Raw genomic sequence first — 70,480 nt, forward strand, 5'->3', positions numbered from 1 at the left:
CACAAGCTCCCAAGACTAAAAATGGCCAGGAAATGTATTTTTAAAACTAACTAACTATCTACTCATGTAATTCCCAGTGTGCTGTGTGGTTTGCCTCCTGCTTGTGGATCAGGATGCAATCTCTTAGCTGCTGCTCAAGCTGCCTGCCACCCTGTCTTCATCATCATGGACTCTAACACCCAAGAACTATAAGCCCAATTATACTCTTTTATAAGTGCCTTGGGTATGGTGTCTCATCACAGCAATAGAAAAGAAACTAATACAGTTGCCTTTATATATCCATTCATGAGTGGGCATATATGCATACAAAGAGTGTGTGTGTGTGTGTTTTTAATACACAGAAGTAGAAGGGACTGTTTGGGACAAGGGGGACAGGCAGGAAAGAGAAAGTAAGAGAAAGTGAGGGAAGTGAACAGGTATGTCCACTTCTACATGTAATGAGCCTTTCCTTTATAAAGATCCATCCTTTATGCCAATAAACAGCCCTTTGCTTCCGTGGGGAGAGAGAACGCTGCCTTGAGGATTATACCCAGGGTTTTCCATACTTGCTGCAGCAATGAGCCTCTTACCTTGTCTTGTTGTGCTTACAGCTTTGTCATTTCCTAAGAGACTAACCATCTGCCTTGGGTTAAAAGATGAACTTCTCCCATGCTCATAGATTGGCAGGATTAATATAGTCAAAATGGCTCTCCTGCCGAAAGCAATCTACAGATTCAATGCAATCCCCATCAAAATTCCAACTCAATTCTTCACTGAGTTAGAAAGGGCAATTTGCAAATTCATCTGGAATAATAAAAAACCTAGGATAGCAAAAACTATTCTCAACAATAAAAGAACCTCTGGTGGAATCACCATGTCTGACCTCAAGCTGTACTACAGAGCAATTGTGATAAAAACTGCATGGTACTGGTACAGCGACAGACAGGTAGATCAATGGAATAGAATTGAAGATCCAGAAATGAATCCACACACCTATGGTCACATGATCTTTGACAAGGGAGCTAAAACCATCCAGTGGAAAAAAGACAGCATTTTCAACAAATGGTGCTGGCCCAACTGGTGGTTATCATGTAGAAGAATGCGAATTGATCCATTCTTATCTCCTTGTACAAAGCTCAAGTCTAAGTGGATCAAAGAACTCCACATAAAACAAGAGACACTGAAATTTATAGAGGAGAAAGTGGGGAAGAGCCTCAAAGGTATGGGCACAGGAGAAAAATTCCTAAACAGAGCAGCAATGACTTGTGCTGTAAGATCAAGAATTGACAAATGGGACCTCATAAAATTGCTTCTGTAAGGCAAAAGACACCGTCAGTAAGTCAAAAAGGCCACCAACAGATTGGGAAAGGATGTTTACCAATCCTAAATCTGATAGGGGACTAATACCCAATATATACAAAGAGCTCAAGAAGCTGAACTCCAGAAATTCAAATAACCCCATTAAAAATGGTGTACAGAGCTAAACAGAGAATTCTCAACTGAGGAATACCGAATGGCTGAGAAGCACCTGAAAAAATGTTCAACATCCTTAATCATCAGAGAAATGCAAATCAAAACAACCCTGAGATTCCACCTCACACCAGTCAGAATGGCTAAGATCAAAAATTCAGGTGACAGCAGATACTGGCAAGGATGTGGAGAAAGAGGAACACTCCTCCATTGTTGGTGGGATTGCAAGTTTGTACAACCACTCTGGAAATCAGTCTGGCGGTTCCTCAGAAAATTGGACATAGTACTACCGGAGCAGCAATACCTCTCCTGGGCATATATCCAGAAGATGTTCTATCTGGTAATAAGGGTAACCTCCTCCAGCCTAAAGCAGGAGCTCCAGGCCTTACGCCACTGAGGTGGCGCCACCTGCGGTGCAGCTCTTTCTGACTGGTTGGTTTCCTTTGATGTGACACTGCCTACCACCTGCTGAGAGGCTGAACCTGTCCTCCAAGATTTTCCTGAGTTAACTGCAACCTGTGAATTTGGCGACTTACTGCTAAAAGGCTGTGCTGACAACTTGGCATCATGACATCAAGAAACTCAGCATGGCAGGGGATGGGTTTCCCCCCCTTTATAAGCACAGATTTTTATTAAACATTTGAGCCTTGATCAGGAACCTTGTCTTGGCTTCCATTTTTCTCTCGACCACCTAGTTTCTGTCTTTTCAGCCCCCTAGTTTGCCTCCCAGGAGTAACCCCAGTCCATGTGAGCCGCGGGACGGCTCCCAGCAATAAGGACATATGCTCCACTATGTTCATAGCAGCCTTATTTATAATAGCCAGAAGCTGGAGAGAACCCAGATGTCCCTCAACAGAGGAATGGATATAGAAAATGTGGTACATTTACACAATGGAGTACTACTCAGCTATTAAAAACAATTAATTTATGAAATTCTTGGGCAAATGGATGTATCTGGATATCATCCTGAGTGAGGTAACCCAATCACAAAAGAAGTCACTTGATATGCATTCACTGATAAGTGGATATTAGCCCAGAAACTTAGAATACCCAAGATACAATTTGTAAAACACAAGAAAATCAAGAAGAAGGAAGACCAACGTGTGGATACTTCATTCCTCCTTAGAATAGGGAACAAAATACCCATGGAAGGAGTTACAGATACAAAGTTTGAAGCTAAGGCGAAAGGATGGACCATCCAGAGACTACCCCACCTGGGGATCCATCCCATAATCAGCCACCAAATGCAGACACTATTACATATGCCAGTAAGATTTTGCTGAAAGGACCCTGATATAGTTGTCTCATGTGAGGCTATGCTAGTGCCTGGCAAATATAGAAGTGGATGCTCACAGTCATCTATTGAATAGAACACAGGGCCCCCAGTGGAGGAACTAGAGAAAGTACCCAAGGAGCTGAAGGAGTCTGCAACCCTATAGGTAGAACAACAATATGAACTAACCAGTACCCCCAGTGCTCGTGTCTCTAGCTGCATATGTAGCAGAAGATGGCCTAGTCAGCCATCACTGGGAAGAGAGGCCCCTTGGTCTTGCAAACTTTATATGCCTCAGTACAGGGGAATGTCAGGGCCAAGAAGTGGGAGTGGGTGGGTAGGGGAGCAGGGCTGGGGGAGGGTATAGGGAACTTTCGGGATAGCATTTGAAATGTAAATAAAGAAAATATCTATTTAAAAAAAGAGAGATGAACTTTAGGTCTGGAGAGATGGCTCAGTGGTTAAGAGCACTGACTTCCAGAAGCCCTGAGGTCAATTCCTAACAACCACATGGTGGCTCACAACCATCTGCAATGGGGTCTGATGCCCTCTTCTGGTATGTCTGAAGAGAGCAATGATGAATACATAAATAAATCTAAAAAAACCACAAAAAACAAAAAACTTTAAAAAAATGAACTTTAGAATAAATAAGAACTCCACACCTAGCCACATTACCTGCCAGTCGAGTTATTTGAAATCAGTATGCCTGTTTCCTCCTTCCGGGTGGCAAAAAACAAAACAGAGCAAAACAAAACTCCACATAATATTAGAACCTGCTTTCCCATCCTTTTGATTCCTACATTTCCTGGTTAAATCATCACTGAGCCTATGCTTGTTTCTTATTGCCTTTGGGACAGGGTCTCATGTAATGTCTGTCGGCCTCAGAACTCACTGTGTGGCTGAGGATACCGGGGATTAAGCATAGGACTCCACCATATACTAGGGAAGTTCTCTTCCACCGAACCATATCCCCAGTCCCTGTGTTTCATTTGCATTTTCATGAGTCTTAATTTTCATTAAAAAATAAAATCAGAAGCCGGGCGTGGTGGCGCACGCCTTTAATCCCAGCACTCGGGAGGCAGAGGCAGGCGGATTTCTGAGTTCGAGGCCAGCCTGGGCTACAGAGTGAGTTCCAGGACAGCCACGACTACACAGAGAAACCCTGTCTCGAAAAACCAAAAAATAAAAAAATAAAAAATAAATAAATAAAATCAGATTTATTCATTTTAATCTTATGTAATTTTTTCCTTGCATGTATGTATGTGAACTATGTGCATGTTTGGTTGCCATGGAAATTAGAAGAGGACAGCTGATCCCTGGAGTTATGGATGGTTGTGAACCACCTGTGTCTACCTGTCCATCCAGCACACAGGTCCTGGGACTCAAACCCAAGTCCTCTACAACAGCCACAAGTGCTCTGAGCCACATCTATAGCCCTGTGTTTTTAACTTTATGAAAATTACACTTCTAGCCAGGCATGGTGGCACACACTTTTAATTCCAGCACTTAGAGACAGAAGCAGGCAGGTCTCTTGAGTTCCAGCCTGGTCTACAGAACAAGTTCCAGGACAGTTGGAGCTATACAGAGAAACCCTGTCTCAAACCGACCAAACAACCCACCACCAACAAAAGAAAGCGAAACTTCCAATATACATAAAACAGCTCATGAAACAACACTTGGTTATTTGGTTTTTTTTCCCCCCTTGGGGCAAATTTTCTGTCCCATTTTATTCTTTTTGCTTTATTGGAATAATCTGAAGCCAGGCCATATAGGTGGGCAGTCTTTTTTAAAAATACAAATTTAAAAATTTATGGTATGTGTATGGGTGTGTTTCCTGCATATTGTCTGTGTGCCACTTGCATGCCTGGTGCACACAGAGGGGTTTCAGAGGCTGTGAACTTCCCCTCTGGAAGAGCAGCCATCTCTTCAGCCCTTCCTCTTTTTAAAATTTTGTTGTTGTTGTTGTTAGTTTAGTTTAGTTTTTTTTTGTTGTTGTTGTTTTTTTTTTTTTTTTTTGAGACAGAGTTTGATTATCTACCACTCGCTGACCTGGAACTTGCTATGTAGATCAGGCTGACCTGGGACTCACAGAGTTCACTTACCTCTGCCTCACAAATGCTGAAATTAGAGGCTTGCGCAACCATAACTGGTTCAAAATCCTTAATCCCTGCACTCTGGAGGTTGGGGCAGGAAGGCGGAGAATTGAGCACAGCCTGGCCTACACGTCTTCAAACAAAACAAAACAGGAAAACGAAAGCAAAATCAAATCCCTAAATCTGTTCTCAAAAGCGGAAATGACACTCTTAAAAAAAAATCCCTAATACCGCAATTTGTTTTGTTTTCCTCCTCTCTGGGCCTCACGTGACTGCTGTCCCAGGTCCACAATCAGCTTCAGCCTCTGGGGAACAGCAGCGCGTTCCCGGGCCATCTGGAAAGTGAGGGACACCAGAGGTGGCGCTCTGCAGGTCAAGCAAAGGCAAGCCTAGCTGGGTGGGGCCTGAGGGACTTGGAAGTTGACTGCTGTGCTCCACCTCACAACTGAGAGCCAGCGAAGTTCTTGAGAGTCCGTGGATGAGGAGACTGCTAACTCTAGAGAGCTCCCTAGTTCACCTTGTCCACCTCTGCCTGCCTTTTTAGTAGAGGTCTTGCAGCTGGAGAAGGCGGCGTTTGTGTGTTCGACAGATCCTGATTGGAAGGGGTTATGAAAGGATCTGGCTGGTCCTCTATTGGCCGGCCCCGGGACCACCTCTGCCTTTAAAGTCGCCAGGTCGCAAAGCCCGAGTTCTGTCTGCCTCCTTGCCTGGATAGGGCTCATAGTCTCTGGATCTAAACTCTTGGCTTCTCAGGCACGATACATGGCTGCGTGGAGCCGCACGAGGCTGAGATGGACGCTCCTGGACCCGCGTGTGGTGGGCCGTGGCCTCTGCCCACAAGGGGCCAGAGCCAAGGCCACGATCCCTGCAGCCCTCCAGGCACAGGAGAGTACGGAGGGTCCAGGTCAAGATCGGCCGCGCCTGCGGAGTCCGGCGGAGCTTCCGGGGACCCGAACGCTACAATTTTTATTCCAGCTATTTCTACGAGGCTATGTGCTGCACTTGCCCGACCTCCAGGTAACCATCGGACAGCGGCATCGCCACCTGGGGCTGGGCACTGGGACAGAAAAAGAAGCTGGCTATGGGAGAGAAGAGGTATAAACAGTAAATAGAACTTAGCTCACCACTGTCTGAGGCTCGAGCCATAAACTGAAAGGGTATGCAGGATGCAGAGAGAATCCTTGGAGCTAAAACAGGCGATGGGTGTCATCGATAAAGAGATCACCATCAGTGTGGTGGGCACAAGCTGGGAGAGGAAGACGTTGTGTTGGGAGAGAATGACTCATGCTAATGTATAAAGTGCCCGGTGTTGTGTTGGGGGAACCCTGTTACTTCAGAGATGCCATTCCCCTCCTGCTTCTTCCAAAGGAGTTAACTTTGGAAGCTACTTTGCAATCTGTAGGACACATTTGTCCACAGAAGAAAACAAAAAAAGATTGCTTCTCAGGGAAAGAAAACACATTAGGAAGCAGGCAAAGGAATTTCTGATGTAATTGCACCTTGACCCTGCCAGACAGAGAGGAGGGTGAAGATGGGGGCAGAGAAAGAGAAATCCAGCAGCCAGGAAAGTTTGTCTGTGCTGCTATCCCTGTCAGACTCAGGAGGTACTGAGAGATGATTTTAAAAAAAAACAAACCAAACCAAACCATTCCCTGGGACTGGAGAGAGGGCTCCATGGTTAGGAGGACATCTCTCTTTTCCAGAGGACCTGAGTCAGTCAGCACCCTTGTCAGTCAGTTTACAACCACCCAGGGGAATCTGATGTCTCTGCCCTTCCAGGACCATGCACTCATGAGCACATACATACACACATGTGCATAATTAAAAAGAATACAAATTGTAAGCAAGCAAACAAGCAAGCAAGCAAGCAAGCAGGAAGCCTGGCATGGTGGCGCAACAAATACCTTTAATCCCAGAAATCAGGAGGGAGAGGCATTAGAATCTGTATAAATTACAGGCTAGCCAGTGCTACATAGTGAGAACAGAAGGGAGGGGGGAGGGAGGAAGGGAGGAAGAGAGGAAGAGAAGGAGAGAGGGAGAGAGACAGACAGAGATAGAAAGACACACACAAAGAGAGAGGGAATATGAACTATTTCCTGCAGACCTGATAATCTCTAGGCCAAGAAACAAAGGAGTTGAAAGGTCCTCTAAGTTCTCTAGCTTGATTTCAATCTCTAGAAATTGAGAGGCCTGGGGAATACCTGATGCCTAGGGTCTAGGGACTGAAGCTTCCTCAGGGGGATTTGCTCAAGATGTAATTCTAGATGGCTTTGGAGAATGGGGAAGCAAACCCATGAATATATAGGGTTTTGGCTGTTTGCTAAGACAATGTTTTCCTATATAGCCTAGGTTGGCTTTAACTCTTTCCTCCTGCCTCAGCCTCCTGAGTGCTGGGATACTGTATATATAGACCATCATGGCCCAGAGGTAGATTTTTTAAAAATGATTTATTTTATTTCTATGTGTGTGTGTTTGAGTGTTCGTGTCTGTTTGTATGAAGAGACCAGAGGAGGATCTGTGAGAACTGGAGTTACAGGTAGTTCATGGGTACCAGGAACCAGACTCAGGTCCCATGTAGAGCATCAAGAAAACTTGCCTGCTGCTCCATCCACACAGCCCTGTGAATGGCCTTTTAAACAGGTACAGATGGCGGCAGTGTTAGGACTCTAAACATCTTGATCGTATGAATCTGAGCGGCCCATGAGGAATACATTAATCCTCACTTCCTGTGCTTGGGGCTGCTGTGAGTTAGGAGAGTGTGGCACTTCCATAAAACAGGGCAACAACATCACTGCGGAAGACCATGTGTTTAACTTGCTCTGTATCGTTAGCATTGGCTTGTCGTTTAAACAGTCTTAAATGCTGAGGTGGAGAACTATAGTTGAGTCTCCTTTGGTCATGATCTGCTCCTGAATCTTAGGCTGTTTGTTTTAACCGTAACACAGCGCTGAAGAGCGACTACGTTGTAAAGAAAAGGTTTATTTTGTTCACGATTTTGGAAATGGAAACTCCAAATGGGTGGCTCCATTTAGCTAGCTTCTGATTCAGGTCTTGTTACTGTATGTATTGTGGCGAGTGGCATCACATGACACGAGCTTGCCTGTGACAAGGAAGAGAGAGGTCATGTGGTCAGAGCAGTAGTGAGACTATGGGAAAAGACTGTACATTGGCTGGCTGTCCTGGAACTCACTCTGTAGACCAGGCTGGCACAACTGGTCTTGAACTCAGAGATCCACCTACTTCTGACTCGGGGCGTGCTGTATTAAAGGCATGTGCCAGCAAGCCCAGTAAGGCTTGCTTTATTTTATTTTATTTTTTTAAATAACAACCTGTTTTGTGGGAATTAATCTACTCTTTGGAGCCCAGGATGATTATAACCCAACCCCAAACTCTTTTAGGCCCCATCTCTTAGAGGTCCCAGAACCTTTCCGTACTGTTACATTGTGGATCAAGCTTTCAATACCCACACACCTTTGAGGAAGGCAGACCATACCTGAGCCATGGCATCCCACCGGACACCCCAGTTTCATGTTCTTCTCACAAGGGGAAATGCATTCAACTGTGCCAATAGTTCTCAAAGTCTTCTTTGAGCACCAAGTCAAAAGTCTAGAGTGATTGAACCCTCAAGATGACTCCTGTCTGCGCTTAGCCTGTAAAGTGAAAAACTTACCTGTATCCACACATGATGGGGGGGAGTGGGCCAGGAGAGAGAGGTCACAGAGACCTATAAAACTGAAACCCATCTGTGTGGACATGTCCTAAAACCCTAAGTCCTGCATCTTGTGCACACTGGGTTGGAGATGGCATCTCATTGCCTGCTGTGCTTCTCTAGTACCTGTTACCCTACCTTTCTGGGGTATCAGTTATGGCTCCCTTAAACCTTTAAATGAAGACTCTGTGGCAAACTCCTGTCTACCTAGGTGGCAGCTTCTTCTTCTTCTTCTTCTTCTTCTTCTTCTTCTTCTTCTTCTTCTTCTTCTTCATTACAATTTTTTTTACATTTAATGTGTGAGTGTATATGTGTGTGTACATGTGTACACATATGTATGATCATGACATGACACATGTTGAGAAAACAACTTATGACTTTTTCCTATCATGTGAGTGCCAGGGATCCAACACGGGTCATAAGGTGTTGAAGCAAGCACACCCTAACCAGCTGGGCCAGGTTGTCAGAAGGCTCCCTCCTCTCCTTCCCCCTCCCCCTCCTTCTTTTCCTCCTTCCTCTAATGCTCTGAATCATTGTGGTCCCATAGCCACTGGGTTCTGTGTGCACTGGACATAAGCTACACTCACTCTGTTAGGATTTTCAGTTTACCCTCTCATGCACCAGCGGCACCAGCTATACAGGAGCCCATTTAAGCAGTGTTTGGGAAAGCATGAGCTGAGACATAGGTGCCTCTGGACAGCAGCCTCTAGGCCTACCTGGCAACCATTCTACTTCAGAACATCTGGACCCGAGGAGAGTAGGCAACCTTTGTTATTGCTTTCAGCCTTTTAGAGAAAACTTCTCTATGTAAGAAAAAGTTACTTTGGAGATAAAATGTTACACAAAAGGGGAGTTACAGAAGCATGTCAATAGTAAAGTCAAATCAATGTTTCATTCTATAAACTCATTAGAAGTTCAAAGCAACAGTTTCACATGGCCTTGCTTCATCATAGTGTACACCTGTGGCCTCATCTTTGGACTTGACCTAGAATGAATGTTTTTCCTTGGATATAAATTTGTCCCAAACCTCTTTCTCTTCTTAGTGCAATTTATGAAAGTTTATTGTATTCCTTATTATGCAGCATTTACTTCCTAATCCACGAGGAGATGCACGTTCTAGTCTTGGTTCTAACTTTATTACATTTTTCTGGCAAAACAACTAAAACCATCTCTTTAAACTTTATTCATAAAATTATTTGCATCAAATCAGGAATTCTATAAAGCCACTAACTCCGAAACAGTTCATGAAAGTTCATCTTTATGCTGATCTGCAGGAAGTTTTCCAAATAGGGTGGGCTATTGCCTAGGAAGTAATCACACCAGACTATAACAGTGAGGTCCTCGCTCTTACCCTCTATGCTCTTGCCTTTCTCTTGCCTCTTGCCCCTTACTCCCAATTCCCTTTGCCCCTCTCTCCACGTGGCCATGGCCGGTCCCCATTTCTCTACTCTCTCCCTCTCTCTGCCATTCTCTGGCTCTACTATCCTCTTTTTTTTTTTTTTAAAGATTTATTTATTATATGTAAGTACACTGTAGCTGTCTTCAGACACTCCAGAAGAGGGCGCCAGATCTCGTTACGGATGGTTGTGAGCCACCATGTGGTTGCTGGGAGTTGAACTCTGGACCTTCGGAAGAGCAGCCGGGTGTTCTTACCCACTGAGCCATCTCACCAGCCCTCTCTACTATCCTCTTAACTCCCCTCCTCATGCCCTGAATAAACTCTCTTCTATACTAAAAACAAAACAAAACAAAACAAAACAAACAACACCCCCCCCAAAAAAAACCCCCACAGAACGAACAAACAAACAAACAAAAACAGTGAGGACCTCTGGTGTCCACTCACACCAAGTCAAATCAATGAGGAGTGTGGCAATGACAAACATGAGAAAGCACATGAGTAGCAAGAAGCAGTCCTGGGACAAAGTCTCTGGGGCTGTACCTCTTCAGAGCGCACCCATTGTAGCTAAGCAAGATAGTGGCCTATCTCTAGGGAGTTCACTTGCCTACTTCAATTCTTCCCCCATGGTGTTCACAAGTTTTCTTTGTGTAGCCTTGGATGTCCTAGAACTAGATCTGTAGACCAAGCTGGCCTTGAATTTACAGAGATCCATCTGCCTCTGCCTCTATCTCTCAAGTACTGGGACTAAAGGCGTGTGCCACCACCACCTGGCATAGCGCCTCTGTTCTTGAGTGCTAGTCTCAGTAAGCGCCACTTCAGCTGCAGCTGCCCCTTGTCATATTTCTGTTTGCTCTTTACATTTAACTTCCATTTCCACATTTTCATTGTCCCTGCAAGTACACACCCTTTAAGAAGTGCAGGGGAATGAAACCTGGCCCTTCTGCAGGCCGGGCAAACACCGCACTACTGAGAGACATCCCAGGCCCTTTACACTCCTCTTCTTTTATGTATGTGTGGAATTGAGACGGTCTCATTAGGTATACCAGGCTTTCTGCTACCGCGTCTGCCTCTTGTATGGTAGGATTATGTATATCATTATACTCAACAGCTCTGTTCTCTTAATGATAAATCCTGCCTTTAGGTCATCACATTGATCCCAAATCTTACTGCATGTGGTTTGTATATTGTTTCGAGGTTTCTTTCGAATGTTCTAAGTTATCACCCTTAAATTCAGCCTTCTATAAACCTTGGGCATGAATGCAATTCAGCTAAATTCTTTGCTGCTTTAGAACAAGGTGACCCTGCTCACCTCCTTTGACCTTTTACCTATGTAGCACCCACCTGAGAAGCTGAAGATGTCAGCATGCTCTAAGCCCTGGGTTCTAGCCACAACACTGCAAAAGAGAAATAAGTAAAAACACCCCAGGGCTGGGAAGACAGTTTAGTGGGTAAGAATGCTTCCTGAACAAGCATGGGATCTGAGTTCTAATCCCAGACACTTGTGTAAAAGAGAGGAGAAAAAGAAAGAAGCTGAGTGCGGGTGCTTTAATCTGTTACTCCAGAGCCGGCTTGGGGCAGAGAGAGGTGAGTCTGAGGCTCTCTGTGGCCAGCCAGCATAGCTGAAATGGGAAAGCCAAGGTTCAGTGAGGAGCCCTGTCTCGGGGAAATAAGGTAGAGGGTGAGAGAGCTAGGCATCCTATGTCGTCCTCTGGCTGCTGTGAATGAACACACACACACACACACACACACACACACACACACATGGATGTGCATATATACCACATACATGCAAAATAAAATTGGAAGCATCTTTGTCTTTTGTAGTTCTGAGCTATAGCCCCTAGGCCTGCATTTTTCTTTCTATTAAAAATAATACCAAGCATCCTGGGAGGAAAATACAATGTGAAAATGTGTTAGATTTACATATAATTTTTTTAAAAATATTTATTTAATTATTTTATGGGTGTGTGGGTGCTGAAACCTGAACTCCAGTCTTCCTAACGTGTAGTAAGTGCTCCCAACCACTGAACTAGATCTCCAGTGCCCGATTTCTATGTAAGTTTCTATTAAATTAAAACTTTTTGAGTTTTTATTTTATTTTATGTGTATGAGTGTTTTCCTGACTGTATATCAGTATATCATTGTGCCTCCATTGTCTAAAGGAGCCAGAAGTTGGCACCTGATCCCTTGGATGCTGGGGAACTGGGAATTGAACCCAGGCCCTCTGGAAGAGCAGCCAGTGCTCTTAACTACTAAGCTTGTGAACCTGGGCTTGGTTGAGTTCCTGCCATGCCAAACCCAGCCAGCGGCACTGTGATCCATGAAGACGTTCCTGTGGGAAAGGGAACTAAATCATATGCAAACCAAGCACCGCTGTAATTCTAACGGTCAGAGGCTGTGGCAGGGACAGCGTGAGCTCAGGAGTCCAGCAGCAGCCTGAGATACATGAGGTCCAGTCTCACAAGAGAGAGGGCTGGAGGCAGGAGTAGAGGTATGTGTTGGTAATCTCAGTTCTTCAGCCATCAGCAAGCGGGAGGATTTTGAGTTCAAAGCCTGCCTTGGTTACATAGAGAGTCAGTCTGAGGCCAGGCCAACCAGGCTACAAATATCCTGTGTGGAAAACGAAACAATGCTGTGAATTATTTAGCGCCTCTGGTTACTTGGAGATGTGGATTCTGCTGGTGTGAGGGGCTGGCGGTTACCTTCTGGTAGCACTCTGACAGCACTTGAGGCAGGCTGTCTCATCTGCACTCCCCTGCCTGGGATCCAGAATGAGCCATTTTTCTGACACTTGCCAACCAGATTAGGCGAAGGAGCGACCTGTGCCTTAGGTCACTCTGTTTTTGTTTGTCAGCTCTCAAAGCCGGGCTTGTTGGCATGGCAAGATCTTACTTGGCATTCGTGAGTTTACCTTAGTTGTCAGGGCTATTGGCTGGTTTGAGTGTTTTATGCTTTGCTGTGTCCGTCACCAAACCAAACAGGGCCCTAACTAGAAGAGGTCAAACTGCAGCTGTGCTTTTTTGGGGGGTGGGGGTGGGGGGAGTTGAAAGACTTTTTCTTCTCTCTGTCCTTCCCTTCCACCCCCCCTCCTCTGTATAGGCAGCAGGCCCCTGAGCCCCACACATGCTAAGTCCACATTCTACCACTGAGCTGCACCCTTAGCCCAGGAACAACTTCATTGGGATAATCACATACTTACTATGCCGCTCAGTCACTTAACACTGTTTTGTTTTTTTTTTTTTTGTCTTTTTGAGACAGGGTTTCTCTGTATAGCCCTGGCTGTCCTGGAACTCACTTTGTAGAGCAGGCTGGCCTCGAACTCAGAAATCCGCCTGCCTCTGCCTCCTGAGTGCTGGGATTAAAGGCATGTGCCACCACGCCCGGCTAATTTTTTTTTTTTTTAGTAGACTTATTGACTCATGTAGTTATCACCCTGAGAGAAACAAGATTCTATTTAGTAGGCACACATTGTTTCTTCACTGGGAATCAGATTTATGCCTTCCAGGCATCATAATTTAACAACCTCCAAGACCTGCCTTCAGCTTTCCACTCTGAATATATAAGCTAGCTTCTGTGAATCTCTGGAATTAATTACTCAAAAAAAAAATCCCCTTTAACTGACAAGGACAGGTGTGTGAAATTCATACATATAAGTCAGCCAAGGCCTGACAGATTCAGTCAGTAAAAACACAAAGAGATACTTTTATGTTTATTTAGTTACTTAGTATAAAAAAGAACAAAACAGTAAAATAATAGGTAAACAAATAAATACAACAGTAAAAAAATAAATAATTAAACCCACAAAGAGATATTTTTAGGTTTAGATAGTTTGTTACTTAGTATAAACAAGAATAAGCCCAAGATCCTGACCTCCCAACACCCAAACACGGAGCAACTCTGAGTTCAGTGTGTGGTACAGGCTAAGCTCCAGTCTAAAAAGCCCTTTCCAGGGCCTTTTATTCTTTACCTGCTATCTTTCTTTCCTCCTCTTCCCCCTTCTTTTTATTTTGTTTTGTTTTGTTTGAGACAGGGTTTCTCTGTGTTGCCCTGGCTATCTTGGAACTTATTCTGTAGTCCAGGCTGGCTTCGAACTCAGAGATCCACCTGCCTCAGCCTCATGGGTGCTAGGATTAAAGGTGTGTGTCACCACACCTGCTTGTTGCAGAATATTTGATAACACTGTGAACCCCAAGATTGTGTTTTTTACTGGAAAAAAACTATTTCTACTTGTGGGTTAGCTCAGCCCTAGCACACTTTAATCCAAGAGGTTTTTTGTTTATTGAAAACAGGATTAAATAAACTCAACCGTAGGTCAAGAGTTGGAGCAAGAAAGCAGTTGACAGGAAGTAAACTCTGCAACTTTCTCCCCACTTCCACCCCCTAGCAAGTGACAGGAAATTGGGAGGAGGGATAGAGAGACATACAGGAAATAGAAGGGAGGGACTTTCCATTTGAGGGGTTTTTGAGGTGATGTGGAGGATAGCTGGCTTTTGGGACATGGGCTGAGGAGGAGGTCAACTGAATGCCTTTTCTACCTCACTGACCTAGCAGGCTTTCAGCTCAACATCTGGCTCCCTCATCTTTATTGGTTTATTGAATGTTTGAGATTTTTGTTAAAAACATCTTTCTAAGATGGATAGGGCAGAAAGTCTCAGGCCACCTCCGAATCCAATGAAATAACACCAATCAAAAAGTTTCTGCATGGTAGCTCCAGCCAGGCTTCTGATTCTGTCCTGTTCCAGGAGGTTCACAGAGTTCCTAAAAATTCAGAGTCTGAGGTTCAAGGTCTTGTTGGCATAGATATTTACATAGCTGACAGGTTGGGCGGGGGTGTCATTCTTTAATAATTTTCCCAGGACGTTTAAATCAGAATGGTTAAAAAAGTTCAGAAACAGGTCACTCTCCTCAGATAATGTAATTCCTTTTACTAATAAGGGCTTGTACCATATCTACTGTTTGCCTTAAGTAACATCTGACTACATTATATACAGCCATGGCCTTGCAAAGGTTGGTTAGGCCTGCTTAGAGAACAGGTTGGGCCCAGCATTTTGCCCTTACGTGGCTTCCAACTTCCAGGAAAGCTGTGTCACTTGTAACAAGGGCCAAGAGACAAGCAATGCCCACCTTTAACCCCAGCACTCAGGAATTACAGGCAGGCAGATCTCTATGCTTGATGCCAGCCTGATCCAGGACAGCCAGGGCTACATGTCTCCAACAACAAACAAGCTGAGACAAAAATATCAAAGAGGTCAACAAGCAGGGTGAGATCAAAGAGACCAAACCAGAAAATCGATCTTGTGCTACTGTCTTTCATGGAGGCTGAGCCTTTCCCAAGTCTTGCTGTTGAGAAGTTTCTATGAGCTCCAGAATTCAGATTCTTCACTGGCCACTTGTCAAGCTGGAAATTGGGGGTAGTGGCCCAGAGTGGATACAGTATGGACAGGAACTGAAAGAGGGATCATGGTCTCTTCCCTGGCTCCCGACCTCCCCAGGTCTGGCTCGCTCCCAGCACTCTCTGCAACAGAGTTGTTGCTCTCTTACCACAGTTCAACCTTCCGTCTCCATGGTAGTTACATCTCCTCTTTCTTTATCTCTTTACTTGTCTGCACGTGTCCCACGTGTGTCTCAAAGCGGCTCAATGGCCTCTTCCCTGTCTACCTTCCACCATCTTCAAACACCTCCTGCCCCCCTGCCATATGAACCACACGAGGGCCATCTTAGTGTGGACCTCATCATCATTGCCTGCCATGGTTGCCATGGTTGCCAAGGACCAGCAAGTTAGAGCTAGCCATTCACTTCCTCATCTCTGCTCTTTACAAATTCTCAGAGTTTCGGTTCCCAGCGTGTAGGCGTGGCATGAAAAGGAGCTAGTTGTTCCCTGAGACTGTCCCTGGGACTCCTTGGGCTTGTGCACTATAGCTTGGACTCTGTGGCCCAGGATGAACCGACTGTTCCTGTACCCTGAGCAGTTGTGTATCCAGTAGACTATGTTCTGATCAAGTTATTCATTCCTCTTGTGTTAACTCCCAGAAGATTTCTTCCATAAATAAGTAGCATGGGACTTGCATAGCTGTGATAATGTTAGAACATAATGTTCATCCTAGAAGGGTCTGGGACTTCTCATCACATCATCCTGTGGCTAGACACCAGCTCATGATGCTAGGAATCAGCAAAGATTGGATAAGGTACATTGTTGTATGTTTTCCCTAGGACTGTTGCCATAGACTTGCCCACTAAACACTGGACCTCCCCCCGCCCCTTTTCCGGGGAGGGTGTTTTGAGACAGGGTTTCTCTGTGTAGCCCTGGCTGTCCTGGAACCCACTCTGTAAACCAGGCTGGCTTTGAACTCACAGAGATCAGCCTACCTCTGTCTCCCAAGTGCACCACTGTGGCTAGACACCAGACTCCCAAGTGCATCACAGTGTACTTCTGCCTGCCTTCTCTCTCTTGTTTGCTATAGAGCCCAAGCTAGCCTCCAACTCCTAGTCTTCCTGCCTTAGCCTCCCAAGTGCTGGGATTACAGATGTGAGCAACAACGTTTGGTGGGTAACTATCCCTCAAATGGAGCATTCTGGGCAATGATGTCAAGCAAGTTTCAGGTCCACAACTAAAGAGCCCACAACTGTCACGTGTATGTCTTTTTGACAGTTAACTCCCACCTGAGGAGTGGAGAGAGTCCCTGACACTGGTGGCATCTGTGGTTGCTGGATATTCTTTTCTTAGAACAGTGCCTGTACTAGTTTTCTAATCAACACGTGGTTTTCCTTTCCCCCAGCTTTTGTTGTTGTTTTGAGATAGGGGTTCTCTGTTGTAACCCTGGCTGTCTTAGAACTTGCTCTGTAGACCAAGCTGTCCTCAAATTCAGAGATCTGCCTGACCCTGCCTCCCAAGTACTGGGATCAAAGGGGTGCGCCACCAAGCCTGACTAGCCTGGTCTACTTAGTAAGACCTTGTCTACGAACTGACAGACAAAGAAAACACTGCAATCGACTCAATTTTCTAGCATAGGGCGTTAAGGAGTTTATCACAGGCGTTACTGACTGTTGATAGCTCCTAGGAGAGTCAGCTTTCTTTAACGATGTGGTCTCTGGTGGGTCTATACTACACACCAGTGGACAGCCTCACAGCAAAGGTATATGGGCAACGATAATTGGACTTGATGGGCTATTTTTTTATTTATTATTTTATGTATATAGGTATTTTGCCTGTGTGCATGAATGTACACCAGATGCATGCAGTACCCTCAGGGGCCAGAAGAGGGTGGCAGATTGGCACTTACAGACGTGGTGAGCCACCTCGTGGGTTCTGGGAATCAAACATGACTTTTCTGGAAAAGCTGCCAGTGCTCTTAACTGCTGAATTCTCTCTCCAGCCCTTCCAATTGATTATTAAAACAAACAAACAATCCGCCTGCCTCTGCAGCCTGGTTTACAAAGTGAGTTCCAGGACAGCCAGGGCTATACAGAGAAACCCTGTCTTGAAAAACAAACAAACAAACAAACAAACAAACAAAAACAAAAAGCAAACAAAAAACCACATAAAGTTGGGTAGTGAAGGAAAAGGGGTTGATCTGGGACAGAGGTGTGAGGGAGAAGCGGGGGATGAATATGGTCAAAGTACATTGCATAAAATTCTTTTTTTTAAAAAATTTATTTATTTATTAAGTACACAGTGTTCTGCCTGCATTTATGCCTGCAAGCCGGAGAGGGCATTAGTCCTCATTACAGATGGTTGTGAGTCACCACGTGGTTGCTGGAATTGAACTCATGACCTCTGGAAGAGCAGAAGACAGTGCTCTTAACCTCTGAGCCATCTCTCCAGCCCAAAAATTCTTTTTTTTTTTTTGTTTTTTGTTTTTTGTTTTTTTTTGAGACAGGGTTTCTATGTATAGCCCTGGCTATCCTGGAACTCACTTTGTAGACCAGGCTGGCCTCGAACTCAGAAATCCACCTGCCTCTGCCTCCCAAGGGCTGGGATTAAAGGCGTGCGCCACCACTGCCTGGATCCAAAATTCTTTTTTCAAAGATTTATTTACTTTTATTTTATGTGTATGAGTGCTTTGCTTACATGTATATTTGTGCACCATATGTATACCTGGTACCTGCAGATAATTAAATTAATTAATTAATTAATTAATTAAAGTAATTTTTTAAACTTCTGGAGACTGGAATGTGGCTCGATCGGTAGAGTGCTTGCCTGATACTCATGAAGCACTACTGGCCCTAGTCCCCACCACTGCACAAACCAGGCGAGGTGGCACACACCTGCCCCAGAATTTAGGAGGTAGATTCTACATAGCATATTCCAAGCCAGCCAGGGCTATCTAATGAGAAGTAGGAGGAGGAAGAAGAGGAAGAGGATGAGAAAGAAGAGGAGAAGGAAGAGGAGAGGGAGCAGCAGCAGCAGCAACAGCAGCAGCAGCAGCAGCAGCAGCAGCAGCAGCAGCAGCAGCAGCAAGAGTGGAGGCTGTACCTAGCCTACCAGGCCCTATGTGGCCTAGGCTGTGTGGCAGCCTCCCAGAACAAGCAAGCAGGTTTTCTTTTCTTCTTTTTCTGTATAGAATTTGAAAAAAACCAACAATCTTCTCATCCTTTCCCTTCTCTCCCCATCTCAATTCTTTTCATCCTCACCCTCCCTGTCACTCCCCTCCCCCCTTGGCTAAAAAATGGCCTCTCTCCTCTCCCCTCTCCCCTCTTCCCTCTCCCCTCCCCCTTCTGCCCCTCTCTTTCTCAGACAGGGTCTCACTGTGTAGCCCTGGGCTAACTTGAAACTTGCTATGTAGCCAAGGCTGGCTTCAAACTCCCAGAAATTCACTAGCCTCTGCCTCAAGTGCTGAGAATAAAGGTGTGTGCCACCATGTTCAGCCTGAAGAGTGTCTTAAGTAGAAACAAGTAAAAGGTATCTGAGCTGTGAATATAGCCAGCCAACCCAGGGAGTGTGCACTCATGCAGCCTACATGCGTGAATCTCTGGGCTCACTCGTACCCCTTGTCATCCCAAAATTTAGACAGAATTACTCTTTTCCTCAGTTTTTCGAATAGAAATTATATATGGTGATTAGAATGGTAGAGTTTTTTTACTTTTCCCAGGAAGATACCAGCACCCAAGTGTTCCGTATGTTGCCAAATCTTGGAAAAACATGGATCCAAACACATGGTCTTTTCTTAAATTCAAGCCAAAAATACCTGAATTTCTATCACCTTTTTCAGCTTTTTAACTTAGAAATTATTCTGATGTTTGCTACCTGTTGCCAACTGTAATGTAGACTTAAGGCCTTAATGCGTGTGAGCAGCTGACTTATAAGTGTTTAGGTAATTGAAGGAAGCTGTTACATCAAGACTCTTTATGACAAGTGAGGACGTGAGAGGTTTCCTTGCTGACGACTAGCCCTAAAGCTAACTTGCCACACATGATGCAATGAACAGTGTTAAGCTTTCGTTTGCATATGTATTCTTAGGCCACACATAGACTTCTGTGATCTAAAATAACCAACAGGAGAAAGTTGTGAGTCTCCCATGCACTGCATGCTGACAGCTTGGGAGGTGTGTTCTCATTAAGCCAAGAGTATCAGTCTTGTTTATCACAGAGTTACAGAAGAGATCATCTTGTTCCAGGCTGGAGCTATAGTTTAATGACTTTGGGTCAAGCTCCGACACGTAAGTCCTAGCAGAGATAAACATAACCTTCCGGCTGGGACACCCAGGCACGGAAACATGTGAAGAAGACACTTTCATTTTTAGTGCACCAAGCAATTTACGCCAACTCCTTTACTGAAAATTTATTCCTCATGTGAGCACAAGGCATTTGGTTTAATTCAACAGTTTTAGTTTATATGATCTTTCCTCTATAAACTAATCTGAAAATAATTCATTAAAGAGTTTATTATGCATATAGACACACCATTTAATATGTATATGAAAGTAACACATCAACATACATACATAAGATTTTTTGTTTTTAACGTTGAGACAGAGTAATACAGCAATATAAATGTGCAAGTTCATGAAAAGACTTATTTTCTTGGGACAGGCTCTGAGCTGGTCTCAGATTTGCAATCCTCCTGCCTTAGCCTCTGAAATGCTGGGATTACAGGTATCACTGACCATCATATTTACATCGACTCAATGTGTGGGTGAAGCAGTTCTAAAGGGGTGGGGAGAGGGTGAGTCATACCACACATGACCGTTTGTTCTGACTGTCCTTTTATCATATGTTTTAAAGATTTGCCCAAGGTATGGCTTGCATCAGGACTGAACAACACCCCATTGTTCGCATGCAGCTGGGTTATCTTTTCATTTAGTGGTGGTTGTCTGGGCTGGCGCACCATTTGCTGTTCTGTCTCTGCAGACATTGTGGACAACTCTGTGTAGACACGTTTTTCCCTTTCTTGTGTACATAGGACTGGAATTGCTGGATCACATGTCCTTCTGTGTCAAACTTTTCCATAGCGAGTCCTTATTTGCACACTATACTAGCAGTCTATGAGCGTTCCAGTTTCTCCTTTGTCAATGCTTATTTCCTGTTTAGGTTTAGTTTGCTTGAAGTTTACAAGCAATCCTAATGAGCATGTCATGATATGTTATTGTAACGTTGATTTGATGTGTGTGTGTGTGTGTGTGTGTGTGTATAGGGAGCATGGTGCACATGCAGAAGTCAGACAACAGACATAATAATTTTGCTGGTGTGAATTTTTTTCCAATAATTCATTTATTTTTTTATTAACTTTACAACTGATCACAGTTCCCCTCCTTCCTTTCCGTCCAGTCCCACCCTTATAATTCCCTTCCCCCACTACCTCCTCTGAGGGGAAGGGGAAGCCCCCTTGGGTACCAGCCTACCCTGGGTCATAGTGTCTAGTCCCAGCAGGACTAAACACATCCTTTCCCACCAGGCAGTCCAGGTAGGGGAAGGGGATCTGATGGCAGGCAACAGAGTCAGAGACAGCCTCAGCTCCAATTGTTATGGAGCCACATGAAGACCAAGCAGGGCTGGAGAGATGGCTCAGCAGTTAAGAGCACTGACTGCTTCTCCGGAGGTCCTGAGTTCAAATCCCAGCAACCACATGGTGGCTCACAACCATCTGTAATGAGATCTGATGACCTTTTCTGGTGTGTCTGAAGACAGCTACAGGGTACTTACATATACTAAGTAAATAAATCTTAAAAATAAAATAATAAAAATAAAAAAAGACCGCCAGGTGGTGGTGGCGCATGCCTTTAATCCCAGCACTTGGGAGGCAGAGGTAGGCGGATTTCTGAGTTCGAGGTCAGCCTGGTCTACAAAGTGAGTTCCAGGACAGCCAGGGCTATACAGAGAAACCTTGCCTCGAAAAACCAAAAAAAAAAAAAAAAAAAAAAAAAAAAAAAAAAAGACCACTCAGCACATCTGGTACAGATGTGTAGGAGGCCTAGGTCAGCCCATGCACACTCTTTGGCTGTGGTTCAGGCTCTGTGAGCCCCCATGGGCCCAGGTTAGTTGACTCTGTGGGTCTTCTTGTGGTGTCCTTGATCCCTCCCACTCCCTTAATCCTATCCTGGACTCTTCCACAAGACTCCCCAACTCTGCTTATGCTTGGCTGTGGGTCTCTCCATCTGTTTCCATCTGTTGCTGGATGAACCTCTCAAGAGACAGTTTAAATCAAAATAACAACAACACAAAGACATCTACAAAATAATGAGGAAGTAAATTGGGGGCACATGTAGCTTACTTCTCATCTGTCTGTCTATACACTGGGGTGTGGACTTGTCTTTTCTGCTATGCTTGCTGGTGTCTGCTTGGGCCCAGGATGGGCTGGGAGCTCCACAGGTGAATGTTGTAGAATTCTGCTCCCTACATCTTCGGAGTCCTACCAGGCAAGGACCAGCCCTCTCATCCATCTCAATGACATGTTAGCTCAGCAAAGTGGTTCTCAGGCAACACAGGCCGCACCCACCCTGTACGAGTTCTGGAGCTGGCTGGCTGACTGGCTGGCTGGCTCAGGTTACCTCCTAATGTTCAGCACACAGGGCAGCACACATCTCTCAGCAAGTGTCCCAACGTCTTTCTAAAATAAGTCCTTACATAAGGAGGCCCTTGTTAAGTGCCACCAACTAAACTGACCGAGAGAAGTCTAAAGGGAAAAGAGAGAAATCTTCCAGATACTTCTGCACTGACAACCAGGGAACCTTGGAAGCTCTGGGTTGAAGGGAAGGTACTTGTGCCCAACTCAGTGGCTTTATATCTGGTCTTTTTTTTTCCCTTCAAAATGTTCATTATTTTCATGTTAAATGTTCATGTCTTGCCTACACGCATGCATGCTGTGCACCATGTGTGTACCTGGTGCCTGTGGAGGCCGGAAGATGGGGTCAGCTTCCCTGTAAGTAGACAACTGTGAGCCACCACGTAGGTGCTAAGACTCAAATCTGGGTCCTCAGAGGAGATGACTTTCTACTGAGTCATCTTCAGCCCCCTTACCAAGTCCTTTAAAAATGATTGCCCCCCCGCCCAACTTCAAGATTGTGGTATAAAAATTGAAAAATAAGTCAGTATAAAGAAGGAAGTAAATTTATCTACAAAGTGGTACTTATCAGCATAGAAGGTCACCACCATTCACACTCTAATAAAAATGTAACATGAATAGTTTTTTTTTTTGTTATGTGGCCCAGGCTGGTCTTGAACCTGTAATCTTCCTGACTCTACTTCCCAAGTGCTAGGATTACAGGTCTTAAGTATACTAGGCAAGAGCTCCCCCATTTGTTTAGTTACATCTCCATCTCCAGACCTTTAAGCCCCCCCCCCTTTTTAAATTGGAAACTTTAAGAGAAGAAAAACAACAACAACAACAACAACAACAACAACAAAACCAAACCAAAACAAACAAAACAAAAACTCATTCACAGGCAAATGGATACAACTAGGGCTCACTTAAAATTGTAGGAGCGCTTGCATGAGCGCAGGGGTTCAACAGAGCTCACCAAGATAGTTCCTTTCAATAGGCAGCTTGCTCCAGGGATCCTCTTTGTCCACCTTCCAAGGCCAGAACTACAGATGGGTGCCATGTCTACCTGGTGCGTATGTAGTTTGCAGGGATCCAAACTCGGGTCCATTTGCCGGGCTTTCTCACCCTAAGCCATTTTACCAGCTCTACCCTGCTTTCTTTTTGTTTTTTTTTGTTTTTTTTTTTGTTTTTTTCGAGACAGGGTTTCTCTGTATAGTCCTGGCTGTCCTGGAACTCACTTTGTAGACCAGGCTGGCCTCGAACTCAGAAATCCGCCTGCCTCTGCCTCCCGAGTGCTGGGATTAAAGGCGTGCGCCACCACGCCCGGCTCTACCCTGCTTTCTTAGGCAGGAGGTGTTATGCTTTTTGGTTGACTTTCTACTTTGTGTATCTTTCTGTGTTATTACAGGAAGGGCCACTTCATGCTTTTTTAGTTGCTATTGTATTCTGTTCTGTGGATATCCTTTACTTTGTTTATAAACTTGTAGTGAATAAATACATTATACTGAAAAACTTATAACTATACTATAATTTTTACACAATTATACAGTAATCACATATCTAAAATTGTTTAAAAATAGCCCATTGTAATTGTTAATGTGCTTGGTATTTTGCTCAGTAAATGACACGATGAATAAATATATATCAATATAAATATATTGATCAGTATATAAATATCAATGGTTATTCTCCAAATGGGATTGAGCCATTTGAGTCAGGCCTGTGCAGTTTGACTTCTCTGGGGGAAGCAGAAGTATTTACTGTGGTTGAATCAACTCTTCAGGGTCCTACCACCTCACCCTGGCCATGTCCCTGGGAGGTGGAAGTGTGAAACAAATGGATCTGGAATGGCCAGCCTTGACCACTGTTAGCTCAGGATGGATTCTGGGCAATGGATTGGGGTCAATTATGTTGTAGTGATTCTAAGAACCCATTTTAAGTTTGGACCAGTAAGATTGACATTTTCTGGGCTCTATATAGATCAGGAATTCCCTTCTGTAACCTTGGAGATGAGTCTCTTCTCTGTAACTCTCCTGTTTGTTTCACAGACACCCTCCAGTCAAATTTCTGTACCAGAGCTGACTTTCTTTCCCAATTGTTGCTGAGTTTCTTCAGCAACAACTGGGAACGAGGAAGGGACTGGAAAACCATGGGATTTTATTTTCTTTCACGATGTGGGTGTAACTTTTCTCTCATCTTCAGCAACTATCAATACATTGTAGCAGCCAGGGTCTTGCTCAAGGTTAGCAGGCTCTGTATCACAGAATGGCTTTAGCTCTTAGCAATGCTAATTTCTCACCAGATGCTAGAATAAGACTGTCATCTAGAAAGTGCTTTAGATAGTCTACGATATAGCCAGGTGTGGTGGCTGGCACATGCCTTAATCACAGCACTTTGGATCTCTGTGAGTTCAAAGCCAGCCTAATCTATAGAGTGAGTTTTGGGACAGATAGGGCTCTATTACACAGAGAAACCCCGTCTTCTCCCCTCAACCCCCACTTCCAGTCTCAGATGTGTCTGTACAGGGTCCAAGCAGGGTGCTGTGATTTCTTTCTAGGTACTTTCTCTGCCTTTGAAAAGACTTAGAAGGTACATAATACACACACATCACTTTGTTGTTGTTTTTAAAAAACAAACAAACAAACAAACAAACAAGCAAACAAAACACAGGCTACTTTGTATTTGACCTTGCATTTCCAGTCTCAACTTATTCTTTTCTTAGAATTTCTTCCCCCCCCCCTAGAATTCCTAATTGTGTTTTTTTCCCCTTTTCTCTTTGTAATTATAAGACATTTGTCTTTAACTCAATGAGGCTGAAAGATGCAGTAGGCTTATCTCTTTATCTTTAACATTTTTCCATCTGTCTAAGATTTAAAATGTTTTTATTACATTTATTTATTTATTTATTCGTGTGTGTGTGTGTAGGTCAGAGGACATCTCACAGGAATTGGTTTTCTCTTACCATGTGGGTTCAGGTCATGGCTTGACAGCAAGCACCTCACCCACTTTGCTATCTCACTGACCCCATTTATTTTATTTTTTTATTATTGTCTAAGTTGGTATGCAAAGTGACGGGTTTTATTATGGCCTTTTCATACATAATATGTCATTATACATTTTTGCTAAAGGGCTCAGACCCCTTAAAACTAATATCTGCATCCAATCTGTACCAGCTCACAACCCCAGCTTCCCATATATCCATACTCCTCCCCAGGCCTCAGGTCCTCCCACCCCTTACTCGTAATATTGGTCCCAGTAGTCTCGCTTGTTGTAAGGCCACTTGTTTTGTCTCTGTCTACAGAACCGCTGGCCACCACTGTACCTTTTATACTGCCCACCAGTTCTGGTGTGGCTGTCAGACCCTCTCCCACCCCATCTTTCCTTCCAGAAATGTCATCTCAACTGGACCCCAGTTATTTCACTTTGGTTAACACCCACAGGTGCTGAACAAGACCAAGTATGGTCCAATGTGGACAACTTCCATTGGGAATTACACCAATGTGAATCTGGCTAGTGCCCCACTCTTGGAGCAAGTGATGAGACAGGAGGGCAAGTACCCAATAAGAGACTACATGGAGCAGTGGAAGGAGCACCGAGACCGCAAGGGCCTCACCTATGGGATCTTCATCACGTGAGCTGGGGCTTAAAGGGATGGGAGCACGGTCACAAAGGACTGGGTGAAAAGAGAGGAGGTGCAGGCAGCCACTCAAATGCAATTCAGAGCAGAACCTCCTTAGGCCTACTACTTGTCTAGAAAACATCGAGGCTGGCTGAAACCCAGGAACAGCCACCGCCTCTTCTTCTACCAATACATTGTGTCATTTTGGACAAGTAATTGATTTCCTTTTTCTCACTTTTTTTTTATTTGCATGTGTTTCAGATCTGTAATATAGGGTGTCGGGACTAAAATAACTACAAGGCCTTTTCAGATTGGTTTGTGGTACCAGGGATAAAACCTGAGGCCCCTACACCTGCTAGGCACTCAACCACTCAACCACTGAACTACAAACCCAGCCCCCCTTACGATTTTTTTTTTAAGTTTTGGAGCAGGGTCTCTATCATTAAATTGTCCTGAGTCCCTTGAGATTACAGGCCTGGATCACGAGGCCTGGCTTCTGACCTGTTTTGCTCCACTGTGGTTAGAAATATGTCAAGTTGTTGAGAAAGTGTCATTATCACTCAGTTGGGAGGGCTCCATTTGATTTCATCAAATACGTCTTTGTGTACTATATTGCACACAGTCACTGGCTGCAAGGTTCCTGGGTGCCCTCCACATACACATAGATAGATACAGATGTGAGTTGTGCCTAGAAAGGGTTAGAGTATTCTGCGATGTCATTTGAAGGATGGATTGTTATTTACTTATGAGCTCGCGGAAGTAGGTGGTGGAATTATTGGTGATAAACAATTCCCAGTGCCACAGGCTGTAACTGGCTACGTTCAGATATCTCTTAGCTGTGACAGTAGAACTCCAAACGCAGTAAGAGGCTTTTCCCATCATGCTTTAGAACAGCTGCCACATTGATTATAACTCTGTGTTTTGACAATGCCAGACACCTAGCTTGTCTCTGTACAGCTGTGATTTCATTTTGTCCTTGAGTAGACAGTATTACTGTCCTCAGTTTGCAGCTGGAGAAACTGCTGTAAAAACCAAGGGAGGTTTTACATCCGTGTCAGAACTGACACACGTAGCTGATGATGAAGTAGATTTCCCTCATTCTCAACTCAGGGATAAATAGTATAGCCTTGATCCTGTGGAAAGAAAATGATCTGGTCATAGATTCACTGTAGCTGTCTCTGATATTCATAGATTCAGTCGCTTAGGTTTCCTTTTTTGTTCCTTGTTTCCTTCACAGGTGGATAGTTTCATAACAAAGATAATAATTCTTAGGACCTTTGTTCCCAATTCTGAAACTAGAGAATGCTGTTTAAGACTTCTTTAACCTTCCTGATCCTGTGGGCGAGAGGGAGGCCACCTGGATCTGCATTGACAACTCAGCTGAACTCAATGTGGGACCCTTCGGGGGTGGGGTGGGGGCAGTTAGTTATATCTCTCACTCTGAAGTCAATTTTCTATGTGTGTCACTGGTATGCATTTAAATGATACTTTGTATGAGGTGTGGTAACACATGCCTCCATTCCCAGTACTCGGGAAGTGGAGGCAGGAGGATTGTGAATTCAAGGGCAGCCTGGGCTACCTAAGACCCTTTCTCAAACAAACAAACGAACAAACACCAAATCAATCAATCAATCAATAAAAGCCATTTTGCAAAGATAAACTACTTGTTTTTTTCTGCCTTGTTTTAAGCCGTCTTTAGAATCTTATTTTACACAGCAGCAACCTCCCACCCCTCTACCCCCGGGGATAGTTTCTGACTAGGCTGTCATTAATGGTCTGCATGTCTGGCTCCTTGGAAAAGCATTTAACAACCCGATGGGTCTACTCCGATTGTCATTTCTCTTCACCAAAACTGTTAGTTTACCTTTGTAACAGCATTCCTCAGAACAAACAAAATTCCTTGGGGGAAGGGTTGGAGCTTGTTTCAAATTTTAAAGTTTCTTTTCTTTAGTATTTTTTTCCTTAAGATTCAACAATGCTGTTATGTATATGGGCGTTTTGTCTTCACGTCCCTCATGTTCCTGCAGTGCTTATAGAGGCTGGGGGGTCCCCAGAAACTGGAGCTACAAATGGTTGTGAGCCACCATGTGGGTGCTGGGAACTGACTCTCTGAAGGAGTAGCCAGTGCACTTAACCTCTGAGCCATCTCTTCAGCCCCCCTGCCCTCCTTTTTTGGCTCTTTTTAAAATTTAATTGTTTAAAAATTTTTGATAGTAATATTGGGGGCTTTTTTTTTGCTTGTTTGTTTATTTGCTTGTTTGTTTGGAGACAGGATCTCATGTAGTCCAAGCTAGTTTTAAACTCAGTATTCAGCCAAGACTGACCTTGATTTTCCTGCCTCAGCCTCCCGAGTGCTGGGATTACAACAAGTAAGTACCACTACACCTGACTAATTGACATCATTATAAAATACAGTTTCAGTAAGGAATGGCTAAGTGTCCCCTCAGTCCTTCTTTAAGCCATCAATGCTGTTAACTGAGGCTCCTTCTCACTTTACACAGAAGTGTATAAACACATCTAGCTGTGGGCATTTCCTCTCTGCCTCATAGCACTGGGCTTTTGCATAGCACATAGCATCTGCATTTGTTGCTCTGCAGCTAGCTTTAAGAAGATGGATTTGATCTAGCTTGCTTAGTGAACAGTCCAGGCTTGGGAGTTTGCTGAGTGTAGGACTGTCCTTAAACATGACCTTGGAGCATGTCCCCTACATTTTTTTTTTTTTTTCTGAGACAGGGTTTCTCTGTGTAGCCCTGGCTGTCCTGGAACTCACTCTGTAGACCAGGCTGGCCTCGAACTCAGAGGTCTGCCTGCCTCTGCCTCCTAAGTGCTGGGATTAGAGGTGTGCACCACCACTGCCTAGCCTTAATTCCTTTTTGAATCCACTCACCACAGAAAAGGTCTTGTGAAGTTTAGGCAGCAATCAAAAACACTTTGTAATAAAGGGTTCTCTCAAACTCCTTATCCTACTGCTTCCATCTTTCAAATGCTGGGATTCACAGGTGTATGCAGCCATGCTTGGCAGTTTTATCATTCTCAGGTCATCAATGATACTTGGTGATTGCCTAATTCTGTACTTCAGGAGTCTGAGATTCCTTTCCCTCTCTGGGGACCTTGTGGGTGGATGGGAAGTGCCAATTAATTGAACCCCATGCTTACTTGTGACGTTCTTGGTGTTCCCCAGACAAGGAGAGCAATGGTACCATCTGCGTCAGGCTTTGAAACAGAGGCTGCTGAAGCCTGACGAGGCCGCACTCTACACGGATGCCTTAAACGAGGTTATCAGTGACTTTATCACTCGGCTGGACCAGGTGCGGGCAGAGAGTGCATCAGGGGAACAGGTGCCAGACATGGCTCATCTTCTCTACCACCTTTCCTTGGAAGGTAGCCTTGCCGGGAGATCGAGGGTGAGGGTGGGGGTGGGGTCTCGGTCCTCTGGCTCCGCCTGCTCTGACAGCCTCTACACTTCCCAGCCATCACCTATATCCTGTTTGAGAAAAGGATTGGCTGCCTGAAACCCTCCATTCCCGAGGACACTGCAGCCTTCATCAGATCTGTTGCGATCATGTTTCAAAACTCAGTCTATATCACTTTCCTTCCCAAATGGACACGTCCGCTGCTGCCCTTTTGGAAGCGATACCTGAATGGCTGGGATAACATTTTCTCCTTTGGTGAGGTGTCTTCATCTGGGGCCAGGGAAGGAGGCTGGCCTCTCCCCTGACGACCTTCACAGTTCCTACTCGTAGGGCGGTTTAAACACACTCTCCTCTGTTTTCCATGCAGGGAAGAAGCTGATTGATGAAAAAGTCCAGGAGCTAAAAGCCCAGCTACAGGAAACTGGGCCAGATGGAGTCCGGGTATCTGGCTACCTGCACTTCCTGCTGACCAATGAATTGCTCAGTCCTCAGGAGACCATGGGCAGCTTTCCTGAGCTGCTTTTGGCTGGGGTGGACACGGTACATCAGCAAGGCACTGAAAGGGGGAGCAGCATTTGGGATGTAAACCAACCAACAAACAAAAGGAAGCCTGACAAGGAGACCGGGGGCTGCCTGATTTTATCTTGTCCTGTTCCCCCAAGACCTTCCCCTTCCTCTTTACCCCCTGATCCTGACCTGGCTTCTTCTGTATCACCATGGTTGTTTGCCCAGCCGAGGCAAACAGAACTGAGCCTTTTGTTAGGAGGGTTCCATCAGCCCTGGGGCTCTCTCAGTCTATGTGTCTCTGTCTCTCTGACAGTGGAGAGATTCCTCCCACAGGATTCCAATTCCCTTGCTGCAGTTTAGGTAGAGAACTGAAAACTCGTTCGCAAACTCCTATTGTACCCAGGGGACGTGCTTCCAGCATTTCTGTGGCACACTCCTTTTTATTGTCCCCCTCTATGGCTGAAATGCAGTCTTTCTCCATATTGGCCCTTACTCCACCTCTGGGTTCATGTTTACTATAGAGGTCCCCGGGAACCCTGGTTTCTATGTTCTGTCATCCCAGTGGCTTTCTTGTACCTTGTATTCACATCCTCTCACAGACCAGACCAGCACACAGCTAGCCTCTTCCCGTGAAATTTCCACCTTACTTCATTTTCATCTCCCATTTTATTTCCTAGACATCCAACACACTGACATGGGCCCTGTACCACCTTTCAAAGAGCCCAGAGATCCAGGAGGCCTTACACAAGGAAGTGACTGGTGTGGTGCCCTCCGGGAAGGTGCCCCAACACAAGGACTTTGCCCACATGCCTCTGCTAAAAGCTGTGATTAAGGAGACCCTGCGGTAGGATATGATCCCATGTGCATAGGAATGGAAAGTGGGGACTGCCAGAGGCTGGAGGTTAGGGACGAGAGTGGTATGGGAAGAAAGTCTAGCACCAGAAAGTTAAGGATGAGCGAGACTCCCCTTCGCCCAACCTGGAAGCAGAGCGTAGACTTTCTTTTCCCTGCAGCCTGTACCCTGTGGTTCCCACAAACTCCCGGATCATCACAGAAAAGGAAACTGAAATTAATGGCTTTCTCTTCCCCAAGAATGTGAGTGAGCTAAGAGTACCGTGTGCCCAGGAACGCCTGCAACCTTGACTGACAGTCACACTGCCATTCTCCCTCCCTAGACACAGTTTGTGTTATGCCACTACGTGGTGTCCCGGGATCCCAGTGTCTTTCCTGAGCCCAACAGCTTCCAGCCTCACCGTTGGTTGAGGAAGAAAGAGGCTGATAACCCTGGGATCCTACACCCATTCGGCTCTGTGCCTTTCGGCTATGGGGTTCGGTCCTGCCTGGGTCGCAGGATTGCAGAACTGGAGATGCAACTGATGCTGTCAAGGGTGAGCAGGGGATGTGCGGAGGGCTGTGTGGGTCAGGTAAGATGGAGGGCTTTGGGGAGAGGAGAGACAGGAAGGTACGGGGTAGATGCCTACGAAGGGAATAGGAATTGGAGATCAAGAGTCCAGTGGCCCTGCCCTCTCTCCCTGACAGCTGATACAGAAGTATAAGATGGTCCTGGCCCCTGGGATGGGAGAAGTAAAGACTATGTACCGCATCGTCCTGGTTCCCAGCAAGAAGGTGAGGCTGCATTTTCTGCAGAGACAGTAGTACCGAGCTGGGCTCCTGCCTCCATGGAGCTCGTCCAGAAGCCCTGGCACAGAAGTTCTTGGCCAGTCTCTTGTCACATGTCACGATGCCAGATTCAACAGGGGAACTCTGTGCCCTTCCTATAGACCCCATATGTCTGGCACAATCTTTACTGAGAAGCACCCACTTAAGACAGCAGAGCACCTTATAATAACGGTCCTTGGATATGATTTAAAATAAAATTTAAAATTCAAGTTTTGGGGGGATCTTTGTTGTTCTACTCAGTCATCCAGCATCTGACCCTCTTTTTGTGAGGAATATCTTTTCCCACCTTAGAATCATAATGGGTGACCCTGCTGAACCCACTTCTTGAAGCCTGAGAGAGCCCCGTGCCTCCCTAGACCTCAATGTCAGATCCATTATGGACACCCAAAAAGGGCACTGTGACAGTCCCATTACAGCTGTAGATGGTAAAAGTTACCCACTAGGCACCACAATGGGTCCCTATAGCCCTAGCTACCCTGGAGGCTGAAGCAAGAGAGCTGGTTGAGTCCAGGAACAACAGAGTGTGATGTACCTGGGAATTGGGGGGCCAATGGTCAGTGTTCACAGTCTATAGTTCAGGTGGTAAAGGCATGGCCATTAGTGTGAAGATTCCCCTCCCTCAGAATTAAAGTGGAACTACCCAGCTGACCATGGAGGTACATGACTTGAATTTCACACCAATTGGGAGACAGAAGCAGGTGGATCTCTGTGAGTTTGATGCCAGCTTGGCCTGCATAGTGAGTTGTAAGCCAGTCAGGGTTATATAGTGAAATGCTCTTTTAAAAGAAATTTTTGAAGGAGGAGGAAAAGGAAGAGGAGGAGGAGGAAGAGGAAAAGAAAGAAAAGCAAGCAAGCTGGGAGGTGGCTCAGTGGTTTGTAAAACACGTATCACAGAAGTGTGAAGACCCGAGTTCAAGTTTCCAGAACTTATGTAAAGCTAAACAAGGTGGGAATGATGGAGTCTTAGATTCCTGGTTCTCCAGTCCCAGGAGAGGGCAGTACACACGGGAGATTCCCCAGAAGCACAAGGTGCTGCTTAACAGCATCAACACAACATAGAAACCCTGTCTTAACCAAGGTAGAGGGGTAGGACCCACGCCTGAGGTGGTCCACTGATCTGCACTGAGATGCTCACACTACATACTAACCCCACAATCACATGCTAGAGTGGCACACTTATGCTTGCAAGCACACACAATAAAATAAGTGAATGAAAGGAATTTTAAAAGACAGTAAAAATATGAATCCACTCTTTCTTCATTGGACCACTGGATCTGAGGGCCCCTGTAGGGTAAAGGGTAAAGGCAGATGAAGAGACCCAGAATTGACTGAGATTAATTTCTTTCTACCTGGTGAACTGGGGTCATGGTAGAAATTACATCCAATGTTACAGGATCAGTGGTGTTTCCTGCAGACTCCCATTTGTAGACTGGGTTTCACCTCCTGTGTGAGTAATTAATTAATAAACACTCTCCTTATCATTTTGTTACAAATCAAAGATTAAAAAAATTGTTGGCGGAATAACATTCTATGCACAAAAGAAAGGCCACTTGCAGCTTTTCCCTTCAAGTCTTTGAATTCAGGAGACAGAAGGAGTTTGGCACAAGTTCATCGCAATGACTGTAGCAGTTGAGCAAGCCTATAGCATCCAAGATTGGGGTTTGCTCTTTTCTTTCTTTCTTCCTTCCTTTCTTCCTTCCTTTCTTTCTTTCTTTCTTTCTTTCTTTCTTTCTTTCTTTCTTTCTTTCTTTCTTTCTTTCTTTCTTTCTTTCTTTCTTCCTTCCTTCCTTCCTTCCTTCCTTCCTTCCTTCCTTCCTTTCTTTCTTTCTTTCTTTCTTTTTTCTGACTCTCTCTTTCTCTTTCCTTCTTTTCTTGATCATTCTTAAGGATCTGAATACAAGACCGTCTGTCTGGTGGGAAGAGACCGAGGGGATGGAACAATGTCCACTGGTGAGAGCTAAGGAGCCTCCCCCCGCATCTTCCCATGCAACAGTGTCAGGCACCCCCACTCCAGCAGACAGCTCTAGGATCAAGGGCTGTTCAGTGTTGGCCTCAAGCATCTTGGAAGCACCAGGAGAGTAAGCTGGTGGATGGTGGTGATGCAATGGTGGCTCCCACAGTGGGAGAACAGCCAGGGCTCCCAGGAGCGGGAAACACAAGTGTACCTGGTCCAGAAACCAAGCATTTCAGGCCCCTATCTAAATCCATAGGCCGCAGGCTCACTGCCCCACTGAGCTCAGCCCTGATCCAGGAGCAGGGAAAAGAGTAAGCAGGGACAGGACACACAGATGATCCATGACTGACTGCAGGGTCTCTGGTTCAGGGACTTGCAGGCTTGACTCTGTTGTTCTTTCATCGTCCTGGTGCACTGGGCATGCCCAAAGGCTTCTGAGAGTATAGGTAGCAAGGACAATCAGGGAAGGCTGGAGAGCCTGTGGGAGAAAGAGGAAACAGTGACCAAACCAGGAAGAGGAGGTGCCTTCCCAGAAGGAATCTCACCATCTAATGCTAATTGGGTGGAATGTCTGCCCCCTCTCTTGGCAATGACCACACAACGATGAAGCACCGTTCCAGGACAATCTGCAGTCTGACAAACTCAGAGATGAGCAGTAGGTGGACACTGCCTCCTGTGTCAGCCCATGATGATGATGGAAATGTAGCCAACAGAAGTCTGTTAGCTGGCTTTATTCTCAAGAGATTCCCAGCAATTGGGAAGTGAATGAAGTGAACAGAGAGGAGGCAAATGGATGTCCTGCCTCCACCTATCCCCTACCAGCAGGACTGTCATGACCTCAGCTGGAAATGGGACTAAGCAGTGGTCTGTAAAACTTTATGTTGACAGTTACTATGGGCCTGTGCAATTATGACTGGCACCACTGCCATCTTTGAGGTACCATAACTTGAGATCTAGGAGCTCAAGTTACAAGGACTGGCCCTATAGCTCATGGCGAAGCCTACCTGTACCAGAGCAGAGCCAGCAGATGGGGGTGAGAGAAGATGAAGGCCAATTCCCCTTCAAGTTCCAAGATCCTTTCGTTGGTTTTCAGGCGAAGAAGATGGCTTGGGTGTGAGGACTCAGGTCTCAGGCGCTGAGGGCATCGATGCCAGCAGGGCTGAGTACCAGTGCTTGAAGTATGTCAGAGAGGGAAACCACGCCCAGAAGATGCTGGGTCTCATCCACCAACACCAGCCTATGCACCTGTAGGTCCACAGGGTTCAGGGAGGGGCTGAGCCTTTGGCTACAGCAGCTAAGAGGGCCAGTCCCAAGAAGTAGGGTAAGCTTAACACAGCTCAAGGAGAAAAGGGCATCTCCTGGGAACAGCTGGCCATGGCTTTGACCATTCGGCTGGCTGTGGATCTTGGCACGAGGGCCCTATGAACAGGACCAGACACCTACCAATGCAGATGCCAAAAGTTGGTCATGAAAGGGAAGGTGGGCCTAGTGCCCAGGATACAGGCATGGTGAGAGCTATGCAGAAAAGAAGTAGGCCATCTGTGTTGAGGGCCTGCCCAGCAGGGTGCAAGGTACCTGTTCCCGTGCGATCCTGTCAATGACTTCACCTAGGCTCTCGTGGGGCTGGCAGGAGAGAACTCCCTCCAGACACAGTGTCCTCTGTCTCAGAGCTTCTCCCACACTCATGTCTAGGTGGTTGTAGGTTTGCTGGGCAGCCAGGTGCTGGGGGAGGGAGAAGAGTCATAAATCAACCTCATCACCCAGGCTGCAGCCTGGAGATTGCACTCTGAGACACTTGCAAAGGGTAGTCCCACATACTTCCCATTGCTCCCCATTCTGCAACCTCCCTGCAGCACTCCCCTGTAAGTGTCCCCACAGACACTTACAATGACATCAAAGCGGGAGTAGAGGCCCACTACCTGACCTGCAGAGGGGATGGAGGAGAAAGACAGGAACACACCTCAGAACCAGAGTGGTCTTCAGGGGAAATGAAAAAGTCTTTTGAAATTAGCATCTTGACAGTCCCCCTGCTGGCGTTAGTCATGGGGCATCAGATAGGTTTAGAGTGGACGAGGACACTTTGGTTTGAGACACCCAGCTGTTCCAGAACTATGGGGATGTATAGTGACCACCCACGCATCATTAAGATGCCTGACTTCAGGCCTCCTGTGAGATGCAGGAAGAGCATGGCATTGCCTGTGATACATTTCAGCCTCATAGTGTACAGACATTAGACCTTCAGGTTCAGTTCCTGATTCACAGGAAACAGGGACAGAACAAGGCACAGCCTTGGCAAATGGACAAATCTGGAGCTAGGATTTAAAAAAAAAATACTTACTATATTTTGTGTGCATTGGTGTTTTGCCTGTATGCATGTCTGTGTGAGCGGAGGGTGTTGGATCCCCTGGAACTGGGGTTCCAGATGGTTGTGAGCTGCCATGTGGGTCTGAGAATTGAACCTGGGTCCTCTGAAAGAGTACCAACCAGTGTTCTTAACCACTGAACTATCTCTGCAGCCTAGGATTTTTTAAAAAAATGTTTTAAATTATATTTAGTTAGTGTGTGTGTGTGTGTGTGTGTGTGTGTGTGTGTGTGTTTGAGGGACAACCTTCAGATCAGTTCTCTCCTTCCACTATGTGGCTCCCAGGAACCGAATGCAGGTCTCCCAGCTTGGCTGCGAGTGTCTTTACCTGCTGAGCCGTCTCTCTCTCTCTCTTTGCAGGTGGAATATAGGTAGAAAACTGGTTCAGACTTTTCAACTGATGTGTGCTATGAGCACAAGTGGAAAGAGAACAGTCTTCAATTTAAATAGACTTCAGGGACAAGTGAGATGTGAGAAATGAGAATAAGGAGTGGAAATTAGGTCACCGTAAATTATTCATAGTTTTAAAAATAACCTCTCTCTTTTAAAAATTACTTTAAGGGACAGTGAGATGGCTCAGTTGGTAAAGGCACTTGTTGCCAGTCCTGACAGCCTGAATTTGATCCCCGGGACTCACAGTGGAAGGCGAGAACGGACTCCTAAAAGTTGTCCCTTGACCTCCTTGTATGCATAACGGCACGTAGATAGATAGATAGATAGATAGATAGATGTAATAGAAACCTTTACATTCTATTCATTACTAGTATGTGTGTGTGTGTGTGTGTGTGTGTGTGTGTGTGTGTGTGTAGGCCAGAGGAGGACAAGTTTCAGGAGCTGCTTCCCTCCATCCACCTTAGTGTATGATCTAGGCGTTGAACTTGATTGGTAAATGAATGCCTTTACTACTGAGCATCTCACCTGCTGAGTTACTCACAGTTGTGTTGAGTAGTATGAAATATGCTCATTGTAAGAGGTATAAGCTCAAATATCTAAGGGTGATATGATCCAATGTCTGTATGTTACTTAGTTACTTCTGATGAGCTGAGGATATGTTGTTCTCTAGCATTGTATTAACTTTGAAATTTTTCATATTTAAGGATAAGTTAAAAGTCCTTGGGGCTGGAGAGATGGTTCAGTAGTTAAGAGCACTGACTGCTCTTCCAGAGGTCCTGAGTTCAATTCCCAGCAACCATATGGTGGATCTGTTGTCTAGTGTGTCTGAAGATAGCGACAGTATACTCACATACATTAAATAAATAAATCTTAAAAAATTCTTCATTATATCCAGTCTCATTCTGTTGAATATAACTAAAGAGTTATGTGTGGGCTACATACCTCTTTTTATGTAGTGTGTAGTGTCTGTGTGTGTTGTTTGCATGTGTATGTGTGTGCTGTCGCATATGTGGGCTTGTGTGTGTGCGAGCTCCTGCATGTGTGTGGGTGTTGTCTCATGTGTGTGTTCTGCATGTGTGTATGTATGTGTGGGTGTGTTGTCATGTGTGTGAGCTTGTAAGTATGTGCTCCTGCATATGTGTGTGTGTTACCACATGTGTGGGCTTGTGTGTGTAAGTGTGTGTATACTCCTGTGTGTGTGTGTGTACACTAGTGCATGTGTGGAGGCTTGGGGTTGATGTCTTCCTCTATTGCTTTTCACTTGGTTTATTCAGGGAAGATCTCTCACGGAACCTGGTATTCCAAGATTCAGCTCGTCTATGTAGTCAGCTTATTGCCCCAGGGATCCTCTGCTGCCACTTCCTGAGCCCGGAGACTGCAGGCCACCCCCACTATTTTGAGTACTGAGGAATCCAGACACTGGTCTTTACGCTTAGAGTAAATCATTTTACCCATGGGACCATTTCCCAAGCCCCAACTTTGAAACACCTTGTGGTCATAGTCTAAAGAAATGCTCTTGCTGTCTGTCTGACCCTTTCTAAAACAGGATATTGAGGTCTGGCTGGGTGCGCATGATCCCAGGGTCCATTCTTAGGTGAGCACAAAGGATCTGCTGTTTCCTCTGATGATCTTAATGGAAACAATGTTATCAGGCCTCCTTCAAAGACAAGTTCCCTCCACGCCTGGGGCATTCTGGGGCATGGTGGTGCATTCCCACAACTCATCATTAGGAGGCAGAGGCAGAACTGCTATGATTCTGAGGCCAGTGTGAGCTACATAGCAATCTTCTGTGTAACAAGATGAGTGTGTGTCTTAAAACAACACACCTGGCAAGAAGAGAAAATTCCCTTTCACAAATGGGGAAACTGGGCCTCAGAAAAGTTAAATAATTAGTCCAAAGTTCAAAGTGTGCAGAGACTTCTATTCTTACTCCATCTTGTGCCCTACGGCTGACGACCCAAAGATTCTGCCCACGCGCTCCCAGTCAGGCCCTCCCTTGCCCACCCTAGCTAGAGCCTTTCGCCCTGGGGTACTACCAGATTCATTGACCACAGGCAGTGCAGACACACGTCGGTCCACAAAGATGTCCAGCGCAGTCAGGACAGGAGCTGTTTCCAGAACTACAGCCAAATCTCGGAATGTGCCGATGCCCAAGTCTTGGATAGTGCGGCAGAGGAAGGAGGGCCGGGGCAACAGGGCACCCTGTTAGGATGGGACATGGTAGTGATCTCATCAGACCAAGACACTTGATCTAGAGTGTCTCCCGTGGCTCTCTCCTTGCTCCCACCATCCCAGGCTCACAAATATATGCAGGAACTTGAGTAGCCGCTTGTGTGTGAGTATGTAGAGCACAGTGCCGGAGACCGGGTCCAGGACCGGCAGGCGGTGGATTCGGTTCTTGATGAGGGCATAGACAGCTTCAAACAGACTTTAGGGAATGGAAACAGTGAGACTAGGAGCACCGTGGTAGAAACCCTCCATCTGAGGCCCCCTAACAAGGAACCAAGGTTCCCTCATCCCTCTACTTCCCAGAAGGAGTGAGTGAATGCAGGACCGAGAGAGATAGCACAAGGGCATGATTCAAGAGTCTCAGAGAGCATATAGCTCAGCACATAACAGCCCTTGATGCCAAGCCTGTCGACCTGGCCTCAATCCCTGCAGCCCTGCTGGTGAAAGAAGAGAAGCAACTTCTACAAAACATGCTCTCTCCTCCACATGTGCACCATGATAAACCACACATACACACACACACACGCACACACATGCACACATCCACACATACGCACACATACATCCACACACACACACACTCACACACATGCATGCACACATCCACACACACACGCACATGCACACACACACATACACACTCACACACACATGCACACACACGTACGCACACATACATCCACACACACACACACTCACACACACATGCATGCACACATCCACACACACATGCACATGCACACACACACATACACACGCACACACACGCACGCACATGCACGCATGCACATGCACACATACACACACATGCACACACACATACACACACACTCTCACACACGCATGCACACATCCACACACATACATACACACACACACGCACACATGCACACACACACATACATATACACACTCACACATACACACATGCACACATCCACACACATCCACACACACATACATACACACACAAACACACACATGCACACATACACACACACACATGAACACACACACATGTACACAGAGCAACAAATACCACAACAAAAATCTTTGAGGGAGGGAGGGAGAGAGAGAGAGAGAGAGAGAGAGAGAAGGCTCAAGTGAACAAAGAGGATGTTTACCTGTCATTGGGAGAGATGGAGACTAGAGGCTTGAAGCAGCCTTGTAGGTAGATCTCTGTAGAAAAACCTGAGTCAGGCCACAGGAGTTCCCAGTGGCCTCACGCTGTCTCCTGACTGCTTCCCTTCCTGCAGGCACTTGAGATTTCCCCATTGCCTTGTGCCCTCCAGGAAATCCCACCTTCTGTCTCAGGCCTTGGGCCCCAACTTGAACCCCTGAAGTCTTCTCCAACTTACCCCTCCAGGTCTCAATCTTATGCTCTTCAATCTCGTAGATCTGGACCTAAAGGCATTGGAGGGACTTTGGGGTCAGACTTGAGCTCTGGAACATCAGGCCTCCTGAAGATGCCTGTATCCCAGCCCACCATCACTCCAGTACTCACCAGGGGGGATCTGTAGTACCGGTGCAGCACCAGGATAAAGTCAGTGATGGTGAGCATACCTGCAGGGTTGACAGGTGACAAACAGGGGGAGGTGAGGCCTAAGTGTAAGGCTCATTGAGGACCCCAGTCTGCCAGTGTTCCCACACTAGATCAAGTCCAGCCACCTCTCCTCACCCACAAAGCTCTGCTTCTTGCTGTCCCACAGAGGAGCTGCCCTCACACCGTTGGCCACCATGGCAAAGAAAGCCTTCTTTATCTGAGGGGCAGGAAAGAACGAAAGGGGAGGGGTGAGAACTGACAGCAGTTCACCCTCCCCCTTGCTGTCCTGACCAGGCTCCTCCCATAGGATCGTCTCCCAGCTTCTTCTCCATATGAGTCTGCCTCTTTCCAATGACAAGACCACATGTGCCACGCAAATATGGCTGCTTGTGCCCAGAGGGACTGAGGGCTCATTATTTGACACAGCAGTGTTTCCACAAGGAGGCCATGTGCATACAGACGTGGTGTAGTTTTGCTTATCTAACTACTAGAGGTCATACTTATTCACCCAATGCTTGCATAGCTGCATCAGTTTCTTCACTAAATTTGAGACTGACTTATTTTGACCTGTACCCTAAGTAACACTGCCCATATGTGCTAGCTGTATTTGGTTTTTATCTTTTCTTTCTTTCCTTCCCATCTCTTCTCCCCTTTCCCCAACTCTTTCCTCTTCTCTTCTGCCTTTACTTTCTGTTTCTGGTGGTGTTCTGTTTTGCTTTTATTTGTGTGCATATGTATGTTGTTGTTGTTTCTTGCTTGGTTTAGAAGCTGGCCTGGAACTTGAGACCCTCCTGCCTCAGCCCCCTCAGTGCTGGTATTACAGATATGAACCACTGTATCCAAGTCTTTGACATACATCAAGATTTAAGCAAAGCGATTGCAATAATACATTTCTTGGTAAATCACCAGAGCCAGATTGTCTGTGGATGACATATGTATGCATCATGCCTTGAACATCATCTGCTCTGCAGTAACATTGCTAAGGATGGAATCAGTCTAGTCTAGCCTAAGAGTGGTTACCATAGCTAGTACCCTCCTCTTGGTCCTCAGCAACTCTGCAATGTCTTACAAGGTTAACAGTATTCATACTTTGTCCTGGGTTGTCCTAAGACTCCTTTGAAACAAGGGGAGCAAGCTTCTGATCCTCATTTTGGAGATGAAGGGGATAAAGTGGCCAACCCCGGGTTTAGCAGGTTCATGGCGACAGAGATGTGACGGCAATTAGGGGATCCCCACACAGCATGCTCTCTCAGTACTGTGTGTATGATGCTAAGAAGGAGTCCTAGAAAGGGACTTTCAGACACGACAACCTGACAAGCCATCCAGGAGAGTATGGGTGGTAGCGACAGAGGCAGGAGGCAGAGCCACGTGGTCAGGTAGGGTCAAGCCGGGATCTTACCTCCAGCGTGGTGTCAAAGATGACCAGTTTGGAGCTGGTAGCCATGGCATCATAACAGGTGTGTTCCTGCATGAAGTGCATGTAGACCTGGGCTCCGGGCTTCTGAAGTTCGTCATCCCAACTCAGGCCGCGAAGTGGGACCTGTGGGGATGGACCAGGACGAGGCCTGTCCTTCCTCGGGCCTTCCAGCTCACAGTCCCAGGCCTCTGGGGCTGGGAACTCTATGGTCAGCTCCAGGTCACCTGTGCTGGAGCCCACTGCTGAGGCTGCACAGTCGGGCAAGAGCAGGTCCCACCCTGTGGGGGAGGTCTCCGCTTCAGCCAAGGGAACAGCTTGAGCCAAGGGTGTGGCCTTTGGGAATGTGGCCTCCTGCCTGGTGGACTCAGCAGCTGGTCTGGACTGGGCACCTGTTGGGGGAAGAAGGCAGGGACGACAGTAACTTCATCTTCCAAAGCATGCTATCTGGGCTTTCAGGGTTTGGCAGCACGGGGGCACCGGGATAGTAAAGAGTCTCAGAGTCCTAGCTGACAGCAACTCCTTTCCATCTTCCCAAGGTGGCTGCACTGGGACCCTGGGTCATCACATAGTTATTGCCTCTCGTTTAGGGAGGCAGAGGCCACAAGGTGAGACTGGGTTTAAGTCCGTGTGATGGAGGGGCCCGAGGTCAAGCTCTGCTCTGGAATTCCTGCTGACCCTGTCACCATAACTGACTTTGGCCTCACCTTCTCCCAAACCTGGTGGCTCTGCTTCCTCTACAGCCTCCTGTCTCGTCCATCTGGAAGCCTTGACTCCCCGTATGGCACAGGCTCTTTCTGAGCTGGTGGCCACAGCTGGTGAGGGCCATGAGTTTTCTCCTTGTTCTAAGAAGTCCATCTCTGGAAGGAGGAAAGGAGCCTCTTTGACTAGTAGGAAATGATACAACAAAACCAAGTCCCATGTCATTACTGAGCCTCTTGGAAGCTTTCAACGCCCCCCTCCCCAAATATTTTTTGTTTTCTATTCACTGGAATTTTCCAAGATACATATTGTAAATGGGAATAGCATTCCTATTTAGCCTCAAGGGACCGGAAACTCTGAGAGGTTAAGCAATTTACCACAAATCACACAGCTGGAAAGTGATAAGGTGGGGTTCAGATCTTCAGCAAAGAGGAAAGGGGAGGTGGGGGACACACTGGGAAAAAGAAGAGGGAGAAAGCTGAGAGGAGAAAGAATTTCTCCTGACAAAAGCCAAGCTAGGGGTTAAGGACTGGGGTTCAAAAAGACGGAGGACAAGGGAGCTAAAGAGAAAAGGCTAGACCCACAGGGACTCCACCCACCTTGACTCTCTGGACCCCCACTGTGGCTCCAGGTCAGGGTCTTTGGGAGAGAATGTCTGAAGTGAAAATGCTATCCGTTCTCAAGTATCTGGGTTGTCCCCTTTAAAAAGCACACCCACCCCAAACACCACATGTATACAGATAGGCACAACTTGCACACCCCTGGTACACCTGGAACCTCACACAGGCACGTACACGCAAAATACATACATATACAGCACCGACCAGTTCACACACTCAGAGTACAGTGCACAGCAAGCACGCGGGCTACACACGGGCGCCCACACACAGCCACGCGCTTGCTGTCCTTCTCCGTCCCAGCGCCGGCCCCCTGGGACCCCGGTACCCCAGGCATAGTGTGCTCCAGCTCGGGCTCCATGCGGCCAGCTCTAGTCCGTTAGCAAGTGCGCGACAGGCGGCGGCAGGGTGGCACTATTCTGGGCTGGTCCCTGGCGGCAGGCCCTGGAGAGATCGGGTTCTCTCTGATTGTCAGGTCTTGGGAGGGAGTGCTTAACCCGCAGCTGTTCCCGCACTGCAGCTTGGGGGCGCTGCGGAGGCGGAACTCTCATCTTCGAACTGAAAGTTCTAAGGAGGAAAGTTAGCTTCCTTCACTTTTCCTCCATGCAAACTTCCCTAGCCTAGAGTGGCTTGAGTTAGAAAGGATACACTTGAGGATAGAGAAGGGTAAGGGGGTTGTGGGTGGTCCCGAGAGAGGAGAAGAGTATGTCAAGACATCCCATTTTGGGTCCTGCCAACGTATTCCCTTCTTATGTAAAAGATGAAAGATGGAGAAGGAGAATCAGACCGGTTGGCACTCTGCTGGTCATCCCAAAGTTGAGAGATGGGGCGGAGGGAGTGGGCTCACACCTGCGTGCAGAGGGAGCAGTACCTGAACCGACCTGTGCTTGCGGGATGAATGGATGTGCGGGAGTCCAGTCCCTAACCCACCATGAGTACTGACTCTGCATCTCTCTGTGCCAGAGGGGAACCCAGCCTGGCTCCTATGCGCCTCACCCCCTTCCTTGGCATTCCTAGGGCCTTAGTCAGAGTCCAAATAGGGAACGCTGAGCCAGCTGCTCTGGCTTCCCTCTCCCTGTCCCTCCCTCCCTCTTGTCATTCCAGTCTCTTCCATCGCGACCCCCTGAGTGGACACTCAGGAATGGATTATTGGGTTTCCTGCTGGATTTATTGAACATATTTTCTTTTCTGCTTCAAAGCACCTGCAATGGCCTCCGAGGAGGGTGGAGAAGAACTGTGTGTGTGTGGGGGGGGGGGGGCTTTTGCTTTTCATGAGTGTCCCTGGGGCCAGATCAGTTGGCAGATAGTGGAACTTCTGAGACACAGCAAATGGGCCCACCTCAGCGTCCATCAGCCTGTGCTCTATTGTCTAGGCATGGCAGTCTTTGCTGAACTCATTGTGACAATGGTCCACAGCTTGTCGCTGTGCAGTATTTTCCTTGCTAGAGACTGGTCATTCTCTAAACTAGTATTCCTATTAGGTTTTAAGTAGCATCATTTCCAAACAAAAATTAGTTAGGATAGATGTTTGGTTGCTCTAACAAAGGCCCAATGTAAGGATGCCCAGGAGCTTGAGAGGTGGCTGGGGGGGGGGGGATTGTCTGGGTAAGCATGAGGACCCAAGTTTAAGTCCCCACATATAAAGCTGGATGTGGAAGTGGAAGCAGTAAGATCACTGGGACTTGCTGGTCTCCAGCCTAGTTTCACTAGGTTTAGTGAGAGGCTCTGTCTCAAGAAAGATTAAGATGGAGCCTGATTAAACAGGACACTCAACTTCCTCTGGCTTCTGGGAATACATACGCATACTACATATCACACACACACACACACACACACACACGAAAGAGAGAGAAAGAGAGAGAGAGAGAGAGAGAGAGAGAGAGAGAGAGAGAGAGAGAGAGAGAATACTTCAAACAGCAATAGTCTATAGACAGTTTAGAACCGGTAAGGTGGTTGTGAAACCATTCAAAACATCTTCCTTCTTGGATATTAGATAGCCATTCTAGCCTCTATCCTTGCACTAGCATTTTTGCCTGAAGAAAGGAAAGGGAAAAAGAAAAGAATTCACGCATCTCCTGAGACCTGAAGTGGAAGCTACTCCCTCACTTCCACTCACGTCGAATTGGCCAACTTTAGCTATCAGGCTTCAAGGGGCAGGGAGTTGGAGATCTCAGTCATTATTGTAGGTGGCCATTCCAGTTAAAATCCATTTAATTCTACCACTAAAAGGAAAGAAAACTAGACAGTAGGCCCATTTGGCAGTCTCCATTACATAATGTTTTCATTCCATCATCCAGGCATGGAAACAAACTCAGATGAAACAGGCAGCGCTTTCCAAGGTCATTTGGCAAGCAAACAACCAGCATAGACTTTAATTGGATCTGGCTGATCCCCAAAGGAACTTTTCGTCACATCCAGCCAAATAGTTTGGCCACCCAGGGGCCAGCAATCAAATGAGCTGAAAGATATTTGCACACGGAAGGGTAGCTCTGTCCTAAGGAGGGTGCAAAGGTCACGCGCTATGGTGTGCAATGCTCCAGTTCTGTGTGTTTGATGCAGTCGGGGAAGACGTTCCAGAGGAGGAGGTTCTAGGTAGAACATGGAAAATGGAACACTGAAGAGAAGGCAGAGGTGTGAGATTGGAGCCTGCACTGAATCTGTGAAGGTGAGGGGAGGCATGCTGGGGGAAGTGGCCTTTCCAGGTCTACTGCGTCATGTGCCTTTGGGAGTGGGCCACAGAGCTGGTAACTCATTTCACCCAGTGTAAACACTCAAATTGTTGTTGTTGTTGTTGTTGTTGTTGTTGTTATTATCAAAGTCCTTTGAGAGAGGTGCACTCAGGCTAGCAGTGGGAGGAGGTTGGAAGAGGTAGCAAGGGTGGAACCTGGACTCTAGTCCTTGTCCAAGACATTCCAAAGACAGTGGGATTGTTCAGGCATAAAACAGGGGTTTCTGAGCTAGGAATGGAGATCAGATGATAGAGTTTACCTCGAATGTGTGAGAACCAGAATCCCATGCCTCACAGCAGGAAAAGAAAGGGAAGGGAAAGGAAAGGATGAATATGGGAAGATAGGGGGATGAAAAGAAGAGAAGACTGGGCTGAGGATGTACTCAGTTGGTAAAGTGCTTGCCTAGCCTTCGGGAAGTCATGGTTTGATACCCAGCACCTCATTACAATCAGCCTGGTGGTGTATACAGTAATCTCAGCACTCAGGAGTGGAGGCAGGTGGATCATAAGTTCAAGGTTATTCTCAGCTACACACGGAGTTCAAGACAGTACACGAGACCCTGTCAAACACACACACACACACACACACACACACACACACACACACACACACACACACACACGACAAACAAGCCCCACACCACAAACAAATGTGCAAAGGAAAGGAGAGTCCTTTTAGAGCATCAATTCTCAACCTTCCTAATGTTGAGACCCTTTAATACAGTTCCTCATGGTGTGGTGACCCCCCCCAGCCATAAAATTATTTTCATTGTTACTTCATAACTGTAATTTTGCTGCTGGTATGAATTGTAACATAAATCTGTGTTTTCCAATGGTTGTAGGTGACCCTGTGAAAGGGTCGTTGGAAATCCCGAAGGAGTTACGACCCACAGGTTGAGAACTACCGTCCAAGCGGGTTCTCTCATACTCATCTAGAGAGACACATTAGTGTGAGAGAGAACAGGCAAGAGTGCCAAGATCCAGAGAATCCTGACACCACGTGAGCAATGCTTACATAGTACCATTGGCTGTGGCTGCTCAGATCTGGAGACAATCATCCTTCAAAGTTCTGAGGGTACTGGACTGGCAAGGACGCCATAAGCCTGACCTGGAAGGCCTCACTCGACCCTCCTCTCTGGTTTTCATCCTCCCTACATGTCTCCAGCAGCTGGGAAAGCCATCTGGGAAAAACTGAAATGTCTGTAAGAAAGGCGTACCACTCCCAACAGCTGCAGTGGACACCCGGTAAGAAACAACTTCTCATGGGCAAAGCTGTGCATACAGGAAGCTGAGGTCCCAGAGAGCAGACCCAGCAGTAGTCAGCGGTGCTGCCCACACTTAGTCTAATATCCAGTGGCCTCTGCATGTTGGTCATCGTTTCCTATTTTGGGATTTTTTTATTTATTTATTTTATTTATACAAGTATACTGTAGCTGACTTCAGATTTGCCCGAAGAAGGCATCGGATCCCATTATAGATGGTTGTGAGCCACCATGTGGTTGCTGGGAACTGAACTCAGGACCTCTGGAAGAGCAGTCAGTGCTCTTAACTGCTGAGCCATCTCTCCAGCCCCTTTGGGATGTTTTCATTGCATTTATCCTGTTTCTGTTCCATTATCATTAATGGTTAGTATGAAGGAGAGGCTTTCTGCCTGTTAGGCTACAGAACTTCAGAACAGGGCCACTTGGTAATAAGTAACAGAGCCGGTGCCCAGTTGATCTTCAGAGAATATGAATTTTTTTTTCCTCTTGGGGTGGGCAGACCCAAGATTCTGTTCTCTCTTTCTGTCAGTAAAATCCCACAATTATATTTCCCAGCTTCCTTTGCAGATAGTATGGTCATGGATCATCCATAGACTAAATCTGGCCAATGAGATTTCAGCAGCAACATCATTCATAAGGGTGCCCTTGAAAAGCGGAAACATCCCCTAGGTTCCTAATGGGGACTGTGATATGACAGTTATCACTGGAGCCACCATTAGGTCACCATGGTGGAAGATGTAGGCCGAAATGGGAGAATCTCCCCCAACCTCATCTAGAGCTACCTGTCTTTATCTATTTTGTGTTACCCTAACAGGATATCCTAGACTGGGTCATTTACAGTGACATTTTTTTTCTCATGGATCTGGAGACTAAAGAACTCCAAGATCAAGAACCTTCAGCCATCAGGGACTTCCTGGAAGAATGCAGAGAGCAGAAGGCATGCTTGAATGCAGAAGGACTCAACTCACTCAAATAGAACAGCCATTCTCAAGATGAAGAGCCTCTTGACATTCCCAAGGGAAGATTCTGACGCTATCACCCTCACAAGCCCCTATCTTGGCATTGCTGTAAAAGGGAGAACTTTCCAACAAATGAACTTTGGGGGACACAGTCAAATCATCGCATTCCCCACCCCCCATCTCTCATCTGGCCTTCTTATCTCTGTACAGTGACACTGGAAACCAATTGCTGTGTTTAAGCTACTGAGAACTTGTGTTAAAAGAGCAAAGCCTTTCTCGAGCTAGCACAAGCATACTGTGGGGGTGGGCTGGGCTTAGCGGTTGCCATGTGTTGATGTAATGCTTCCACAGTGTTCAGTGTCTCCCAGACTGCGCAAAATGCATCACAGGCAGTGGAGCGCGTGGCCCCTTGCAGCCCTGTGGGACGGAAGAGTTTTATTACGTCTGTTTTGCAGAGGAGGAGGAAACAGAGGCAAAAATAGATTAAGTAACTTGATAAGAATATCAAGGCTAACATTTACCATTTCTGGATTCCATCAGCCACAGCTGACATGTGAGATGACTTGTGAGGAACTCAGGTCTGGCAGGTACTAGATGCTCAGTAAATCCTTCCTATTGTCATTCCCCAGCCCACCCGCTCCCCATGTCCTCAGACATCCAGTTCCAAGACTGTGAAGGGAGACCTTGCCGGAATTCTCACCTCACACAGCCATCAAAATGGCTCCGGCCTGGGCAGAGCTAAGCAACACTGGAACCATTGTGGTTTTCCATTTTAAAGGGTGTGCATTGCCTCTTGGCCTTTTGGCTTAGGTCAAGTGAAAAGTGTGCTACTCTGTGCTTCCCTGCCCTGCCCTGCCCTGCATCTGCCCTGCATCTACCCTGTCTGCCCTGCCCTGTGCTAGCCCTGCCCTCACCCCTGCACCTGCTCCTGACCACTGTTCCCACACCTGCTCTTGCTGCCAGCCGCACCCCCACCCATCCCCCTGGGCAAGGCGAATCAGCTGAAGGCACTGGCCTCATCTGGGTAACGTAAGCTTCTTTGGTGCTTGGTTTTCATCTCTTGCCATGGGATTATGTTTCTTGTAACCCTACTTCCTGGCTCTCTTGCACACTAGATTTATAAGGGCTGTGCACTTTGACCCTAGGGTGGATTTGGTTGCCCTCCCTCAGAGCAGACTTGTCTGGTACATGAAGTTGGAGATCCTGTTTAAGTGTTTTGTTTTGTTGTTTTAAATCAAGGGGATAAAAACACATGGAAGAGGGTGTGGGGACTGCCATGGTTGAAACCTACCTCTGATAAGCTGCAGATGGGGTACCCTGGGCCTGAGTGGTTCAGACACTAAGAAAGTGGCCTCTGTTGTTTCATCAGACACAGAGCTAGAAAGCTCTGTCCACCCTGTCTATGGCTGGACAACAGCATGAGTGCTAGAGTCCCAAGGTCCTGGACAGAACCAGCACTGGCCATGTTAATACAATCCCAGTGGCCTCACGGTCCCACTCTGGACCATTTTCTGGGGGATACTGGCTATGGATGATGTTGGGTAGGTGCTGTTGGTATTCAGAATCTCTTTGCATCTCTTTGGGAAACCCTTCACGTCTGGGGATCTTGGAGGTTGCCCTGCAGAATTAAGCCAGATCAGCACCAAAGGGCCCTTCTGTCAATCATTACACCCAAACCAAACCACCTGAGCTTGCTACTCTCAAAGAAGACATAGGTTTGGTTCCCAGGACCACACGGAAGAAGAGAACAGCTCTCTTAAATTGTCCTCTGACCTCTACTCCTCTCTCTGTCTCTGTCTCTGTCTCTGTCTCTGTCTCTGTCTCTGTCTCTGTCTCTGTCTGTCTGTCTCTGTCTCTGTTTCTTTAATAAATAAATGAATAGTGTAAAAACTAATTTAAAAACCAGAAAGCAGAAGAATACCTTCAGTACTTCAAGTGCCAATTTATAAATTTTTTTGAGGGGAAAGGGTGGTTTGAGACAGGGTTTCTCGGTATAACCCTGGATGCCCTGGAACTCACTGTGTAGACCAGGCTGTCCTTGAAATCACAGATCTACCTGCCTCTGCCTCTCAAGTGCTGGGATTAAAGGTGTATGCCATCAGACCCTGCTGCCAATGTGTAATTTTATAGAAAAAGAAAATTTACCTAGCAGGTAGAAGGAGGACTGGAGAGATGGCTCAGCGGTTCAGAGCGCTGACTGCTCTTCCAAAGGACCTGGGATCAATTTCCAACACCCACATGGCAGCTCACAACTGTCTGTAACTCCAGTTCCAGGGAATCTGACACCCTCACAGACAGCACAGACAGACATGCAGGCAAAACATCAATGCACACTACATAAAAGTAAATACATTATTTTTTTAAAAGAAGGATATATCGGGCTGGAGAGATGGCTCAGCGGTTAAGAGCACTGACTGTTCTTCCAAAGGTTCAATTCCCAGCAACCACATGGTGGCTCACAACCATCCTTTATGAGATCTGGCACCCTCTTCTGGTGTGTCTGAAGACAGCTACAGTGTACCTAGATATGATAATAAAGAAATCTTTAAAAAGAGGATATATCATAATATATACCCTTCATATATTTTAATACACTCCCACAGGCTCTTGTGTGGAATGCTTGGTTTCTTGCTGGGGAGTTGGTTTTGGAAAGTTCTAGAAACTTCAAGAGGTGAGGCCTAGCTGGAACAAATAGAACCCTTGAGAGTGTGGTTTTGAAGCGTATACATGGTCTGTAGGTTGGTTGGTTTGCTTTGTTTTGTTTTTTTCCTTCTCAGCTTCTTAATCTGCCACAAAGTGAACAACCTCCTTCACACTCCTGCTGCTGCTTTTCTGAGCAGGCACAGGAGGCCACACAGCCATGGATGGATCCCACTGAGACCACGAGCCAAGATAAATCTTGACTAAGTTGTTCCTTTAGGTACGCTGGTTACAGCTACTCAAGAGCAACTGAGAGGAGCTAGGCCCAGTAACACAGACCTGTAATCCTTATGAGGCTGAGGCAGGAAGGTCGTGAGTTCAAGGTCAGCCTGGGTGACTAGTGAGATGCTGTTTCAAAATAGGAAGTAAAAAGTAGTCTGCAGTATGGCTTGAGGGCAGAGCAGTTTCCTAGCATAGATGAGGATATAGCTTCAATCCCTAGTACTATGGATGAATAAATAAATAATAAACGGCTAAGGATTTGTGTCAATGGTAGAGTGTTTGTCTAATATGCACAAGGCCCTAGGTTTAATCACTACAAATAATAATATTAAACAGCTAGAAATAAATAATAAAATTATAATGTGCTGAGGTTAAATGTTTCCAATAGCAACACATGACTCAGGAGCAGGGCCAATGGAGTTAAAGTTACTTTAAAAGTTTTAATGTTGGGCTGGAGAGATGGCTCAGTGGTTAAGAGCACTGACTGCTCTTCCAGAGGTCCTGAGTTCAAATTCCAGCAACCACACGGTAGCTCACAACCATCTGTAATGAGATCTGATATCCTCTTCTGGTGTGTCTGAAGACAGCTACAGAGTACTTTATATATAATAAATAAATAAAATCTTAAAAAAAATGTTATCTGGGAAAAGAAAGAGTTTGAATGAACTAGATCTTGATACTCTGCCACATAATACTATATGCTATAATACCAGGAAAATCACCAAAAGAATAGAAAGTTGAGTTAATAAGTTAATAAGTTTAAGAGGGCTCGGGCTGGACCCGTTGTTAGAGTACTTTCCATTAAGCATGAGGACCTAGATGTGGATAGTGCTCTCTTATAACCCCAGTCAGGGAAATGTTAGTGGTCCCCCAAAAAACAGGCAGGAACCAATCTGTCTGCCGCAACTCACAGCAGGGCCTTTATTCTATTTAAGCTAACTTGCCTCCCCCCACCACAATGTACCACCACCACACAGGATGGTTTTGGTGGTGGTAGAGCCTTGAATATCTATTGGGGGGTGAGCATGCAAGCATCTAATTGGAGAGCTACTGTGGTCTTTAACATAATTGGCTGGTGCTGGAAGTCATATCATAAACTTAATTTCTGCTCCCCTTTGCATTGGTGATCATTAGGCAGGGGGTGGGCTTATAGCCTAGAGGTACAGGTTTGTTGGGGGAATAACCTGGAGACCCTGGTCTTGTTGAGGGTATAACCTGGAGATGGTGATCTTGTTGGGGATTAGCCTAAAGACTGGAGCTAGGCTCAGGTTTTGTTGAGGGGGGCAACTTGGAAACTAATGCTAGGAACCGGCCTGTTAGTTTACCTGAGTTCAAACGTAGGTCAGGTTCTCTAAAATGGAGACTGAACTTAAAAGGTTTGGCCTCTCAGAGGCAGGAGGATCCTCTGGCTATCTGGCCAATCAGGCTATCTGAGTCATTGAGCCCCTGGTAAAGGAGAGATCCTGCCTCATAAATCAAGATAGATGAGTCTTGAGATACAACACCTAAGGCTGTCCTCTGGTCTCCACACACACACACACACACACACACACACACACGCACGCACGCGCACACACACACACACACACACACACACACACACACACTGAGAACAAGACATTAGAAAATGAGAGACAATAGGACAAAGAGGGAGTGCCTGAAAGGAGAGCTCCCCAAGACTTCCCAAGACCACCCAAGCAAGAGGTGGTCTGTGCCTCATTTCCATGTAGTAACTGAGTAGAAGGGGCTACATGGTGATCTGGGCATGTGGATCTTTAGGAGCTACCCAGAATGCCCTGGACTCTACATGCTAGGGAAACAGCACAATGAATCTAGTACTAACCAACTTCAGTGCCAAAAAGACATCTTTGAAAATCTCCTGAAATTTCCTGCTATTTAGCATAGTAAAGAGGCAGCACAAATGTCTACTGTGCTCAGGAGGAGGGCAGATTTGGAGAGAGAAAAAGACTGACAGAAATGAGCATCAATCCTTAGACACAGAAATGACATGACCTCACGTGGCTTACCAGCTGAGGACAAAATGGGTGATAATGCGGCTGAGGAGGTCTGATAGACTCAGATGATGACAGAGGACAAAACACCCATCTTTATCTCAGATCTCAGCCTTAGGTCAGTCCTCCCGAACTTAGACAGAATCTCAGGGAAGGTGAGGAGACTCTGAACTAATTCTCAGGAGACTGGTTGCATTAGAATCATTTCAGTCACTTGTCATGGGTAACTCCATTCTCTTGTTTTAACTGATTTGAAAATTGATTGGCTCCCTGGGGCACTGGGAGGAAGGAGGGCTGATATTTGATTTAAAGGAACTGTGCTATGTTTTCCTTTCATCTTAGCCCTTGTTTTCTCAAATATGGAGATGGCAATATCAGTTCTGGGGTCCATGTCCCACCTTCAACCTCCACAGAGGAAGAGACCGTCATTGCCTGCACTTTATCCTGCAAGGAGATATCCCACAGCCTAGCTGCTGGTATTTAGAAATATCTTTATACCATAGCCCAAATCTCGGGGGGGGGGGCGTTGTGTGCCATGATTCCCAAGGAGTACCTAGTTACAATAATGGTCAAATTTGGGCTAGAGCGATGGCTCAGCAGTTAAGAGCACTGACTGCTCTTCCAGAGGTCTTGAGCTCCGTTCCCTGCCACCATATGGTGGCTCACAACCATCTGTAATGATGCCCTGGTGTGTCTCAAGACAGTGACAGTGGACTCACATACATACAATAAAGAAATAAATCTTTTTAAAAAAAACGTGGTCAAATTCACTGTCTAATATGGATTCATAGCGTCCTCCAATATCCCAACAGCCAAGTAGCTCTCCTAAGCAGTTCTAGTTCACCTAGAAGCAATAGCCAGCTCTTGGGTAAGGCTGGAGTTAAAGTCCAGTGGTTTGTTTACCATATACCACGCTCTAGGCAGTACCTAATTCCAAAACCAAAGACAAAGACTTTGGATAGAGCGCAGCCTCATTGTTTAAGGGTATCAACAGAATCCTTGCTCTGCTTGGCCTCAGACATGCTGACAGTAGCCACGTGACTCTCAGTAGATCACAGCAGTCGTTCGCTGAGCCTTGATCCTCAGATTCCTAAAATGGGAATTAATATTGTCTCTCTTGCAGAGTTGATGTTTCCAAAGTAACACATGCATATCACTAGAAAATTCCAAAGAATGTAGACAAGCAGAGAATGGAAAAGAGTCTGGGAACGTAGAATGTTTGCCTACCATGCAGAAGGGCCTGGATTTGATGCCCAGCACTGTATAAACCAGGAGTGATGGCAAAGGGGAGGAGGAGGAGGAGGAAGAGGGGGAGGGAAGGGGAGGAGGAAGAGGGAAGGGGGAGGAGGAGAGGAGGAGGAGAAGGAGGAGGAGGAGGAAGAGAGAAGGGGGAGGAGGAGGAGGAGGGAGAGGAGGAGGAGGAGGAGGAGGAGGAGGAGGAGGAGGAGGACTTTCTAGTTCTCAAGGCATTGCTTCCAAATATGCATCAATTTTGAGGACTGATCCTGGATGTGTTTCTGTTTATCTCACCCACAGACTGTTTTGACTTTGTTAGTTCATATAGTGCCCACTTTTCATAACAGACTCAGCAAGAGAAGTAATAATATTCCTACTTATAATCATTTTATTTGCATTTTTGCTTTTAAAAAAAACCATCACTAATAATACCTATCAACTAATTTTGTTGGAGCATCTTGAGATCACAAATTCACTTCAAACTTGGAGGCAAAGGTGATGCCGCTGAGTCTTCTGTGGGACTCAGAAGGTTTTAATGATGCTATGTTTCTTTTCTCCCAAAGAACATTTTGAAAAATGTCTTGTAAAGAGAAAGAGAAGTGCAGTCTTATCTTCAATGTGGTGTCCCCACGGGAAGGTGGTTCTAGAACGGAATGCTATTCTTCATGGCTGAAGATAGGCTTCAATTAGTAATCTAGAGCGAGAAAAACAACTTTTCCCGGAATATCCCTGGACCCCACTGGTTCACCTGTCCCTTCTCAGGCCTTTAATCAGAGCAGCTGTGGTCCAGTCCCTCAGAGATCTCACCAAACTCAAGCAGCTTTGCCGACTCTGTGGCTCTGAAGGGATCACCAGCGAGTGCCATCTGTTCTTTGGGATATGGTGCCCTCTGCTGGTTTCTAGGATTCACCACACAAGGATTGTGGGATATAGACTGGGTAAGGACTCAGACACTATTCATTGTCCTATGGGGAAAGGGTCAGATGGAAATAGCGCACAGCTCTCAGAACTTTGGCTTTTCTGAAGCACACCAATGTTGGGGGAAAAAATGCCAAAGACTCACAAGTTGCCAAGTGGGTTCTCCAGTCTCTCAGAAGCGCCAGTCACACAGGAGACTTGTCATACAGCGAGAGCCCAGGCTGGGCTGTGCTCTGAGGTACTCAGGGACACTGGATCTGTTGATGCCCCCAAGTATCTCCCTTTCCATGCATGAATTTAACATCTGGGCAGAGGTCATGTTTCCCCAGATGCTGTACATGCTCAACTCGTAATGAATTTTGCCTTATCTGTGTTCCATGTAAACTACTATGACAGCATTTATTCCTTAAATGGTCTCATTTTAACTTAAAGTTCTAAGGCAATGAACCAGACACCGCTGGTTCTTTGGGAATTATCTTCATCTAGTGCAGAAATATTTGATTTTCATCCTAAATTCTTCACTTAAAAAAAAATGGGCCTAGAGCGATGTCTCAGCAGTTAGGAGTGCATGCTGCTCTTCCAGAGGACCCAGGTTTGGTTCCTAGCAACCTGTAATCCTGGCACTTGGGAGACAGAAGAAGGAGGGTCAAGAGTTTAAGGCTAGCCTCAGCTACATAGCAACTTTGAGGCCAGCTTGGGTTATATGAGACCATGTTTGAAAAAATAAAGTAAAATGCAAATGATTTGGGGGGAAGATACCTAGTATTTTTGTTGTTGTTGAGACAGGGTCTCTCTACATAGCTCTGGCTGTCCTGTAACTCACTGTGTAGACCAGGTTGGCCTCAAACACACAAAGATCCATCTGTGTCTACCTCCCAAATGCTGGGATTAAAAGCATGCGCCACCATAGCTGACCCTGGTATCCTTTGGTTTTGGTCTTTCTCTATGTATTCAGGATGCTATCTAACCCTTACACAGCTCTGGGAAGCTGTCCCTGAATATTAAAATCCTCATGGGAGGCTCAGACTAGCTAGCTCTCTGCCTATATTTTCATAGCTGATAAGCAATTTTTCTGAATTTGCTCATACTCTGGCTATCTGCAAATTCAACTAATAAGATTTTGCTTGCCTTCTGAAATTTCAAGTAAACTAACCCAAAGTGGTGGGTAAGCTGTGATTGTGGGGCAGGGTCTGAGCAATGGAGACACTTGGTGTGCCAAGGGAGCAGCCAGTGGCCATGTGAGGGCAGAAACTAAGTCTTGTGACAAAGGCAGGGCCAAGTGTGGGATGTGGCATACAGGGAGCTCTGGGAGGGAGGGCCAGAAAGCCTAGAGATAAACAATCAGGAGGAGGGACAGTCTGCATTCTTGAGCCTGCTGTGTATCTTGTGGGTTCACCTTGGTCATGGGAAGGCCATTAGTAATAATGTCTCTGTGGGACAGGTCGCTCTTGATGATGACTGTGGCTCTAACTTCCTCTTCTCCCAAACACATGCTCCATGTAAACACAGAGCCAAGTAAAACCAGCCTCATCTTCAAGCACTAGCTACCAGGAATGCGGTCAGCAGACATAGGTCTCTAATCATCAGCTTCCTTACAGTCGATGCCTCAGTGACAGAAAACATCTCTGGCTGGGGCTACTCTTATAGCCATTGACAAAAGACAGCAAAGGTATGACACGACCATTTCAATTTGGCAAAGGGTCACCTGCAGTACAAACTCCCTCAGGGATCCTGGGTTGGGGACTGACTGAAGTGTGCCCAAACCCTATTCTTTCCCATCTTTTACAGATGTTGCTTTAAGCAAACCCAAAGTTATCTCGACATTTATATCTAGAGAACCCATCCTGTTACTGACCCATTTTATATGCTTAAGACGCAAGAGCCATGGGATCATTTTCTTTCCACTCAGTGGTTCTGATATACATCCAAAAGGTGAGCCTTACATAGCTGAGTGGGAACCGCCCATCTGAGACTCATTTGGAATGGAGGCATTGAGAGAGGGAAGCAGAAGTTTGGTCTGTGGGGTTCAGTGACAGTCTTCCCACATGATTGGGCCTTGTACAGTCAGAACAAATAACTGGGGCCTCAGGCTGAAGGGCAGGGAAGAATGGCAAGGAGGAAGGTGGCAGGTATGTCAGACCCTATGTCATGTTCACCTTGAGTCTCCACAGACCTTGATGAATCGCATGCTCTGGGCCAGGCCTGTGCTAAGAGAGAAAGAGACACCTGGAGAAATTTTGCAAATCTCTGACCATAACTGTCCCCGAAGGAAACTTAGCCTCTGAGCTTTCAATATGTTCCTAACCAATTCTCTACTTATTTTTTCCATTAAATACCCGATGTCTTGATAACAAAAATTAGCAAGGTTGGGGATGTGGCTCATTTGGTAGAGTCCTTGCCTAACTTGTAGAAGGCTCTGGGTTCAATCCCAGCATTGTTGAAGCCTGTAGTAGCGATGCTGTAATCTCAGCACTGGAGAGATAAAGGCAGGGTGGGCTAGAAGGCTCAAGACCATCCTTGGCTACTTACTCAGGTTGGGCTACATGAGACTTCGAAAAAAATTACATTTGGGGTTCATTTTATCACTTGACATTTTATAGTGAATATTCCTGGTTCTGATACAATAAGTGTACTTCACATTTTAACACCTGTATAATAATATTCTCTCTCTCTCTCTCTCTCTCTCTCTCTCTCTCTCTCTCTCTCTCTCTCTCTCTCTCTCTCTCTCTCACACACACACACACACACACACACACACACACACACACTGAGAAGCCCCCTGGAACTTACTCTATAGACTACACTGATGCCCTGTAATGTTTTCTCAGGTGAGCAATCCAGGCTTATGCATAAACATGGCTACTTCCAGCTCCTCAAACATCCAAAAATGTACTCATAGTTACAGTTTCAGCTGTGTACAGTTTCCTCCCCTTTTGAATGGCTTCTTTCTAGTACCTGTTTGGAAGTCCTATGAGGTGTCTGATCTCTGTTAGTGGCATGGTCTCCAGAAATCACAGATTTACAGCTTCAACCCCAATACACAAGGGCTTTCTCCACGTCTTTTCCAGGCTTAGCTTCGCAGTTAGTTCCTAAGCAAATTGGAGTTCATTCTAGGTTCACTTTTGTGTGTGTGTGTATTGTAGACATGTTTTCAGTCTTTAAGGAACAGTGTGCCATTTGCCAGGAGATGGCGCTGTGGCGCTGTTCTAGGACTTCGTGAGCAGACTTGAAGTTAACGGAGGTGTCTATGTGCCCAAAAGGGCCCTGCCTAGGAATCTGTTATCTGTTGGGCTCTCCAGTTTCTTATCTAAGCTTCAAAGACCTGGTTGGGTGAGGATATACCACTCTCTACCTAATTGCCTTGAGTTACCCTTCCCTGAAGACTAGCATCCCTTCTTTGGCAATTCAACAACAGTCCAGTTATAAAGTGTCAAACTCAGGCCAGAGACTAAGCTCATATCCTTTAACACATTCAGAAGCAAGGGAGAAACATAGAGAAGAAACCCAATCTAGATGCTGTCTTTTCTACAAAGCATAACTAAAGTCCTGTGAATTCCTGGGAAATGAAGGAGTTGTTATAGGCATCCAAGATCTTGAGGGAAGTTGGGGTTCAACAGGGCTGGCTGAGAAGTTAAGTACAGAGAGTATAAAAGGGGAATGGGTTTTCCTTCCTGCTTTCTAGAACACATTCCTATTATTGACCCCGCAAAGGTCTGTCTGTTTTCTGCCTCCTGAGGCAGACCTTATCTTGGCTTCTGTGAAACTGTCAGGCTCTTTGTCTCCTGTCTGCAGCTCCTCCTGTCTCCTCTGCATCCTCGCCCCTCATTTAGCCATTACTGATTACTGATCATTCTTCCTCAAGGCTACCCTCAGCTCTGTACCGTCCTCTGGGGAATCCAGGGTAATTGTACCCTGTGCCACAATGACTCAGCCCGTATATCTAACTAATTGTACCCTACACACCTCTGCTCCAGACCTGTGTATCTAACTGCTTGCCTGACAAATCCTCATGAACGTTTTCAAAGCATCTTGAATTCACATCCCAAACTCCCCCAAATAGCCTTGCCCAGTGTTGAGCGCCATTGAGTGTTCCTTTCAGGATGAATGACAGCAGCATCCATTCTGTTGGGCATTAAAACCCTGAGGCATCTTTAAGGCCTCCTCCTGTTCTCTCACTGGGTCTCTTGACACTGGTCACCGGTCCTTTTCTTTCCCTTCTACCCCAAACCCAGGCGAAAGCTATATTGTCTTGACAGCCAGCCACAGAGCCCTAGAACTGCTCTTCTTGCTCCTGCTTGGGCTCTCCTCTTATTCTGCTTCTACAGTGAGTGTCCTAACACATCTTTTCAAAGCCTGAGGCTGGCCATGACCTACTGCCCGAGTGAAATCGGAACATTGTTTTTTTTTTGTTTTGTTTTGTTTTGTTTTTTTTTTTGTTTGTTTTGTTTTTTTTTTTTTTGTGGCCAACCAGTGCAGAATGGATGTTGGAGGAGAGGGAGGTCACCTCTGGGCTTCTGGGAAAACCAGCAGACATATATGGTCCTTAACCTCGTAACTTCATCCAATGTTTCTCTACAGCAACTGACTTCCACCTGTGGGTTGAGACTCTTTTGGGTGGTTGAATGACCGCTTCACAGGGGTTACCTAAGACTACTAGAAAACTCAGATATTTAGCAGCAAAGTTAGTTCTGAAGTAGCAACAAAAAATAATTTTATGGTTGGGAGTCACCACAACATGAAGAACTGGACTGGATTAAAGGGTCACAGCACTAGGAAAGTTGAGAATCACAGCTCCATAGAATGCAGACATATCTCCTTAAAGGTCAGCTCTGTTTCCTGCTGAGCCAGTCCCTTTTATACACTTGGTCCAAGGACTGTATAGAACTTAAAAGACTGGACATATTGAGGACTGGGGGATATTTCTAGGTTAGGGATGTGGTGTAGCACGAGGCCCCGAGTTCAAACCTCAGTAATGCAAGGAAAGTAAGAGAATGCATTTCTACCTTCGTGGCTTTCCTAGCTGTAGAAATAAATCTGACTGTTGTCTGTTAACACACACTCGTGGTATAAGCTCGCGAGCATGCGCACACACACACACACACACACATTTTTTCCCAGTGAAAATGATGAATACAGAAAAGAAGATAAAATAAATGCACCATTACACTCACACCAATGAAATGAACTTCCATAAAAAGACAGTCGTTTGCTATCTCCACAGGCTCCTAGAAACCCAAAGTGCCTCCTTCTCCCAACCCCAGAGCTGCTACCCATACTTTGATGGTGGCGAGTAGAATAGCTACTTATCAACTGCTCTCGGTTCACCCAGCTTACAATGTTTGCCTTCACAAGGGCATGAAAGTTCTCTGCACCCACTAAACACCATCCTTTAGATCTCCTTTCGTGGGCTACTCATATGCAGTAGGAGCTCTCTTGAGCTCCTGGACAGCCCCCCAGGGGGTAACATGAGATGGCCCCTCCTGTTCACTGTGATGCCTGCTATGTTTAGCGTGTTGTGTTTTGCAGGTGTTTTTCTTAACCTTTCACATCTATAAAATACCCACCTATGTGTGCTGTGCCCACTCTTCATTTCAGCCCAGTATGCATGGTATGAAATAGTCAGTGCTTTATTACAAAACACGTGGATAATATAAGGGCTGGGAGCATGTTCGTGGGGGAGGGGCAGGCAAAGCTACTGTGTTCAGTGGGTTAGAAATAGTGAATACCTTGGGAGGCAGAACCAGGTGGATTTCTGAGTTCGAGGCCAGCCTGGTCTACAAAGTGAGTTCCAGGACAGCCAGGGCTATACAGAGAAACCCTGTCTCGAAAAACAAAACAAAACAAAACAAAACAAAACAAAACAAAACAAAACAAAACAAAACAAGAAATAGTGAATACATTTTCCAAGCAGGATCTATTCAGTTGATGGAGGGGTTATCTGTGGCTTATTGTAATTTGCCTGTCATCTAAACACACTCCTAAACACTGTGGCACAACTTCGCATCTTGTGTCCTTTGGTCCCTTGAGCCATGGAGATTCTCCTCCGGGTCCTTTTCTTTCCCTCGGCAATGTGACCGGCAGCACCTAGCACTGTTTTGGTTTTTTTTCAATGTATTTATTTTTATTTCACATGCATTGGTGTTTTGCCTGCATTCATGTTTGTGTAAGCACGTCAGATCTTGGAGTTACAGACAGTTGTGAGCTGCCATATGTGTGCTGGAAATTGAATCCATGTCCTCTGGAAGAGGACTGCTGCGTCACCTCTCCAGCTTCTACTTTGCTTGTTTGGTTGGCTGGTTTTGGTTTTTCAAGACAGGGTTTCTCTTTATAATTGCTCTGGCTGTCCTGGAACTCGATTTTTAGACCAGGCTGGCCTCAAACTCACAGAGGTCTGCCTGCCTCTGCCTCCTGAGTGCTGGGATTAAATGCCTGCACCACCATGCCCCGAGCGCTTCACTACTTTTAAAACAATAAAAAAAAAAAATCACTTCCATACCCAGAAAGCTTTTCTTGATCTGATCACCCCAAATCCCTGAGCCTAACTGACTCCCAACTTTGTTTTGCCATGTGTTCAGTGACTCCCCCCCACCCCCTCCCCATTCCATACTCCTAGCAAGACTTTTACAATGGCTGCTCCCTGCTTAAAATGCCCTTCCTTCTTTGTGCCTCCCAGTTACCCTCTCAGATATCAGTTGGAGCATTCTTCTTTAGAGAAATCTCTTCATTCTCTGAGTGGCTCGCCTCTAGAACCTTCCTTAGTCCCCAGATGCTATCAAGGCTGCAGTTTCCTTTTTAAAGATGCTGTAATTAGGGCTGGAGAGATGGCTCAGTGGTTAAGAGCACTCACGGCTCTTCCAGAGGTCCTGAGTTCAATTCCCAGCAAACACATGGCTCACAACCATCTATAGTGGGATCTGATGCCCTCTTCTGGTGTGTCTGAAGACAGCGACAGTGTACCCATATACATGAAATAAATAAAAAAGATGCTGTAATTAGCCAGATCCATAAGAATAGGTGATACCATTTTCTCCCCCATGTAGTTGGATGCCTAACACATAGTAGGTGCTGCCTGCTGCCAGGGTGAGAGAGTCAGCACAACCTAGTCCCAGTGATAAACCAGGACAGAGGCTGACAGAGGACCTGGATTCTGGAGCTCTGACTAGGCTGCCTCCACCCCCACCCCCACCCATCCCTGCCCCACTCCCCCACCCACCTCTGCCCCACCCCACCCCACCCCACCCCCCAGTTCAAAACCAAGGAGTTGGACTGTGAGAAGATGCTCAGAGATAATGTTCTTTCCTGGAACAGTTGAGGCCCTGAGTTCAAGCATCAAATCTACTATCATAAAAACAAGGACAAAACAAGAAGAAAAACAAACAAAAACAAAAACAAAAGGGGAAAACCATGCAGAAGACAGTCTGAAACAAGATGACTGTAGAGGTTCATGGGGCTAGCCCTTCCTGTTGGTCCACTGAAGTTGAACTAAGAAGCCTATGTTCCCTGGCATCCTCCCAACCGAGACTTGGTGGGAAGCAGCCCCTGGGTCAGTTCTCAGCCCCTGCCCCCTATTTCAAGATTCCTCCAGGCAGGTTATTTCTCTCCTTGGTGTGACTGGAGGCTTGAGAGGATAGAGATGAGCAGGGTGAGACAGGTGAGCTCTGATGTGAGAGACAGTGGCTCAGAGGGAATCTCCGTGGAGTTGGAGCTGGACCTGTGAGGCAGGTGTGATAAGGTGACTGGGTGGATACATTCTTGGGATATTAGGCAGGTCGTGGAAGTTGACTAAAGCTGTCTGGTATACCTAGAGGGAGAGGAAATAAGTGTCTCCCTTCTCTTTCTTTTTCTTTTCCTTTCTTCCCTCCATCTCTCTGGAGGGTTGGCCTTTCCTCTCTCTGTTCTCCTAGGTCCCAGAGACCTTGTAGGAATTCTCAAGGTCTGTCATCTTCCTGAAGAGTTCCATCCCAGTGCTAGAGATGCAGGGAAGGAGGGAGGATGGAGGATGGAGGGGAAGGTTCACAGGCCTAAATTCCTGGGCTCCTGCAGCTTCAGTCATCCTGAGGAAAGAAGGGGGGGATACAACAGAATGATTTAGAGACCAAACTCTGTACATGGGGGAGACATGAAGACACAAGAAAGCAGAGGAGAGAGAGAGAGAGAGAGAGAGAGAGAGAGAGAGAGAGAGAGAGAGAGAGAGAGAGAGAGAGAGAGAGACCAGTGGAGGCAGAGCACTCTGCTTTTGCCTGCAGCAGTTCTGATGTTATCTGTCTCCAGCTGCCTCTCCCCCCTCCACAGTCCCCACCTCTGCCCCTCCTTCCTCTTCAACCCCACAGTCAGACACCCAAGTCTCCTCTGCAGGGTCTTTGTACCAGAGCCTAGCAGTGAGTGGAATTTACAGGTTCACAGGGGTGGAGTGATGGAGGAAGGGGTGGAGGCTCCCAGTGCCCACCACAGTCTCAACTCACCGCTTACCTCTGTACCACTACCTCTTCTGCTTCTCTATATGGACATATATGCAGAGGCCCTGTGTGTGTGTGTGTGATTGTGTGTACATGGGTGTGGCCGTCATGGTGGTTGGCATGAATTTCACCCCCAGCAAGGCCACCATGTCTCCCCCCATCTGTATCTGCTCATGAAAATTAACTATCGTGGAGGGGTGGGGGAGTTAAGGGTGTGATTTCTGTGGGGTTGTCCATTTGTCTGTGTGCATCTGATAGCATGTCTGAGTGTGCATGTGTGCACACATATCTGTAGCTGTTTGTATGTCTCAATTCTTCAGCTCTGCTCTCTGGGGAAAAAAAAATCTACTAAGGTAACAGTAGTGACTTGACACTTCCAGAACCCCCAAACTTGTATCTCTGAAGGTTTGAGGGGACAAAAAAAGGCAAAGGTGTTCAATCTGTCTCTGTTCAGATAATACATAAATGGGGAGCACCTATGGGGAGCACCTGTGGGCAAGGCAGGGTAATCCCAGAGCCCTGGTTTCCCCAGATGACAAATGCCAATGCCTTGGAACCAAAGTTCTGGAACAGGGGCTCCAGAAGGTCTACCCTGGCCTTCCCTGTTCTGATGCTTCTGCAAGGCAGTGTTTGTCAAGTGACTCTGGAGTGGGACTCTGGTGGGGAAGGAGAGTCCAGGGATGGCTAAAGATTCTGCAAGATCTGGCTGGAGCACATTGCAGGAGGGGTGGGACCGACTGTGTGTGTTTAGAGGAAAGGTGGGGGGTGGGGGCAGAAAGGCTGCCTGCGGGGGAGCAGGCTTCTTGGCAAATGCCCCAGTTTCCTGAGCTGATCCCTGCTCCCTGCCACTGCTCCCAATTCTGTTGTTTCAATAACATCATTTTTATCCACCCCACAGAGAGACGGTGTCTGGGGGGGGGGGGAGAGCGAGGGGGCAGGGATAGGACATGGGGGTGGGGAGGGGAGGCTGGAGAACCAAGAAACCCTAGGGTCTGGAATCAACAAAGAGTAGATTTGGGGCGCTCCCTTCTCAGGGCTATCCCAGAGCCCAGGTCCCCTGATGACAAAGACAAATACATTAAAATTCTTGCCTCAGAGAAGAATGCAGGACAGGGAGAGCATTTCATAATCTGCAATAACAGTAGCAGGCTGGGTAAGGGGCTTGAAACTAAGACACTGGATCCCAGGGAGCTGGTCATTGGCCCACCTGCACCCTCCGGGGACGCCATACACCTCCTAGCTGCCAGGTTGGCACCAACGCTAGCCCCAGTATTCACTTGGCCTGGTATATCTTTGAATGAGCTATGCCCACGGGTGTGGTGGTGTCCACAGTGCTTGGCATTAGTACTAGTACGAAAGGCTGTGTACAAAATTGCTGTGTGCTGGAGCGGTGCAGTGCATGAGAATGGAAGAAGCATAGGTTGGTCCAGTGTCTGGCTGAGCGCTGTCTCCTCTCTCTGCTCCTTTCCTTCCCCAGAGGGCCTCACACTCTGCAAATCTCCTTATTCAGGACAAGGACTACACTGGTACACCGTTGACACCCAGAATCCTCATTAGGACGCCCAGAAAACCCAAGGCCTTATTTGTTTGTGTCTAGGCTCCGGCTTTTCCATCCCTTCTCCCTGCCATTCATCTTCTTTCCTCAGATCTGCTCCCCCTCCTGATGTAGGCATCTGTGGCCTTCTCCTACCTTCTTTCTGGCCCCCCCAGTCTCATCTTTGCCCATTTGCCCCACTCTCTGGACGATTCTCTGGACCGGTCCTCCTCTTTGCTCACCAGCGGTGTTTGTCTATCTTGGCACTGTTCTCCGTTTCCACTTCTAAATTCCTCCCCACCCCAAACGACAAGGAACTTTCCCCTCTGGTGTGAAATTTCTGCCACGTGGGCTTAAGGTCCCCTGTTTAAGGTTGATGGGCCCTCTAGATAGCGGTGGCGGGGAAATTGGCTCCTGCTTCGGAATGTCCGCACCACCTGTCCCTCTGCACTCCTGGGGCACGTCGGGGGGCCTCTGCCCCAGGCCAGAGCAGCAGAGGCTGCCGCCCGCTGCCAGCCGCTTGGCTTGATGAATGGAGCTGTCCCTCCTCCCCACGAGGCCTTTGATCTCCCCCCCGTGGGGAGGGGGTCAGGGGCATCAAAGACATTTTTGTGGCATTAGAGAATCAGATAAACGCCATCTCACCTGCAGCTGGCTCTCCCACCCCTTCTGCCCTGGCCAAGTTGGGGGAGGAACTTGAGGCTCCAGGAACCCGCGGACAAGTGAGACCTGACCACAGCCAGAGCTGACCCTTCTTCTCTTGGAAGTCAGCAACCTCGGCCCTCAGCCACGTTTATGAGTAGCGAATACTGGAGCGCAGGCCCTGGAGAGGTTCCACTTGCTGTCTTATCTCCCCCACACTGTCCGCCCCCAACACAGGCTGGCTGCGGCCGCAAGGCTAGGGAGCTAGAACCCAGGCCTCGGGCTCGTTCCCTTGCTGGGACAGAGGCTGAAGAAGGGGCAAAAGACGCGGGAGTTGGTAACGCCTCCTAAGTTCGTTGGGCTGGCGATCCAGTTGGACAGCCTTCTACCGAGCATCCTGCGCCCCCGGCCGACTTCCTCCCTGGCCCCCATCTGTACATCCCTACGTACTGTTCCCTCCCCCCAAACTCCCTCATTCCTGGGAAGTTTTCTCTCTTTACAGTCAACAAACCTGTCAAACGTCTCCCAGCCAGTCCCCCTTCCCCAGTTCTTCTTCCTCCCTCCCCCCTTACCCTTCTCGACTATTCATCCCGCCCCTCCATGCCCCAGGTCCAGGGATGGCAGGGGACAACCCCGCAGAGGCTAGGAGAGGGGCAGGCGGGCGGGACCCGCACCCGTGAGCGCGCGGCCCCGCCCCAGCACCCGCCCTCCGCTGCGCTCTGCGCCCGCCGCCCCGGGGCGCACGGCTCCCTCCCAAGAGTCCCGCCGCCTGACTGTCGCAACTGCCACCCCCGTGGCCCCCCTGTCCCCCTCCCCCGCCCACGCTCCGGCCCCGCTCCCCTCCCACCCCCGCCCCCGGCTCTGATTTCTTCTCTCCAGCGAGCTCCGCAGGAGACACAGGAGCTGGCTGCTGGGTCCGCTCTCCGCCTCCGCCGCGCCCTCCTCGCCCGGGATGGGCCCCCCCGCCGCCACCGCCGCCGGAGCCCTAGTCTCCCGGCCGCCGCCTCGGTCGCCGCGTTTGCCCTGAAGCCCGGTGCCCGCGCGCCCCGGCTCACCCCGCAGCTTCACTCCCCACCCCACCCCGCCGCCTCCCGGGCCAGACTGCGGTAGAGCTCTCAGGATGCTGCCGCCGGTGCCCTCCCGCCTCGGACTGCTGCTGCTGCTCTTGTGCCCCGCGCACGTCGGTGGACTGTGGTGGTGAGTGCTGAGTGGGACTGTCTCCCGCGCAGCTCCAAACACCAGAGGGTGGGGACCCAGAGCCAGTCTTGGGACTTGGCACAGCGATCCTGCTGCCTTCAGGCTCTACCCGCTCCAGGATCCCAGCTATCGGGAGGTTGCACCGGGACCCTCGCAGACAGTTCCTTTCGGGTCTCTGCCCGAGCACTCCTGAAGTGCCACTTTGACGTTCTGTACCCCTGGATACTCTATTGTGTTTTCTTCCCGTATAGTCTTCCTTCCCCCAAAGAAATGTGTCCAATTCACATCATCAAGGAGTTGGCAGATAGGTAGGGAAGAGCTGTTGGACATCATGAAATCCATAGTGAGAGTTTGGGTGAGAACGGGGTGAGGAGTTGGGGGGGGGGACGAGAAGGGCCCTAGAGCTAGATTTGGGGAACAGACAGGAACAAGGTGGAAAGCTGTAAGACAGAGAGAGTCAAACGGTTGCCTCTTGCCTGCCCCTCATTGCCTACCACCTCACCATTGCTGGCCCCTTCAGCAGTGGCAGTAGTACAGGAATAGGGAATGCAAATGGGGAAACTGAGTCAGGACTCTGACTTCTCTGCTTTCCCCATAGCGAGTAAGAAAGACAGGGGGGAGATCCCGGAGGCCCTCCCTTCCAGAACTGGGAAGTAAGGATTTTTTTTTTTTTTTTAATGTGTAGCGGAGGAGGTGTAGGAACTCTTGAGAGCGATCTGATGAAGCCAGTAGGAGCCTGGCCAGCCGAGAGATGGGGTAAATTCTCAGATCCGAACTCTGGGATTGGATTTAGCCAGAGCAGACACCTTCGAGGTGTTTCCAAATTTCGAGGGTTTCCAAAGCTTTGAGCCTTGAGGGGAAGGACAGAGGAGGGGCAGCGGGGAGGTGGGGGCGCCAGGACAACTCAGATCCAAATCTTCAAGACTTTTTTCCTCTTAGTTTTTTAGAGCCACAAACACCCGCCCGGAATAGTTCAGTGTTCAGAGAGGAGGAGGGATTTGGGCAAGAGTGCTGATAGATTAGCCAACCCTAAGAAAGCAAGGACTTCGACATTTGCATATCGCTCCGCCATTGGCTGAATTTCTACCCTCTCAGCCCTCTCACCCGCCTTCGCGGCTTTGGACCCAGGGGTGGGGCAGGCCCATCCCTCTCTTCAACAGAGATTGAGTACTATGCCCACACAGGAAGCTGCTGGCCGCTATCCTTCCGCGACGCGGGAAAGACATCCTCGTGGGTGTCAGTGAGAGGGCTAATACAAGATCCAGGTTCGGGTTAGGAAACATGCGTCTTGAGTTCTTGGTTTAGCTGCAATGCAGTATTTAGCAGTTTTGACAGACGTATCTAATCCCAGCTTAATCTGTGGTCTTGGGTGAATCGTTTTCCCACCTTGACCTACAAACTCTCAGTTTTTAAAGAACAATCTCCCTATGTGGCAGGCTTGCCGGGAGGGCTGTGGGGGAAGATCTATAAAATGATCTGACATTAGGAGCCCTCTTCCCAGTCCAGCCTCTCATCTCCCAGGTCTTCTCGGGATGAAAAGTGGGGTTACTTTCAATTCAAAATAAGGAGTAAAAAAATAAAAATAAAAATAATGTTTGGCCGTGAGCTCTCTCTCTCTCTCTCTCTCTCTCTCTCTCTCTCTCTCTCTCTCTCTCTCTCTCTCTCTCTCTCCTCCCGCTTACATACCTTTCATAATTTTGCCCCTTTTCAATATGTAGGGCAGTGCTATCCTTTCTATCTCGTTCTTCCTCCCCCAGTGGTCTAAATTGTTCTTTCTTACAATTAAAACCCCACTTCCTCCACAAAGCTGTCATTCTCCCCCCTCCCCCCCCCACGTCCTTGAGGCTCCCATTATGCCCTGAGCAACTATGCAGTTACTGCACTTTACTGACAATTGTCTTCTCTGGAATGTTTTTGCCCTGTTCCTGGAAGGCAAAGCCTTTGTCTGGAGAGCCCTAGAAGCCTCGGGTTAGTATAGGTGCTGGACACAGGTTTATGGAGTGTTGCTTTCTGGATTTGTATCTGTGAAGATCCCTTTGTTCGTTCAGGAAGGACTGCTGGGTGGGAGCCAAGCCAACGGCAGAGGGGCCTGGGCCCTCTGGAGACTGACCCTGAGGCTTCGAATCTGGGAGTGGGGGAGGAGGTGAGGAGGGCAGGTGTGGGAGAACACAGGGGCCTTCATGGCCACAGCTGCAGTGAAGAGTGAGAGGCCAGGGTGATAAGGTGACCAGCGAATGCTTCTCTCAGATGTGTCTCGGAGAGAACCTGCTACTCCCACCTGCCTCGGCCCCTCTCTGTCTATTTCTGACACTTAATTCCTTTGGTCTGAGCCCAGGCTGACTTTCATATGGTCTTTGCCTCTCTGCTGATGCTGCTGTCCTAACGTAGGCCTCCTGGTATGGGCTAGCGGGTAGATCTTGTTGGATGGTTAGCTTGAAGTTCTTGACATTTTCTACCCTACCTCCTCCCTGTTAGAGCTGGGTTCTTCAGGACTGGGGTCCAGGCCCTGCTTCACTGACCACCTTCTTCCCCTTTCTTCTCAGAGGATGATGGCCAGGCCAGAAACTCCATGGGTGGTCAGCAAAGCAGTGTGATCTAAGGCAGCCATTTCCACAATCTATCTGTGGTCAGGATAGGGGCTAAGAGGACTCCAGGGCCTCTGAGTGACTTGACTGTCCAGGTCACTAAAAGAGGGTCCTGGAGAGTGGCCCAGGCCTTGGATTCACTCAGGGACCAGGCTGCTGGTTCCAAAGAAGTTTTTCTTTCACCTTTCTTTTCCACTCCACCTCCTCCCAGTGCAACGCAAGATTTCTATTTTTAATTTTTCTTGTTTAGTTTTGAGACAGGGTCTTGCTATGTAGCAAATGCATGCCTTCCAAACTCTGCCGCCAGCCTCTGTGTATTTCTCCAATGTAACCATATCTTTGTGAATCACAGAATCCAAGATTCCAGGACACTGGCCAGGCCCTCTTGAGGTCATCTTGTTCAGCCCCTGCCTCCAGGCTGTCCAACCTATGCAAGAATCCTGTCCAGAGAACGAAGCACGAAAGAGACTCTGGCTCCCAGGTCACCGGATCACCCTCCTCCTCTGCTCCCTGCTCTCCTCTCCACGTCTGGTCCATCTTTATTTATACCTTCAATCAGTGGATCTAGAAAATGGCACAGTCTCCTAGAAAAGCCAAATAGATCATCTCCCTTCTCTCTTCCTCTTTCCTCTGGCTGTTTTATCTTTTCTGTGAAAGAAACGTATCTGCCTCCCCCAGCTCTGCCCCTCGCCCCTGTCCACTAGGAAGAAGCGGCCTAATCTGCCCCTAGCCATCCCACTTTGTCTCCCCCCCCCTTATGGAAAAGAAGCCAGAGCTAAAGGTTAAGGACAGCCTCACTGCTGACCCCACAGGGAGACAGGAAAAAGACCAGACTTCTTCCTGATGCTCAGGTTTTCTAGTTACCCTCTGCCATACCTTTGTGTGTTCACACTGGTCCTGGTCACTAGGCCATCCTGTCTTCATCTGGGGCTCCTGACCCTTCCTGGTCAATGCTGATGCTGGCTCTCATCAAGCCCTAGAGTGGGGATGGCTTGGGGGTGGGGTAGCTATCCAATCCCTTCCCAGGCCTCACTCAGCCTTGGCAGCTTCCCCTTCAGAGAGACAATGAGGCTGTGAGCAGAAAAGGGCAGGGGCAAAAGGAGGCTGGCTTGATCCCGGCCAGAGCATGCCCTGGGCCCACCAGAGTCCTGGCACTGTGACATTTCCTGGGGGGTGAGGCTCCCTTCTGCCCCATTCTCATCTGAAGCCAGGAGTTGGTGGCTGGAGGTCAGAGGGAGGCCCCATCACCAGGGCCCAGCAAGGGGGATTCCAGAATGTGTACTTTGATGGGGAAGTGCAGCTGTGGAGGGAATGGGGCAGGGCAGCAACCAGCCCAGGCCAGCCAGCAGGAGACTTCAGGAACCAGATGCCCACTCTCTGCAGACTGGTGAGAGCGCCCTCTAGCCAGGTATTTTTTTTTCCTGGTCAGCTGGGAGCGTGTGAAGAGAACTGTGGCCAGGGGAGGCATCTTTGGCTGGTTCTATGAGCTCTGAGGTCTCTGTTTAATCTAGAATTTGATCTGGAAAGGACTGAGACATAACCTAGTCTGTTATGGTCACTGGTGAGTGTAGAAGGTCCAGGGACAGGAGGGGACTTGCCCAGTGCTAAGTCTGCGCGTTGGGAGACAGTGGGGCTGAGTCCTGCTCCCTTTCAGTGTGCGGTGAGAGTGGGAATCTATCTGGATGAGGGCCAGGGC

The 70,480-nt window shown here is 47.2% G+C and overlaps 3 protein-coding genes and 1 long non-coding RNA gene across 4 annotated transcripts in view; 3 read left to right on the forward strand and 1 right to left on the reverse strand.

Moving 5' to 3' along the window:
- The first annotated feature begins 5,135 nt into the window (after positions 1-5,135).
- Cyp27a1 (cytochrome P450 family 27 subfamily A member 1) lies at positions 5,136-31,328 on the forward strand. The gene is made up of 9 exons (XM_021157133.3): positions 5,136-5,832; positions 25,341-25,531; positions 28,701-28,900; positions 28,990-29,187; positions 29,300-29,472; positions 30,117-30,283; positions 30,453-30,534; positions 30,615-30,827; positions 30,979-31,328. Exons 1-9 carry the CDS (start codon positions 5,578-5,580, stop codon positions 31,093-31,095), a joined length of 1,596 nt encoding a protein of 531 aa, XP_021012792.1. The 5' UTR covers positions 5,136-5,577; the 3' UTR covers positions 31,096-31,328.
- Positions 31,329-33,271: 1,943 nt separating this feature from the next.
- Prkag3 (protein kinase AMP-activated non-catalytic subunit gamma 3) lies at positions 33,272-42,694 on the reverse strand. Its single transcript, XM_021166824.3, has 14 exons — positions 42,662-42,694; positions 42,316-42,355; positions 41,722-41,874; positions 41,000-41,406; positions 39,736-39,817; positions 39,562-39,620; positions 39,416-39,461; positions 39,182-39,236; positions 38,130-38,256; positions 37,865-38,030; positions 34,960-34,997; positions 34,649-34,795; positions 34,078-34,318; positions 33,272-33,551 (listed from the first exon to the last, which is right to left on the reverse strand). Exons 1-13 carry the CDS (start codon positions 42,692-42,694, stop codon positions 34,202-34,204), a joined length of 1,470 nt encoding a protein of 489 aa, XP_021022483.1. The 3' UTR covers positions 33,272-33,551; positions 34,078-34,201.
- Positions 42,695-44,806: 2,112 nt separating this feature from the next.
- On the forward strand, positions 44,807-50,696 carry LOC115032334 (uncharacterized). The gene is made up of 3 exons (XR_003838009.2): positions 44,807-44,998; positions 45,904-46,306; positions 47,138-50,696. It is a non-coding gene; the product is annotated as an uncharacterized LOC115032334 (long non-coding RNA).
- Positions 50,697-66,052: 15,356 nt separating this feature from the next.
- The window catches only part of Wnt6 (Wnt family member 6), a 13,648-nt gene continuing 9,220 nt past the window's right edge, over positions 66,053-70,480 (forward strand). The window contains exon 1 of the mRNA XM_021169683.2: positions 66,053-66,199. Coding sequence (XP_021025342.1) covers positions 66,123-66,199 — 77 coding nt within the window. The 5' untranslated portion in view covers positions 66,053-66,122. The remainder of the gene's footprint in view (positions 66,200-70,480) is intronic.

The sequence above is a fragment of the Mus caroli genome, unplaced genomic scaffold (assembly GCF_978045245.1).
Source record: "Mus caroli unplaced genomic scaffold, Mus_caroli_1 scaffold_1, whole genome shotgun sequence".
In the NCBI taxonomy this organism is placed as follows: domain Eukaryota; kingdom Metazoa; phylum Chordata; class Mammalia; order Rodentia; family Muridae; genus Mus; species Mus caroli.

What these genes read in the sequence shown, in the direction of transcription:
- Cyp27a1 (XM_021157133.3), top strand. Translation starts at nt 5,578, where the DNA reads ATGGCTGCGTGGAGCCGCACGAGGCTGAGATGGACGCTCCTGGACCCG. An exon ending in GGATAACATTTTCTCCTTTG is followed by an intron (nt 29,188 to 29,299) that starts GTGAGGTGTCTT and finishes TTTTCCATGCAG; the next exon opens with GGAAGAAGCTGATTGATGAA. An exon ending in GCTTTCTCTTCCCCAAGAAT is followed by an intron (nt 30,535 to 30,614) that starts GTGAGTGAGCTA and finishes CTCCCTCCCTAG; the next exon opens with ACACAGTTTGTGTTATGCCA.
- Prkag3 (XM_021166824.3), bottom strand. Translation starts at nt 42,694, where the DNA reads ATGGAGCCCGAGCTGGAGCACACTATGCCTGGG. An exon ending in TGGAGCACACTATGCCTGGG is followed by an intron (nt 42,356 to 42,661) that starts GTACCGGGGTCC and finishes TCTCTCCCAAAG; the next exon opens with ACCCTGACCTGGAGCCACAG. An exon ending in TGGGGGTCCAGAGAGTCAAG is followed by an intron (nt 41,875 to 42,315) that starts GTGGGTGGAGTC and finishes TCCTCCTTCCAG; the next exon opens with AGATGGACTTCTTAGAACAA.